Source organism: Callorhinchus milii, unplaced genomic scaffold (assembly GCF_018977255.1).
Source record: "Callorhinchus milii isolate IMCB2004 unplaced genomic scaffold, IMCB_Cmil_1.0 Scaffold15, whole genome shotgun sequence".
In the NCBI taxonomy this organism is placed as follows: Eukaryota; Metazoa; Chordata; class Chondrichthyes; order Chimaeriformes; family Callorhinchidae; genus Callorhinchus; species Callorhinchus milii.
In genome coordinates, this window is record NW_024704756.1 from 15,605,736 (window position 1) to 15,662,926 (window position 57,191).

General features: G+C 48.0%; 2 protein-coding genes across 3 annotated transcripts; one reads left to right on the plus strand and one right to left on the minus strand.

Annotated features, from left to right (window-relative positions):
* Nucleotides 1-15,963: 15,963 nt before the first annotated feature.
* On the minus strand, nucleotides 15,964-21,120 carry LOC103178795 (ras-like protein family member 11A-like). Its single transcript, XM_042340695.1, has 4 exons — nucleotides 20,660-21,120; nucleotides 19,252-19,308; nucleotides 19,076-19,155; nucleotides 15,964-16,545 (listed from the first exon to the last, which is right to left on the minus strand). The coding sequence occupies exons 1-4, from the start codon at nucleotides 20,796-20,798 to the stop codon at nucleotides 16,078-16,080; spliced, it is 744 nt and encodes a 247-aa protein (XP_042196629.1). The 5' UTR covers nucleotides 20,799-21,120; the 3' UTR covers nucleotides 15,964-16,077.
* A 1,680-nt stretch (nucleotides 21,121-22,800) lies between these two features.
* Nucleotides 22,801-34,999, plus strand: LOC103191399 (ubiquitin carboxyl-terminal hydrolase 12). Of its 2 annotated transcripts, XM_042340866.1 has the most exons (10): nucleotides 22,801-22,884; nucleotides 27,332-27,412; nucleotides 27,882-28,038; nucleotides 29,099-29,312; nucleotides 29,741-29,967; nucleotides 30,241-30,317; nucleotides 30,796-30,879; nucleotides 31,360-31,557; nucleotides 32,519-32,597; nucleotides 33,382-34,999. In XM_042340866.1, coding segments are annotated over exons 2-10 (1,140 nt in total). In that variant the 5' UTR covers nucleotides 22,801-22,884; nucleotides 27,332-27,410; the 3' UTR covers nucleotides 33,484-34,999. The 2 variants fall into 2 exon arrangements, with proteins under 2 accessions (XP_042196800.1, XP_042196801.1); XM_042340867.1 differs by lacking the exon at nucleotides 27,882-28,038.
* Nucleotides 35,000-57,191: the final 22,192 nt, after the last annotated feature.

Below are 57,191 nucleotides of genomic sequence, written 5' to 3' on the forward strand. Positions count from 1 at the left end.
GATCTCTGCGGCACTATTCGAAAAGAAAAGGGAGTTTTCCCTCCCCGGTGTCCTGACCGACAATTCCCCCCCCGCCCGATAAATGGATAAAAATCGGTCGTTCACTTCATTGTTGCGGGACATCGCTGGGCACAAAGTGTTTGTCGCTCGCTGTCGCCTGCAGAGCACACAGTCACTACACTGGCCAGTGTATCCTGTGAAGCGCTTTGAGACGTCTCAATAACTTGATAAGGCGCCAGATCAAATGCAAGGATCATTATTAGCTGTTTTAAGACATTGATAAATCGCTGGTTCAAATGCGAGGATTGCTATATTCTTATCATTATCATCTCAATCCCTTCATTTGAGCCCCACTGCATAATTACTGCCATCGTTCTCTCTATAAATGTCATTACAAGGCTCATTTCCCCCTCCCTCGGTCAGTAAAATCTTCCTGCTGTTCTGCGGTAACAGACTGGTCTGATCTCGGAGCGTTCCGTGAGTTGCTGTAAGGCACCTGGAAACGTTTTCCCTTTGGATTCAGTGTATTGCTGGTCAGTGCTGACATAAGCAGCCGCGCACCACAAGCCAAACAGCCTCCTTCTGTGCCAGGAACTGTTGAAACCAACAAACAGCAAAGACACGGCTCATTTTACACTCTTGCAAGGTTCGGCTTTTCAGGCTGGGGCTCTCGAGAACATCATACAATAACAGCTGTGTACAACCCTATAGAAAAAGCTACTTTCTCCCCAGTGTCCTGGCCAAAATCTTCACTCCGTAGCTGTTTTTCTTGTGTGAATTGGCTGCTGCATTCACCGACAAAGTACACAGTCACTGCGCGTTGCAGTAAAATGAGGGAGGGAGGGATGGAGGGAGAGGAGAGAGGGAAGGTGATCTACATCCTAGGCTGAGATCAGCTTTGACCAGGATTCGAACAACCCGACCAATTCTTACTTTCGACGCAGAATCTCGTAGGCTAGGAGGGCATTTCACAGGATTTCACTGCAAAGTGTAGTGACTGTGTATTTTGTAGGCGAAACGCGGCAGCCCGATTGATGGCGAGGCTCCAGTTTCTCGGCGTGAGTAGGCGACAGTCTGTTTACTTGAGAGTGTCTCCACAAGACGCTGTGTCAAACCAGACACAATGATCTCATGCGTCTGATGCGAGGAGGGGTGAGAGTGGGGGCAGGGAGAGAGGGGCCGGGGGGGGGGGGGGGGGGGGGAGAGGAACAGGAACCCCCTCAGACCTATGTATAAACAACCGGTTCCAAACTCGGAGCTGGAAGAGGGGCAAAAAAAAAAAAAACAGCTTTAAGAGAAGCGTCCGATTCCTGTCCTTTGCTGAGAAAGAAAGACCGAGAGCTTTGTAAATCACACTCCCCTGTCGGGTCGCTAAGTACCATGAGCAGAATGGCTTTAGCGACCGGGAAGAAGCACATACCTGGCCCAGGTACAGAGCCAGTTGCCTGCTCCACCCCCATCACACAACCCCCCCCAACCCCCGCACCACCCACCCCCAACCCCACAACCACCCCCAACCCCACACTGCAATCAATCTCCAGCGCCGGACAAACAGGCATTAAGCAAAGCCCAGCCTCGCTCTGCTCCTGCCTCCAGGCAAACGCTCGGTTCATTTTTCCATTTCGTCATTCACATACACTCTCTCTCTCTCTCTCTCTCTCTCCCTCCGCTCCCTGCTCGCTCATGCTCTCTCTCTCTCTCTCTCTCTCTCCCCTCCTCCCCTTCTCTCTCTCTCTCGCTCTCTGCCTTTTGGACTCACATAAATCAGAATAAACCATTCCGGAGAGTGGGGGTGGGGGAGAGGAGGGGAGGAAGAACGAGGCCAAAGCGGACAAAAATGGTTTCTCTCCTCAGCCTATTTTATTTGGAGGATTGTTGGCCAGGACCCCAGGAGAGAGAAACGCTCTTCTCCTTTCCAATAGCGCCGCGGGATCTTTAACGTCCACCCGAACAGACAGACGGGACCTCGGTTTAACGTCCGATCCAAAGAACGGCGCCTCCGACAACGCAACACGTCCCCCAGCGCTGCATTGGAGCGTCAGCTTAGACGATGTGATTCCAAGTCCCCGACCTGAGAGCTTGAACCCACAACCTTCTGACCCAGAGGTGACAAAGAGAGAGAGAGAGAGAGAGCGCTACCACTGAACCAGGCTAACACACAATGAAATGAGGGAAGAGGAGTGGAGGGGGGAAAGAGATAGAATGGTGGAGGAAAGGAGTTGCAGAGATTAAGAACGTAGGGACTAAAGGCTAAGGCACCAATCAGCCACTGGCTTCCCCGCTTCCTTCCCCCAGCTCAGTGATCCCCGCCACCACTGTGAAACCTTCTCAAGAGGAAGGTCACGGAGATGGTCGTTTTCACGGCACCATTAATAAGTAGCTATTTATCAGCGGCTGATGATCAGGGAGTGTTGGCTTCAGCGATTTGCTTCCTGGCCCGAACTGGTGCCACGTTGCGGCTCTCCCTGGTGCTCGCTGCTCAGCCTGACCCAATCCAAAGGCCTTCTCACGAGGCCGTTCCTCGCGGTGTAAGTAGCAAGAGGCGTGGAAGCCATTTGTCGCTGATGCGCACCTCAATCCACGGCTGTGCGCGGGACAGGGCTGTGCGCAATTGGCTGCCGCGTTTCGCCCAACGAAATACACAGCCACTCCGCCCTACGGTATATTCTGCGAAGCGCTTTGAGACGTCACGACGACGTGAAAATAATAATCATTATTATTGTAACTCGAGAGGCGAAAGATGGGCTCGGGCAAGATCGATTGGAACACCGTTCCGCTCTGAACTGCTCCCGAGATTGCTGCTCCCTCTCATTATAAAAGGAACAGAAATTGCAGCTTGGGGGGGAACAAAGGAAAAACTGCTCGGAGGTTTATTTTTAGCGAGGCCTGGCCATACATCTGCCGTGCCCGTCCGACGCGGTGTCGGAGCTGCTGATTGACAGCACCTCACTCGTGTAATGCAATTCATTAAAACATGAGATTAATAGTTACAGGATGTCCCTGGCCTGGGGGCCTGGGGCGAAAGCCATTGCCTGGTTCATGACGAACTAGATCACGGGTTCAAGTCCAGCCAGGAAATAGAGTAATAATAACAGCAATAATAATCCTTGCATTTGATATAGCGCCTTATCACGTATTTGAGACGTCTCTAACCTCTTCTCCCACCTCCCTCCCTTACTCCCGCTCTCCTCAAGCAACAAGAGCTACCAGCCTCCAAGGTGCCAACGACAAGCGAGGGAGCTTGTCAATTATCAACAGCCTGGCATCAGGCCAGCAGCACTGCTCGCTCCGTGGCCATGTCACCTTGGAAGTTAACTCAACCCCAGAGGGGCCCATGTTACCTCTCTCTCCGTCTTTTCCCCCCAAGAGTTACAGAACCTGTGCCTGGCTCTGAACGAGCTCCCTGCCTACTCCCACTCTCTCGCCTTCTGGGAATATCAAGGCATGGTAGGAGGTGCCGCCTTTTCGATAATAATACTAATCCTTGTATTTGATATAGCGCCTTATCATGTCATCGAGATACCTCACGGTACGCAGTATATAGGATATACTGTAAGGTGCAGTGTCCGTGTATTTTGTCGGTGAAACACAGCAGCTAGTTTGTGTGCAGCAAGTGTCCCACAAACAGCCGTGGAGCAATTGACCAATTTTATTGGGGGGTGGGGGTTATAGGCGTCCTGGCCGACATTTTAAGAATGTTGCTAACAAAATAGGATGGTGATTATTGACAGACAAGGTGCCTTGTGTTATTCTGTCAGCACAATATTGCTGTATGTTTATATAGCGTCAGGAGCACATTACCAGAGGACGGATCTCCAAGCCAAGGTCCTGGGATCCGAAGGTGGTGCCAAAGCCCTGATGTCATTTCAACATGACCTGCCCTACACCCCTTTTAATGTGAACACAAATCTTGCTATCTCCACGGCCTTTGTGTTACCATCGCAACATGACTTCATTCCACCAACTTAATCATTTCAAGGCAATCTCGGTGTTTCAGGTCCAGAATTGGAATCAAATGCCGGCCTGGCTTAGTTGGTAGCCCTCTCGCCTACTCTGGGTCAGATGGTTGTAGGTTGAAACCCCTTCCCCTCCTACCACCCCCACCCCACCCCACACACAGTGTCTCGGCCAGCAATGTTTGTCAGACATCGCTGTGTGCTAACTGGCATTCGCCCTCTCCTACGAAAAGCACAGTCACTACACTTTGCACTTAAATATCCCGTGAAGCACTTTGAAGACAATTCTGACATGATACGGCGCTATATCAAAAGACTATTTAAGATTATGAGTTAACATCTTAGGTCTGCGATCTTTCGGGAATGTGACGACCATTTCGTCGTACCTTAAGAATATTCCATTTGAAAACACCCGGCACAACAGATTCCGTGAAAAAACCCGGCTATCAACCAGAGCTGAGGACTGATTTCGAGGTGATGCGCTGAATTCCAGGCAAATCTCATTTTTTCCATGACTTAGCCACTTCAATCAACGCCATCTCAGGAATGAGACGAGATCCCATCTCATGTCCCCAACCTTGTAACCCCAACAAGATTTCAGGTCTCAGAGGAATTTGAATCCGATCCTCCCCCGACCCCCCGCTTAAAATCTCCGGGTTCAGATCTTGGGACCTGGGATTTCTTCCCCTTCCTTCCCCCCCCCCACCTTTTCCTTCCAATCTGATTATAGATCAAAGCAATCTCAAGGATTTTTTGTGATCTGTTGTTTTTCTTTGTGTAATTACAGCCTCTCTCACTCTCATTACCACCCCCCACCCCCACCCCCCAAAAAAAAGCTTTAACTCAACTCCACAAAGGATCCAACACAATGTTGGTCGTTCCTCTAACACAATCAGAGAGAGGGGGGGGGGGGGGGGGGTTGATTCTGATGGCAATAGTGCAACCAAATGAAACGATCAAACAACACCTCATTGGTGATACTAACCATAAGAACCATAAGGATATTAACAATAACAATATCAGCAATGAAAACAATAAGGATATTAACAGTAACAATATCAGCAATGATAAGAATAACAATATTAAGAATAACAACAACTATAAGGATAATAACAATAATAATATTCACAGTATTCATAATAATTTTAAGGCTATTTACAATATTAATAATAATATTCACAAGAACAAGCAGCCAGACTGGAAACTTACCTGTGCAACCTTGCAAATGATCAACTCTCTTTGCCCCACCACCACCACCACCCCCACCACCCCCTACCCTTCTCCCTTTTTCTTTTTCCTTTTCTTTTTCCTTCTGTGAACACTGGATTTAAAAAGGCACCCAAGTCAGGGAAACAACTCACTCAAATCAGCCAGAGGATCAGGTGAGGTGGGTGGTGGAGAGAAGTCAGAGAGAGAGAGAGAGACAGAGAGAGGGAGAGGAAAATAAGCAGTTGACCTCCTCTTTTGGGTGAAGTGGATGGAGAATAAAAGCCTCTTCGTTTGGTGTTGAGACAACAAGTCCCAGTTTCCCATTCCAAGTAAGTCAGTCCTTCACTGGAGAGAAAGGGAAACCAACAGAGTCAACCCACACCACCTCCCACACCACCTCCCTCCTTCCCAACCAACCAACCCTCCCTCTCCCAACACACAAATGCATACAAAATTCAAGGAACTGACGTTATAAAGGCGGTTCCCTGGTAAAATATTCAGGCAGATCCATCTGTGCCTCAGTCTGAACATTCTCAGAGGCTGCTCTGTGTGTGTGTGTAATTAAATAGTCACAGTGAAAGGTATGCGAGGAGTCCCTGGTCAGCAAAAGGTCTATCTGCCTGTCTTTTCTGTCTGATCTCTGACAACTGTTATCCCAAATTCTTCCCCTTCCATTCCAAGGTCACGAGCACCCCAGCACCCAGCACCCCAGCACCCAGCTTTGACCATGAGAACGTCCAAAAGTAATAGCAACGACGATAATACTATCAATAATAATCCTTTACGTTTGATACGGCGCCTTATCGCGTCTCGAAGCGCTTCGCGGTGAAGCGCTGTGAAGCGGAGCGGCTCTTGTGTTTTGTTGGGCGAGACGCGGCGGCCGATTGCGCGCGGCAGCGCGCCCACCAGAAATTATTACGGTTGCTGATTTTTTTTTTAAAAAAGTTCGATTACTCCCCCTGGAAAAAGCTCACGCTGAAGCTGGTATTCCAGGCTGACGCAGTCCAATGCAGAAAGAGGGGAGCACCTCGTTGACAGAGGTGCTGCCGTTTGGATGAGACGCTAAACCCAGGTCCAAGATCCCATCCCGTTCTGATTTCTTCCCCCTTTCTCCACAGAAATTGGTCATTCATTTCACGGCTGTTTGTGGAGCCTCGCTGTGCGCCAATTGGCTGTCAACAGAGCTGAGCAGCCGAGCTGCAGGAGGCCCTACAAGGGAGGGAATTGCTAAGATAAAAGACGTTAGAGGAGGAAATTAAAAAGGATCACTTCGGGGCAGTTGACGGGGTGCTAATGCAGTGCGAAACTCTGCAAACAAGACGGCCTGATAAGGCGCTATATCAAATGCAAGGTTTATTGTTATTGTATTTGCACGAGTCGAGGTTAGTCCGTGTTCGATCGTTAAGTGGGTTTTCGTTTTGTTTCCTGATTGAATGCGTAGTAAATACTTGCACTTGCCGTAGCCCTTATTATATCGTTGAGACGCCTTTTTTTTTGTAAAAAAAACCAGTAGCCGATTGCGCACAGCAGTGTCACGCAAACAGCCGTGGATTGAGTGGCCCCATTTATTTTAAACCTTCATTGAATATTTCCCGACTTAGGGCAGCAATCTGGAAATATTCACTCGGGAAAGCGTATTTTTTTTTTGGCCGACCCTAAAGATCGGAGATCACGGGGCGAGAATAAACAGTGGGATCAGAGGTGTGGTGTTTCTGGATGACTCACAATCCTGGGGGACATTATTAACCAAGGAGCGATTGGCTTGTCTGGGTCCGGAAAGCCCTCTGGTGGCCGGATTCGGGTGGCCCCACATAAACTTAATTGGCCTTTTCCCCTCGCCACAAAGTGGCACCCGGCACGCAGCGTTGCTGTGATGTAAATGCAAGTTGTTGTCGTCGTTTAACCCTGAGGCTGTTGCTGTTGGAATTCATCCGTGGCCTTTGCGACGAAGGGATTTCCCAGCTTCGCCACGGTGAACAAATAACACTGTGATTCCCGTGAAAGCAACTCAGCGCCGTTCGAGGTGAAACGCTCCGAATAGCTACCTTTCAGTTAACAACAACTTGCATTTATACGGCGCCCTTTCCACCCGGGCTAGCGTCTCGGAGAGCCTAACAACGGCGCAGTTTGACACCATGCGACGCAAATTGCTCATCGCCTCACTCTGTGTGAGTTCTTGGGATGGTTTGTCTCAGCTCTGGAGCTACGGCCAAAGTAAGACCGAATTTAAAAGTTTCCCAAAATCTACTTCAGTCGTTAATTTTAAGACAACGTCTCATCCTGAGTTTAATGCTATGGGGCTGGAGATTTGAAGTTCATTGCTCCCTCCGCTGGCAAAAGTCGTGAGAGATTTACCGTATAATAATCCTGGCATCCCTTTGTAGCACCTTCTCACTTCCTCATATCATCGACTCATCTCAGAGCACTTCGCGGGATTTACTGTAACGTAGATTCATAGATTCATAGAATGTTACGGCACAGAAGGAGGCCATTCGGCCCAGCGAGTCTGCGCCGGCTCTTTGACAGAGCAAGTCACTTTCACTAACGTGCAGTGACTGTGCATTTCGTCGGCAAACGCAGCAGCCAATTTGCACACAGCAACGTCGCGCAAATGGCCTTGAAGTGAATGATTAATTTTATTTGTGGAATGTCGGCCAGGACACCGGGAGAGGAAACAGGGCCACGGGATCTTTACCGTCCACCTGAACAGGCGCAGACAGTTTGCTTGGTGATATGTTTATTTCCCAATTTTTCTCCGATATCCTCCTTCCTAGAGACGGGGAACCTTGATTGTTTTTCCCCTCCGTAACCCCAGGGAGGTCGAGGTCAGTTGTAGACCGCTGCCTGGCTGAGAGTAAGCTCGCTCAGCAAACACCTGCCATTCGAGCCTGCGACTTTCTGATCAAAGGGTGATGCAGTATCCATCGCAGCCCGCTCCTTGAAAAGAATTACGCACCCAACAGTGAGGTTGTACAGCCATCTGGTGGATCGAGAGAGGGATTGGAACTTCTCCAGTCAGTGACACGTCTGCACTGTTGTTAATAGCCATGTTTAACTTCAACTCAAAGAGTGACAGGCGATCTGGCAGGTTTTATCCTGTGCATGTGGCACACTACGCAGCGTGCGTGTGTGTTTAACACACTCCAGAGAGGATATAAACATCTGCCTCTCTCTGGCGCGTATGGATTTTCTGTCCGTTAACAATCATAATTACTGGCGTCAAATTCTCTCCCATTCCTCTCTTCCAAACAGCTCCTTAGCACACCCTCCCCCCACTCCCCGAACTCCCTCCTCCCCGCCCCCCACCCCCCCCCCCGCCCCCCACACACATGCAAACGCACACCACGTTTCATCTGAAACCCGACATCTGCCGCAGACAGATGTCTCTCAACTCTGGGTCAGGAGTCGCCCACATTTGCGACTTTAATAATCCTCGCATTTGATACAGCGCCTTTGCACATCGTTGCGACGTCTCAAAGCGCTTCGCAGGACATAGAGTGTAAAGCGGAGCGACTGCGTGTTTTGTGGGTGAAACGTGGTGCACAGCGGTGTCCCACAAACAGTGGTGGACTGAGTTTGTGGGGGGGGGGGATTATTACCCCCAAGAAAGCGATCCGCCAATCGACTAACAACTGGGTTCCTACGGGGTGGGGGGTGGGGGGCGGGGGGCGGCGTGGGGAGAGATTTGGCCATTGCTGGGCACTGTTGGAGAGAGGGATGATTAACCGTATGACCCAATGGTACATGTCATGACCTGGGTGCGACCCTCAATAGGAAGTGATGCCTATCTGGACGTAAAGCTCGAAAGCAGCAGGTGAATCCTAATGGTGGAGCGAGGACAAGGAAACCATTGCCTAACAATGCCCTTCGCCGCGTCCCCGGGATGTGCCTAACAATGGAGGTGGTCACGGAGCACATTCCTGCTCCTCCCATCTCCCAGTTAGCACCGCTGTAAAGTCTTCACACCTCATTGCCGGGTTCATCATTCACAAACCTGCCCGGCACTCCCTCCCTCCCTCCCTCCCTCCCCTTCCCCTCACAGTTCCTACTGCCCAGAGCAGAGCAGGGTCTGCTGCCTGGCTCCGTGGGTAGCACTCTCTTTTCTGGGTCAAAAGGTTGTGGGTTCAAGCCCCACAGGGCACATCGGGACTTGAGCCGCCCCGACCTCCAGGAGTAGGAGTGGGAGGGGGGGGGGCTGCCGTGTTTGCCTGCAAACACACAGTCACTACACTTCATCGCAGTAAATTCCTGCGGAGGTGCCTTTGAGGCGTGATAAGGCACCGTGTCAAAATTGAAGGATTGTTGCTTAAACGCTGCGACAACTTGCGTTCGACGTTGGGAGGACGGCTCCAAGCGTTTCAAACCTGAGCGGGGGGCCGGGGGGGGTGGGGGGGGAGTGGCGGGGAATGAGAGAGAGAGAGAGAGAGAGAGAGAGAGACGGGGCGGGGACGGGGATGGTTTGGGTAAGGAACCAAGTCTGGCCAAGAGGTAGATATTTAGAAGGGAAGGGAGAGGGCAAGATGGAGCGATGTTTGGATTCCCCCTCAACAACAACAACAACAACAACAAGATTCCATTTATAAAGCGCCTTTCACGTCAGGAGGACGTCCCAAGGCGCTGCACAGTTGGGTCAAGCTTCCCTCGCCCTCCCACCACCCCCCACACTGTGGAAACTCCGCACAGAAACTCAGGAGAGTTGGGTCACTTTAATGGTTACCGACTGCGGACACATTCCCTTTGTGAGACGCAGCGAAGATCAAACACAGTGTTGGGTCTCTTTGATGTGTCCAATTCAAAAGCTCGTCCGTCTTCTGCAGTAGAGTGCGGGGCTTAAAATTGTCAGTCAGAGAATCTCCCTTCTCTTTCCCAATAGATCCACGGGATCTTCAACGTCCTTCCGCCCGAACAGGCAGACGGGACCTTGATTTAACGTCCGCTCCGAAAGACGGCACCTCCGACTATGCAGTGCTCCCCCACCCCACCCACCCACCCCCCACCCGAGTTGGCCTGGACTATGAGCAGGGAATGGGGGCGGTGTGGGTGGGGCGAGAGGACAAGTTGGCAGCGACCACCAGCAAAGTGGTCACACGTTACAGATGAGAGGTGGCTGTAACGGCAGAGTGGCCTCCCCCCACACCCCCCCGCCCCCACCCCACCCCAGGGGAGGCTGGTCTCCCTGCCGGGCAGACATAAGCTAAAGACAAACAGACCAGCCCCACAGGAAAGGAGGACAAACCTTCAGAGAGCTCGTGTGACAGACTGACGGCCTTTCACCTCCAGGTCAAACCCGGCAGCTCTGACAGAACGGGAGAGGGCGAGGGCGAGGGCGGGGTGGAGAGATTGGGAGCAAAAGGGAGTCTCTTTCTCCCGGTGTCTCGGCCAACAAAACAAAATGAAATAAAATAAAATTGGCCGCTCACTTCATGACTGTTTGTGGGACGTGGCTGTGTCCAACTGGCTGCTGGATGGCCTACAAACACACAGTCACACCACTTTACAGTATATTCTGTGAAGCGCTTTGAGACATCTCAATGACACGATTAGGCGCTGCATCAAACACAAGGATTATTGTTGCACTGCACTGGTGCGCCAGTCCAGAGTGTACGAGCTCACAGTCTCGACGTGGGTGGGGGGGGTGGGGGGGGGGGGGGGGGGGTGGGGGCTTGAACCCACAACCTCCTGATCCACGAGCCAGGCTGACACCGAGATCGGGAAGCGGGGTAATGGGGCCGGAGCTGGTGGTTGTATCACCAGCCGCCACAGCTGACGGTGTCGGGCGTCGCTGGTCGCATTGGTAACGGAACGGCTCGGTGAGTATTTATTATGGACTCGCGACAGCGCGGAGCTGATACAGTATCTGGATGGCCTTTTCTCCAAGGCCGGCTCTCTGCGCTGAATTGCTCTGCCTAGTAACAGTTAAGCGAATGTTTACCAAAACCTCCCGGATTTGTCTGCACTTAGGAGAAACGAACAGTTCCGAACGGACGTCAGCTCTGCCTCCCTGGCAGGGAAAGGGGCATTTTTTTTTACTTCCAACCTAATCATTGACAGATTGCGACATCACCCTTCTGTACCTTGCGCTCTCCAAGGTGACGAGCTGAGTTCCGTTCTCTCCCAGCACGGGAGCACTAGTTTTTTTTGGGGGGGTCACAACCGGGTGTCTGACACGTGAGGAAACCCATTAAGAGTCTCCAAAGCAAACTGCGAGTTCCAGGCCCCCACCTACACATGGAAAATCCCAGAGATAGATTGTTGGAATGGAATGCACACTCTCTCCCTCTCTCTCTCTCTCTCCCTCTCCCTCCCTGGAGGGACGCATACCGCTGACCTAATTCTGGAGAGTATTAGGCGCAGGTTGGCGAGAGCCAAGGCTGTGGGGAGAACCCAATGGGAAGCTTGGCAGACAGCGCTATCAATGGTAAGCCACGCGGTTTTAGCTGGTTAGACTACAGTAGTTAATCCAACAGAGACTCTGAGGTCTCCAAGCCTTGGCTCTTGCCAACCTGCCCCTAATATTATGCGCAGTTAGGTGAGCAGGAAGAGAGGGGGAGAGAGAGCTCATTCCATTCCAACAATCTATCTCTGGGATTCCCGTGTGTAGGTGGGACACATGGAAATCTCAGTTTGGTTTGGAGACTCTTAAGCAACGGTGATGGGCTTCCGCATGTGTCAGAACCCCAAAATAAAAAAATTGAGCCCTCAGTCTCCGTTTAGATTCTCTGAAGCACAGTGCTCGGTTTCCACGTGAGCCTGGAACCCGCCTGAGCAAATAAAACAGACACGATTTGAAAAGTTCCTGTGATCCCAGGATGGGAACAAATCGGAAACAGCCCTGATTATTCTCTCACCAAGAAGCCTCGATTTTTATGAATTATTTATTATTTTCTGTCATATAGCTGAGCTCCATCTGGTGCAGGGCAGACTAGAGCGGGAGGAATGCAAGCTTCGTGAGCAATTCAGTGTGCGTTGAAACAAACACCTGCGTCACAGTCGAGGTGTTGAGATCATAAAATATATTTTGTAAAATGCAATATATGAAATATATTAAACATATTTTATTATTACATATATTTGTACTGTTAACTATACCAAATCTATTCACATTATTACATATATTAAATATATATCAAATATATTTAATAAGTAATATATAATGCATACATTAATAATATACCTATTAATATTAATAATATAGATATATTTAACACGTATAAAATAAGTGATCATTTTATTTCCTGGCTGTTTGTGGGACGTTGCTGTGCGTAATTGTCTATTTCACAGTAAATCCTGTGAAGCGCTTTGAGTCGCCCTTCTGACGTGAGACCGAACGCAAAGATTATTATTATTATCATATATTTTGTTAAATAACCTTTGAATTTGCGCACAGCAACAGCAACCAGTTTTATTTGGCGGAGGGAGGAGAGGGGGATTGTTGGCCAGAACAACAGGTGAAGGTCCCTTGTCTTTTGGAATAGTGCCACAGGATCTTTAATGTCCGCCTGAACAGGGCATCGAGGGCAGATGATGGCCAACAGAGGTCAGGTTTGCTTGAGATTGCAGCAGGCAATTCAAATTTAATGAACATTCCTCATCAGAACCATATTCTGTCTATTCCCAATCCAATCGCTCACTTTAACTAAAGGATTGTAAAGTGAATTCGATGTCATCCCAATTCCTTTTTCATGTAGAGGACGATCCTTAGTTTTAACAGCAATTTCTTTCTTTCTATGCACAGAAAAGTATAGAAAGAGAGACAGCGTCAGCACGGAAGAAGACAATTCAGCCCATCGTGTCTGTTGCCAGTTCTCTCGGTGACCTGGTTGACGGGTTAAGAAAAAAAGATTGCTCGCTCACCTCCTTCCTCTTTGTGAGACGTTGCTGGGTGTAAATTGGCTGCCCTTCAAACACACAGTCACTACACTTTGCAGAAAGGAAAGGAAAACTCCGCGGAGCGATTTGAGACGTTTCGCAGTGTAATAAGGGGCAGAGATTTTAATAATAGCCATCCTCGCGTTTGATATAGCTCCTCATCGGGCCATCGTAACATCTCAAAGCCCATCACAGGAGTTCAGTGCGCAGTGACTGTGCGTTATCGTAGGCAAAACGTGGCAGCGATTATTTTTGCATTGAGTTGGCGCATCGGTGTAAGAACCGGGAACAGGAAACCCATCACTGACTTGAAGCTGCGTGATTAGGAAATGAAAGGACGGTGGGCTGTAAAGGGCTGGAAGTCTGGACAGTGTTGTATTAATCAGCCTCTTGTGTTATACCGGGATATGGCGATCTGCCTCTTTAAGTTGGACGTATTAGTCAATGGGAAATAAAATCACCACCAGATGCAAAAAAAAAACAAATTCCACTGCGATTAGTCAACACGCAAATGGCTGCAGCAGTTCAAAGTAGTTGACCCCCAACTTGTCAAAACAGATGTAAGAATGCCAATCTCGTTGAACTATGCTGAATCCAGGATTCTTCACTGATTTCCTCCTGCAGTCTTTAGCCAGTGTGTATGTAGCTCATTGGTATCTTGTTTTTCCAGTGCCCGAAACGCCTCACAGCACTCCACACGCGATCGCGGCCAAGTGCAGATTTTACTGTAATAATCCGTTCAAAAAGCTGATAATAATTTGGTCAATCTACGACTGTGTGTGGGACACTGACTGCCGTGAGCAAAACACACAGTCAATCCACTTTACAGTATATTCTGTGAAGCGCTTTGAGATGTCTCAACGAGGTGGGTTGAGCGACCCATTTATTATTTTTTTTGAAGGATTATTTATAATGTCATTATAATAATCCTTGCATTTGATATAGCGCTTTTCGCGTCTTGGAGACGTCTCAAATTACCCTTGAATTACCCCTGGAAAGCAATCCAACCAATCGACTATCGGGTTCCTACTTTCTGTAAGGTAAACAGAGGAGTGTGGAGTAAGGAAACGTGCCTAAGGTTTCGCTCGCCCTGGGAATCAAACCCAGGTCACCTTGCTTGCGAAGCAAGTGCTCTTACGTATACGCTATAGTTCCACAAATACATGCCACCTACACATTTTTTTTCCAGATGATTTTGCCAAGTCTTGGCTGCTCTTAAAAGTCTTCCATCCATGTTCCGCAGCAGAAGGAAAAATGTTCCTGGCTTCTAGTCAGTCACCGGGGCCAGGAAAGATTCCTGGAAAAAGGGAAGGAATGATTGGGGAAAAGGTTAAGATATCTCCAGAGCTGGAGTCAGCTTAGCTTTGGGACAGGATTGTGCCAATTCCAGTTAATTGCTCTTGGGAGTACAATGGAGTAGGACTGTTGTCTCGGGACCCTGGTGATATTCAGTGGTGGTGAAGAGGTTTTGCAGGTGTTTATTCTTTGATGTGAAATATTCTGAGGTCATGGTCGAGACTGATCTCGGGGTTAAAAGTGATCCCTGGTCAGAGTCAAGGTTCCAACCTCCAACTATAGTATATAGTTTGAGACACAACATGCCAAGCGACTGCCAGCATGGTGGAAGGTGAACTAGATGGACCTTGGTCTTCTTTCGACTAGCAAATTCTTATGTGCTTATCCCCCGTGTTAAAAGCTGTTGCTGCGAGTGACTGTAATTTCTGTTTACTTGGTCAATCTACACAGAAGGTACGGTCGAAAAGTCCTCGGTTTCTGCCTGGAAGCCAAAGGAACAGTCTGTCCTGACAGCTCTGTGAGCTGACGGGACTGCCAAAGGAAAGTTCTTTTAACAGAGGATGGCGAGAAAGTGGATCTCGCTGTCAGAAGCCTTGGTTACGAGCATTTAAGAGGGAAGTCGATCCATAGAGCGGGGTGGGGGGGGGGGGAATTCCAGAGGGGATTCAGGAACTACACTGACTGAGTTACCAAGAAGAGTCACAACGTGGGTTCGGATGAGGAAGGCACATTAGATCAACTCGAACGCTCACCCTACTATCGCCCCAACACAGCATCGAGCTGGGTGTTGTAAATGTTGACGAGAGAGAGAGCGAGAGAGAGAGAGAGAGAGAGAGAGAGAGAGAGAGATGACCGGACACATTGGGACGACCAGTTCATTTTTATTTCCGCACTTTAATTTTTTTTCAAAAAAGAAAAACTCGGTGCTCTCTTTATTAGTGGGATTAACGTTCAATTTGTGCAGTAGAAATAGCCGGGTAAAATAAAGGGGTGATGAAACCTTTGCCTTTCCCCCCCCTCCCACCCACCCAACCCCATTCACTTAGCTGAGAAGTCCTTTGTACATCCACTGGACAGGTGTCAGCCCGGCTCAGCTTGCAGCGCTCTCACCTCTTGAGTCAGATGGTTGTGGTTTCAAGGCTCCACGTTGGAGAAATTGATGTCACGTACTCCAGGCTGACAGTGCAGAGCAAGAATGAAATATGAAAACGACACCCCCTCCATCTGTTCAGGGGGATGTTAAAGATCGCTCGGTTAGCTCTCCTAAATGAGAGATAGCCAGCCTCGCCAGTCTGCTCTGCAAAAGTACGTATGGATAACGAACGAAGATCGGGACTTTCAATTCACAGTCTCGGCTTTTATTCCAGTCAGTGCTGGGGGATGTGCGGCATTGTCGGAGGTGCCGTCCTTCAAGTGAGATGTGGAACTGAGGTCCCACCTGGTGGTTTATATCAACATTAAAGACCCCCTGAGACTGTTTGACCAACAAGCCCCCTCCCCTGATAAAATCGGCCATTGGCTGTTTGTGGGACGCTGGCTGGGTACAAATCGGTGGCCGCGTCCGCCCACAAAATACACAGTCACTACACTTTACGGTAAGACCTGTGAAGCGCTTTGAGACTGTCTTGCCAACGTGAAAGGCGCCGTATCGGATCATCCCAATTTTTTTTTAAAACCCTCGATCAGTTTCGTTTTTCATCCTCAAAACCACCATAAAATGTCTACATTCTGCCCACAGAGCCAGGCCTCAGATCATGTTGTTGGGTTTGGCCTTGGACGAAAGGGCCTGTTTCAAACGCCTGCCCAAGTCCTGCATGTTTGGGGATCTGGGTCGAGATGAGAGGAGGCCCCTCCTCTTCTCCCCATTGCCGCTCCCCGAAGCTTTGCTGACCTCCTGGCAGATATGGTGAAAGGCATCGTAGACCTCGCTGTGGTTCTCCCTGGCCGAGACTTCGAAGTACGTCCCTCCAATCTCGCTGGCCAGCCGCACGCCTTCGGTGGTGTCCACCTGCCGTGCGTGGGGCAGGTCGGCCTTGTTCCCAATCAGCACCAGCGGGAGCCTGGCGTGCGGGATGAGCTTCCTCACCTGCTGGTGGATGGGGCGGATGGCACGGCAGCTCTCCATGTCCGTCAGTGAGAAGACAAAGACAAAGCCGTCCGCCCAGTGAAGCGAGCGGGTCAGCACCTCCTGGCTGCGATGGTCCTCTGTCTCAGGCTGGCGGGGAAACACAGGCAGCGTGATTGTGTTGGCTTGAGGAACTTTTGGTTTCTGACACACACGGAAACCCATCACCGTCGCTTAAGAGTCTCCGAAACAAGCTGAGAATTCCATGCATCCATCCTCTCCCACCCACATCATTCCCCCACCCACCTACTGTCCGAGCGATCAGGATCAAGCAGTCAGCTCAGCCCCGTTATGTTTCAGAGCACCCGTCGGCTTAAAAACAAATAAAGTGAGCGTTTTCTAAGGGTAACTGAGTACAAAGCTTTCCTAAAATTGCCCAAATGTGTACAAATTGATCTGGAAATCTACTTGGCCTGGGTATGTTTTTGTTTCCACAGTACAGTAGTTGCTCGAACTGTTGCATCAAAAATGCCTGTCCGTTGCCAGCGCCATCCTCGACCCTCTTTCGGCCCTTATTTTAAATAGAATAACTAATGGAAAGCATGTGGAGTTTCTAAAATGTTTATTTTGGAAAGTTTTTGCTGTGGTTGCTGCTAATTTTCCCCCCCCCAACCTCTCCCTCTCCCCGGCTTGGTGATGTGTTAACCTGTTAATCGTCGGCTCTTTGCACAAGCACTGTAAGCAGAGTCGCAGAGGACGTGAGGGGGTGAGTGCGTTGAGGCCCTTGAAGGAGAGGATGAAGAACTTGCACTCCATCGCTGGGGGTTGGGGGGAGTTTAGGAGGTCAGCACTTTCGTAGTCCAGCATAATAACAACTTGCATTTACATAGCGCCACTCACACAGGGTATCGTCCTAGAGCGCTTGACAGTGGAGTAGCACACCACTGAGCCGGGGGGGGGGGGGAAGATTAATATAATATTTGAACATAGTCTCTAAATCGCCCCTGTTTACCTATTAGCCAAGGCACAGGTACTGATCCTAATGCACGAACATCTTAAGGAAGACGGCCTTCTGAACTGGGCTTTAATTAAGGTGAGGGAGATTTAGTGCTGATCCCTACAGAGGCAATTGGCAAGTGATCTAAGTTAATAAACATCGCATACTTGGGCGGACTTTTTTTTTTGGTCACTAATCAGTTTATTTAAAGTTCGGAAAGCTCATATGGAAGCAATCTTTTCAGTAAAACGAAACGTAGCAAACTAGGTCACAGGTTCAGCTTGTCAAAATCAGATGGACTTTGCAAACCATCAGTGCAGTAACGGGGGTGCGTTGGATTGTGGGCGATGCCGTCCTTCGGGTGAGACATCTGCCTGTCGAGGTGGACGTTAAAGATCCCACGGCCCTATTCGAAAAGAGAAGGGAGTTTCCCTCTCCCGGTGTCCCGGACAATAATCCCTCCCCACCCCCTCCCCCCAAAATAAAGTTGTTCACTCACTCCATGACTGTTTGTGGGACATTGCGGTGTGCAATTGTTCCGTCAGGTTTGCTATCAAATAACATAAGTCATTTTGTTTCACAGTAAATCCTGTGAAGCGCTTTGAGACGTCCTTCCGACGTGATAAGGCAGGCGCTATATACCAAGTGCAAAGATTATTATTTTTATTTTATGATCACTAACGGCATCAAGCTTCTTCCTTTAATCGAGCGGAAATGTCCATCACCGCAGTGAGCTGTGCTTTACAGGACGTGACCTCGAGAGTATTTGTCTCCTGACACTGGATGCCTGAAATGGCTTGCCATCTTTGACAAGCGCAAAAATTCACCGAAAAAAGAACCAGGGTAATTTTCCACAGTGCCATCGCTTCAAGTTTCCTCTGACTGAAAGTATATCTGTTCCCACAGGGTCAAGAGCTGCCCTGGACCATTCCTCCCAGATCCCTGATTCTGAACAGAATATTAACAGAGACGTGTGAGGAACCTCCATAAGAATTATTTCATACTAGTTTTAACTCTTTTAACTACCGACTCTTGCAAATGTTCGTGTCTCTTCGTGGGTTTGCAAGGTCATTTCAAAGCATTGCTTGAGTCAATGTCATCATACGATATTGTAGTATATAACTCACGACGTTTCACCCACAAAGTGCAGTCAATTCACTTTGCAGTATATTCTGTGAAGCGCTTTGAGACGTGTCAATGACGTGATGAGGCGCTTATACCTATAAAGGTTATTATTATTACTGTATTTAGTTGTTTTTCAAAACAATGTTGTGGATTGAGTCGTCAGAGGAACTGGATTGAAAGATGACAGCAGTGCAATGCATTGTACCCTGTTTGATTTCCTGTAGCTATTCACCCAGCTTGCCTCGAAAGCAGAACGAGCTGGTAGTTCCATTGTGAGGACCACACGATCCATTATCACTTTCAAACCAGTGGCATTATCAGCACTAAACAGAGAAATAATGAAAGAACATTTGACATTTGATAATATTAATAATGTTTGCATTTGATATAGCGCCTTATACGTCATTTAAATGGCGCCTCACGGAATATACTGTAAAGTGAATTCACTGGGTATATTTTTCTTGCGGCTGAAACGCAGTCGATTGGGGTCTTTCGCGGGAGAGGAGGTTTTTTTTTTGCACAAATCTAGATTTTTTTTTAAAAACAAAATCAGATTACCTGAGAAGCATATGGCGTTTCTTGCATTTGCAATGAAATGTGATCCCCGTCGATAATAATCTGCCTTGCATAGAGAGCCCCTGGAGTTAGATGGAAACACTATTTAGTTCGTAACAAATGCTTTCCTGGAGGACGTGAAGGTATCCGATGAGTTTATGGAGATGGTACGTACGTACCTGTGTTGGGCTCGTAATCACCTATGAATCGTTTTGTGAGAAATCGGACAATCAAAGCTGTAAAATATAAATATATATATATATGTAAACACCCGATAACTCGACCCTGGCTTAACTTGTCACTACCACTTAAGACAGCCCGCTGTTAATATCCGCATTTATCTATATATTTATACACCTGCCTAACTCGCCACTCCGGATAACTTGTCACTGAGCCCTATCCAGCCGGAGTGACGAGTTTTCGATGTTGATGGAAAAAACATGTGTAATCAACTTTGTGAAAGACCCTTGAGTTTTTTCCATTGTATCAGAACATAGGCTTCTGCCTCAACATGTTTATATATATATATAGATATAACTGGGAAAAGCAAATGAGCCATGAAACTGGCGTGACTAACTCACTTGAGTTTCCACCCTACTGTATTCCCTTCTGCTCCTTCCTGATTGCGAGGGATTGAGACTTAACAGGCGGAATAATAAAAAGTAAGTGAAAGTTGAGAGCAGCCAAAACCCCCTTCATCTGACCAGCTCACACCCATTATTTTCAAGCACGTCTTCCCACCGAACAAAAAGATCGATCCCGCTCGACTGAGACAGATCCGTTCGAAAGTAGTCATTCGTAATCGCCTGTTAGAGGGGCAACAGCCCGCGTGAAAGGTGGGGAGAGTGGAAAAGTGAAAGGACTGATTTGTACATTCGTTTACAAGGTAGAAGCTAAAAGTTACGATCCCTGTTTGTCAGCCACCCTTCAAAAATCGAGGCACTCAGTCCCTGGAAGCTAATCATTAGCCCCGGTGGTTACCGTCCAGGGGAAGCTGGACTTTGCTGTGTTAAGGAGCGACAGCTATGTAGACCACAACAACAACAAGTTGCACGTACACCCCGCCGCCCTACCACGCCGGGTAGGGTCTCGCAGCGTTCAAACCGGTCAAGATTCAGGGAAGCGGCATGGGAACCGGTTGGTGAATGGGTTAATAATGTTGCGGTTTAAGCATTAAGGTCAAGAGCATCTGGGGTTTAAACCCCCCCCCCCCCCCACCCCGACCCCGACCCCAAGAGGGTAATAATCCCTCCAAAAGTCACTCAACCCACGACTATTTGTGGGAAACGCAGTGCGCTGTGCGCAATTGGCTGCTGCGTTCAGCCCACAAAATGCACAGTCAGTCAGTCCACTTCCCAACGTTACGGCATATTCTGCGAAGCGCTTTGAGACGTCTCTCAACGACGCGACGAGGGGCTGTATCGAAAGCTGAGAGTATTAGCGTTATTTGGACCGGCGGGCGTCCGGGGTGCGGTGCGGTGCGGTGCGGTGCTCGGGAGGGGAATCTCCGCCCCCACCCCGACCCACCCACCCACCCACCCCCCCCCACCCCACCGCACCCCACACACACCTTTTACACTTTCTTACCCGTCTTGCCGACGCCTCTGCCCCCCAGCACCACGAGCTTCAGGGAGCGCGCGCAGTCCAGCTCGGGTACCTCCGGGATGGGAAGCAGGAGAAAGTTGCTGGAGCCGGCTGACATGGTGTCCTGCCGCAGGGGACGCATTTACGAGACCCCGCGGTGTCCACGGCGGTTAACGATCGGCAATAAAACGGATCGCGTCCGGCCAAACCGGCTCCAGCTTCCCCTCCCGCCCCGACGGACCCCGTTTTTTTTTTTTTTCTTTGCCTTTCCCTTCACCCCGAGGGCGTTCCTACGGTTGAAGCGGACAGCCCCGAGCCTCTGCCCCCGACCGAGCTCCCAAAGCCTTCCAAGCCTCACCGGACGGAATGTGTCACGCAGTTTTAACATCAGGATCCAACCCGACACAGAGGGAGGGGTGGAGGCAAAACCCACAGCGTCCAATAGGGTACTTACTCCTTCTTTTCTCTCTTTCTTTCTCTCTCACTCTCTCTCTCTCATTCTCTCACACTCACTCTCTCTCTCATTCTCTCACACTCACTCTCTCACTCTCTCTCACACTCACTCACTCACTCTCACTCACTCTCACTCACTCTCTCTCTCACTCTCACTCACTCACTCACTCTCTCTCTCACTCTCACTCACTCACTCACTCCTTTTTTCTCTCTCTCTTTCTCTCTCACTCACTCTCTCTCACTCTCTCTCTCTCATTCTCTCACACTCACTCTCTCACTCTCTCTCACTCTCTCTCACTCACTCTCACTCACTCTCTCTCACTCTCTCACTTTCACTCTCTCTCTCACTCACTCTCACTCACTCTCACTCACTCTCACTCTCTCTCTCATTCTCTCACTCTCACACTCTCACTCACTCTCTCACTCACTCCCTCTCTCTCTCGCTCTCTCCTTCGGTACGCAAGAAAAATCTGATGGAAGCAGAGCTGGACTTTAATAATAATAATAATAATAATAATAATAATAATATTTAAGGAGTAACTTGCGTGAACCGAGGCGGCTCAGGACTCGCCGCAGTCAGCGCGGCCGCTCGTGCCTTTCTTTCACGCAACGCCCTTCGCGTCGGAGCGAGTCCCGGAGACCCGGGACGGCGGCGGCGTTGGGACGCGGAGGCTGAAGGCTGTTCGGATTTTTTTTTTCTTCTTCTTTCTTTCTTTCTTTCTTTCTTTCTTTCTGGGTCCGTTTTTTTTTAAAAAAAAAGAAAGGATAAATGTCCGCGTCCGCACAGAGAAACAAACGAAAAGAAAACCGTTTGTACGTAGAACGATATTAAGTCGTGCGAACGGAGAGCCCCGAAGGACTTCGCGCGCGCGTGTGTGTGTGTGTGCGCGTTTCCAGCAAAGTGGGGGGGGGGACGTCGGCGTTGGGGGGTATCAAAGACCTCTCCGCTTTGGACGGGAGCCCCGACTCAACCGGTGGCGGTGGGGGGCGCGGGGTGGGGGTTGGGGTGGGGGGCGCGGGGTGGGGGTGGGGGGCGCGGGGTGGGGGTGGGGGGCACGGGGTGGGGGTGGGGGGCGCGGGGTGAAACGCTGCATTGTCCATCCCATCCACTCTCCCCACCTCCTCCCCCCCAACTCTCCCCCCTCCCCCCAACTCTCCCCCCTCCCCCCCCAACTCTCCCCCTCCCCCCAACTCTCCCCCTCCCCCCCCAACTCTCCTCCCTCCCCCAACTCTCCCCCTCCCCCCCAACTCTCCCCCCTCCCCCCCAACTCTCCCCCTCCCCCCCAACTCTCCCCCCTCCCCCCAACTCTCCCCCCTCCCCCCCCAACTCTCTCCCTCCCCCCAACTCTCCCCCTCCCCCCCAACTCTCCTCCCTCCCCCCAACTCTCCCCCTCCCCCCCAACTCTCCCCCCTCCCCCCCAACTCTCCTCCCTCCCCCAACTCTCCTCCCTCCCCCCAACTCTCCCCCCTCCCCCCAACTCTCCCCCTCCCCCCAACTCACCCCTCTCCCCCACAACTCTCCCCCTTCCCCCCCAGTGCCTCCCCTACCCCCAACCACACTCCCCTCATTGCTCCCCCCCACAGTGCCCCCCCCGCTGTGCGGTGCGGCGCTGTGCGGTGCGGGGCGGGGGTGCGGTGCGGGGCGGGGCCGCCAGGGGGCGGTGTCTGTGTGTCCGGGGCTGTGGGTGTGACGGGGCCGCGGGGGGGGACATGGCGGCGGTGGGCGGATGGAAGCGCTGATGACTGTCAGGAAACTCGCCTCCATCTGTACCATGGTGAGGGGGGGGGGCACCGGGGGGGGGGGCACCGGGGGGGGGGGGCACCGGGGGGGGGAGAGGGGGGTACCGGGGGGGGAGGGGGGCACCGGGGAGAGGGGGGCACCGGGGGGGAGAGTGCGGGGGGGTACCGGGGGGCCCGGACCCCAGCACCGGGGGGAGAGGGCAGAGAGAGAGGGATAGAGTAGGGGGGAGAGAGAGTGGGGGGGAGAGGGGGAGGGAGAGAGTGGGGGGGAGAGAGTGGGGGGGGAGAGAGAGGGGGAGAGAGTGGGGGGAGAGGGGAGAGAGAGAGAGGAGGGGGAGAGAGATGAGGGGAGAGAGAGTGGGGGAGAGTGGGGGAGAGAGGGGGGGAGGGAGGGGGGGAGAGAGAGTGTGTGAGGGGGGGAGAGAGAGTGGGGGAGAGAGAGTGGGGTGGGGGGGGGGGGGGGGGGGGGAGAGAGCTATAAATAAACCTCAGGCTTTCAGAGGGTGGCACTGCCTGAGAGAGACCCCCTGGGGGGGGGGGGTGGGGTGGGGGTGGGGGGGAGAAGGGAGAGGGGGTCCTGTGTCTCAAAAGGGGGGGGTGGGGGGGGGGGGGGGTGGGGGGGTTGTACCTGAAATCAGATGAGCATAAAAATTTCGGGGTTGTGTCCGAAATCAGGGGGTTGCCTCGAATCAAGGGGTTGCGTCGCAAACGGCAGCAATAATAATCATAATAATAATAACAATAATTCATCATAATTATAGTATCATCATAATAATAATTCATCATAATAATTAAGGATAAGCCTCGCCTTTGATGCGGCGTCTTATCCCGTCTTCCAGGCGCCTCGAGGCGCTTCGCAGCGCTCCCGCTGTCCAGCGCCTCGTCTCGAGGACGCGATGGATGAGGGGCTACAGAAGAATGCGAGGATCGTTGTGGCGGTTGTTATTATTATTATCTTATATTATTATCTTATTATCTTATTATTATCTTATTATTATATTATATTATTATTTATTATCTTGTTATTATTATTATTATTATCTTATTATTATTATTATCTTGTTGTTATTATTATCTTATTGTTATCTTATTATTATTATCTTGTTATTATTATTATCTTGTTATTATTATTATTATCTTGTTATTATTATTATCTTATTATTATTATTATTATCTTATTATTATTATCTTATTATCTTATTATTATTATCTTGTTATTATTATCTTGTTATTATTATTATTATTATCTTATTATTATTATCTTATTATTATTATTATCTTATTATTATTATCTTGTTATTATTATTATTATCTTGTTATTATTATTATTATCGTGTTATTATTATTATCTTGTTATTATTATTATCTTGTTGTTATTATTATTATCTTATTGTTATTATTATTATCTTATTATTATCTTATTATTATTATCTTATTATTATTATCTTGTTATTATTATTATCTTGTTATTATTATCTTATTATTATTATTATTATCTTATTATTATTATTATCTTGTTCTTATTATTATTATTGTCGAAGTTTTAGCCTGAAAAACCGTGTGTGTGAAGCGAGTAAAAAGAGGGTCTAAATGTATGTGTTGACAATCGAAATACTGACTCCCGGGAGAACCGCGTCCACTGTCCAAACTGCCATCAGATGAGGTTCAATGGGGGAATGTTGTGTCAAACTTCCGTTTCGCTCTTCATGTGTTCGTTTATTGAAAAGTAACCCCGGATCCCCCTCTCTCTCTCTCTCTCTCTCTCTCTCTCTCTCTCTCTCTCCTTTTTTTCCCCCCCCCAAAAAAAAACGTCTCCGCACTCGGCATCGGGTACGTCCCGGGTTTTTCGGGGTTCCGATCGGTTTTGTCCTCCGTGCGGTTTTGCAGAGATTTAATCCTTTTCCGTTTGATGAAGATTCGTTTTGAGAGCTGATTCCCAACCGGCACGGCCCCCCCACCCCCACCCCCCCGCCCCCCATTTAAATATACGCAGCCTTTAGTGTCCGCGCGCGCGCGCGTGTGTGTGTGTGTAAAAAATATATCTCAAAAACGCTCCACGCAATTTTTGGAGGCTCCGTCCTCCGGGTGAGAATCGACGACCTCTCTCATGTTCCGGTGGACGTTATCTCGTGGCGCTGTTCAGACGGAGAAGGGAGTTGCCGCTGAGATCCCGGCCCAACAACCCCCCCACCCCCCACCCCCAACCCCCCACCCCGGATAAAATTACCCACTCACTTCCTGGCCGCTTTCTCCCGATGAACGTCTTCCCTGCGTTCGTTTATGCCCCTTCTGTGGTTTTCAGTGTTTGCTCTTTAGCTCTTCGAGTAGTCAGTCTGCAAAGCATTATCGGTCTACGAAGCTTACCCTCGTCAGTAAAGGCCGGAAATCCTCCTTTAATTTAGTTGTCAGGAGTGTTTATTGCCGCAGCTTCTTTGTACCGGTAACCTGCCTTTACCGCCAATTGAATTTGGGAGCAGTTGATGGCATATATTTAAGAGGAAAAGGGCACGTTGTCTTTTTCAGGTCATTTGCAGTGGAAAAAAATCCGAAGGCTTTCTGCTCTGGCGGAGTCCGGGGTTATTCTTTGGCTGCGGGAGTTGATTTTTCATGATTATAGCTAAATAGACGTACAATATGTTTGCAGCTTTCACTTCCTGCAGCTGCGACGTGTCCATTAATGGGACCGTTGTCATTTACAGCGGTAGCTATCGATTTTCACTGTGCTCCAGCTCAAGTACTGTGTCTGCGCTCAGAGGGCTGTCGGGAACCGTCGAAACCAAGTCCTTTGGGGACGCGTGTAAATGCATAAAACCTCCGTGCTCTGCAGTGCTCGAGAAGAGTGGCGCGAGAGCGAACCATGGTGGCCGTTTGAATCGTGAACTAACTTTCTGCAGGAACCTTCGCGAGGTCTTCGGGCTCCAGCTTTGCCGTGTTCCGTCGCTAACGGTTCACGTCAAGCCTCTGATTTTTACTGGGTTCCCTTTGTCTGACTCGGTTTCTTTTAACTTGCGAGCCGTACCATTTCAGGAACGACGGGCAAGTTCTGCCCTCATAGGAACAGATCAATCTGGGTCTGTCAGAGCACTACAAATGGATCTATTTTTTGCCCGCCTACCTTTGCCGTTTCTGTGTCGGCATTTAAGTCGGGGCCGAATGGGGTATTGTTCGGAATTTAACGTCGGACCCCCCTGAATACTTCCAATGTGATTAGACTATCTGCTCTTGTACACATTGGCAGCACCGCAGGCCCAGTCACACGATATCGACGTGAAATTTAGCTTATGACTAAACCGAGGATTATAACAGCGCAATCAATGCTCAACCCACCCCCAGTCCCACGAGCTGTTGAGATTCCACGATGGTGAAGGTCCAAAGCTCTCCGTAAAGTAAACAGCTTTTTTTTAAACGAAAATCAAGCTCTGTGCAGCATTGATTAGTGGCACATTTACGCATTTAATATTTATGAAGTGTGCAGAAGACACAGGAGGGCAGAAGAAGATCAGCCCTGCAGTAATTTGCCGCTTCGTTTATAAATTGAGGAAATGGTCGTGGAAATCTGAGAGGACGTGCCGTGTGATTTTTTTTTTAACGTTGAACTCAATAGTGCGCGTGAGTGAAACGATCGAATGAAATTCCTTCCACCTTTTCTTAATCCATAAAAACATTTTTTTGTGAAATTCTTTAAAAAAATTATTTATTTTCCTTCCAAGACCTTACTCTTCGACCGCGCCTCCGATCATCTTCCCACCTCCATCCCCCTTTGCCCTCCAACCCCCTTGACTCCAGCCCCCAGTTCAGGTGCAAACTCTTCCTTGTACACCGCCTTGGGACGTCCCACTGACGTGAAAGCCGCGATATAAGTGTAATTTCTTGTTGTTGACGGAGGAATAACATCACTCACTCTGTCGTGCCGAGGAATTGGATTTGGCAATGGAGTATGGATCCATGAATTCTGACTCATTGATCTTTTAGACATCTTATAGGGAGAGCGAAGTCATGTGGGTGGCCCTTTGAGACTGTCTCTGTCATTTCAGTGTTTCACAGAATGCCTCCATCGTTTTAATCCCCTTTCTCCCTCCCACCTGTTCCGCTTCCCCCGAATGTCTTTACCCTCCAAAATATCCTTCTCGCTTCGAAACGCCTCCGTATAGGAAGAGGAGAGGCGTATTAAGCTCCTTTATTGACCGAAACCAGTTCTTTGTTACCGGACGACAGCTGGATTTTACAAATCAATAATGGTTTGTATCCTGATAACGATGGACTGCGCCTTTAAGAGGTTGCGTGGGGTGAAAATTATTTTCCCTCGTTTCAGAAACGCTTCAGTAATAATCTTGTGTATTGGATAATAGCGCCTTATCGCGTTCTCAAGAATGTCTGAAAGCACTTCGCCGGATTTTACTGGATCAGAAGCGTTGGAAAAGGTGTAACGGTTCGTTGCTTTGATTCTTTTGTGTGTAACTGTTTTTGTGTGTATGTTTTCAGGGCGCCAATGCCTCCGCATTGGAGAAAGAGATTGGGCCAGAACAGTTTCCCGTAAACGAACATTACTTTGGCTTAGTCAATGTGAGTTATGGCTAATTTCCCCCCTGAAGACCCTGTAACGTTTGCGACGATCGTTCCAATTTGCCTATTTTTTTTTTAAAAAGTTTCATCGACCGTTAAAATGTCTCCTTTTAAAACACCATTTTTTTTGAAAAAAAACCTCTATAACCAGGGACCGGTTTGGAAGGAATTTCATTGATTGTTTAATCGGGTCACTTGCGCTGCGAGGTGCAATAGGGCAGCGATCCCAGGCTTCTCTTAGTCCACTCAACACAAAGGGACTTCCAAAGTTTTCATCTTTTTCACAAGAGTAAAAGCAAGAACGGGATGTTTTCCCCCGGGTGGGTGAGCGGGGAGGGCTTTGGTGGGAGATGGATTGCTGGGAGTAGAGGACGAGAGGGGTGGTGGTTGTTTTTTTTTTTCTTTTTAGATCACTTTGCATTTTCTTTGCCTGCTGTACGTTTTTTTTTTATATATATTCCTCTCTCAGGATGGATCTTTCTCATCCTATAATGGCAGCCTCCTCGACCACATGGCGAGATTTCAGACAGCTCGGAGTAGCACACCAGAGCAGTCTGTCCGCTCCTCCGCATTCGCTTGTGCAGTTACGTGTGGAGTATGGGGCCTGGGACTGCTCGCAGTGCCAGGTAGCTATCTTTTATTTCATAAAGCCTTTTTCTTTTCTTATTCTCTTCTTCGCAGCCCCACCCCACCCCACCCCGCCCTCCCCCACCCCACCCACCCCTGCTCCGCCTTAAATACCTTACAAATATTTTGCTAATAATGCAAATCGCAAAACTCCAATTGCAGTTTTCCAGTTGGATATTTTAGTCCTTTTCTTCCCCCCCCCCAGGTTCTCTGTACCCAACGCCCAGGATAAACCGCTTACGCTTGTGAAAAATCTTGGCAGTTTTGGATTTACCCTAATTGGGGGAAGGGATAGGGACCTCTTAAAGTAGTTGTTTTTCTTTTACTCGATTTTGCAGGGCTATGGGTAAGAGCTGGGGAGTGGGACGAGTCGGTGGCTCTTTCAAAGAGCCGGCAGAGGCACGATGACAGGCCGAATGGCCTCCTTCTGCGCTGTGAGATTCTACGATTTTCACCATCAATGCCGCCCCCACTCCCCCCTCCCCCTTTTTTTTCATTTTATTATTGGTGAAATGCAATTGGCAAAAAAAAATAGTATTCCTCTCCAAAAGAAAAAAAGCCCCCAAAACCCCGATCCCCTGAGTTCGGCAGCTTTTTCTGGGCTTCCGATGATTCCCGCGTCTGGCAGTCCAGCCGATTGACACGCAGACCCTCGCACGCTTTGAACCCCGTCGCCGGGTAAAGGTGACCTCAGCGCTGCACGCACCGCGCCCCGGGACCCTGTGTGACACCCGAATCGTTTGAATTGTTTGAGGCCAGCGATCTGCGCTGCTTTGTGTTGTGCGTGGTCGCGACCGTGTGTGTTCGTAAGACGATTTAAATCACCTGTCACCTAAGCGGGACAACTCCGGTTAACAACTCACCAGCTTATTTACCAGAGCTGACAATGATGGAACTGTACCTTAACAATTTTGAAGGGATGGACCAGATGAGAATCATTTCCATTCCTGCTTGAAATCTACACGTTAATTCTTTTTAAGAAAAAATATGTTTTGGACAGTGAAGCCGGGCCGCCTGTTCCCTTTGCTTCATCTTGACTTTGTTTTCCCGTCTCACTAGTTCGGCAATACCTGCTACTGCAATTCGGTTTTGCAAGCGCTTTACTTCTGCCGTCCGTTTCGGGAAAAGGTTCTGGCCTACAAGGTACAGCCCAGGAAGAAGGAAAGCCTGCTGACCTGCCTGTCCGACCTCTTCAACAGCATCGCCACGCAGAAGAAGAAAGTTGGCGTGATTCCGCCCAAGAAATTCATATCAAGGTTAAGGAAAGAAAATGGTAAATGGGGCTGCGTTGGAAATGACTTTGAGAACAGTCTGTGCTAAAATAACAACTGGAACTTGCATTTATACAGCGCCCTTCAGAGAGCTTAACAGATGCGGAGGGTTTAGAGGGAGTGAGTTCCAAAATTTTCGGGGCATAGTGGCTGAAAGCACGGCAGCAACTGGTGGACGTAGAGGACGAGGGACAAGCAGGAGGCCGGATGGCTGTTTGAGCAAAACTGGCAGCGGCGTTTCGCCCACAAAATGCACAGTCAATCCACTCTACCGTACATCCCGTGAAGCGCTTTGAGGAGCCTTGACGACGTGATAAGGCGCAATATCGAATGCAAGGATTATTATTAAATTGTTCTACTCTTTGTGTGAGTCTATTTCCAGTCACTGAACACCTTTTTCTTTGTTTTTCTGGGGTGGTGGGGTTTACAGAATTGTTTGATAATTATATGCAGCAAGATGCTCACGAGTTCCTGAACTACCTGCTGAACACCATCGCCGACTTGCTGCAAGAGGAGAAGAAGCAGGAGAAGCAGAACGGCAAGTTGCAGAACGGCAGCGTAAGAAGCGAGGACCACCAGAAGCCCAGGCCGACCTGGGTCCACGAAATATTTCAAGGAACGCTAACGAACGAAACCCGGTGTCTCAACTGTGAGACCGTAAGTCCCCCCACCCCTTCATGGCTCCCCCACCCCCCCGTTTGCCTACAAGCACCCATTTGACTTCATTTCACAGTAAATCCTGTGAAGTGCTTTGAGATATCCGCTATACCAAATGCAAGGCTTATTATTCCATGATATAAAAGTAATGAATTGAATAATTTAGTCTTCGGTCCAGCCTTTAGCTGTAGTGTCGGGAGAGGCATTTTACCCTTTTGAAGGACTTTTGACTGTTTGTGGTGGTTACAGGTCAATTATTCTCTTCCTCTACAGGTTAGCAGCAAAGATGAAGACTTTTTGGATCTTTCAGTTGACGTGGAACAAAACACTTCGATAACTCATTGTTTAAGGTGATTCTGAGCATATACATACCTGTCATTAACACGGTGGCTTTTTAACATTGCCTGAAACCTGCAGAAAGCAGAGTTTTTTTTTTAGTTGTTTATTTTAGTGAGTGAATGTCAGTGCTGGGGGAATGCGATTGCCTTTGACGCCTATTCTCTACATCAGCCACGGATTAGATTCCGGTGGAAGCCCTGTGCAATCTTCCCGACACCTAACCTCATAAGAGGGGATTCCTTTCCTCACCAGTAAGAGCTTTGTTATTTCCCTTAATTGTAAGACAAACATTTAATATCACGTCGGGACAGGGTCCCAAAGTGCTTCACGAGATTTCAATGTAAAGTGTAATGACTGTGGAGGTGAACAGAGCAGCCGATAAAGGTTTAGGGTGAATGTTTATTGGAAAAACACTTGCAAGTTTCATGCTGCTCGTGTGCTGAAAACCCAGTCACATTTTCATGACCATTTTGCCTGTGCTTTTGGCAGAGGCTTCAGTAACACGGAGACACTGTGCAGTGAATGCAAGTACTACTGCGAGCAATGTCGCAGTAAGCAAGAAGCCCAAAAGAGGTCAGTACATCCTTTTTTACGGAAACGAGCAGGAGATGGGAGGTGGGGTGGAGGGAGCGAGGTGGGGGAATGCTTTTCATTTCGCACATTTGGAACAAAATAACTTATCATTTGGACAATTTGTAAGATTGTCAATGTCTTCTGTTTTTGTCAGAGCGAGAGAAAACTACTAGTTTTGCTTCCATTTGTTTTCCTTTAGGATCGACACGCATGGCCTTACTGCTCCGAGCACCCGTAACATCTAGCTCCATTGTAACAAGTGTTATGGATTAATTGCTGGAGCACAGTCTTATGCATGAATCTGGTTATTGTAATCGCGTTTTACTGTAGTAGATTCAGGTACATTTTAAACTGCTGAATTTCTGAAATGTTGCTGTTTTGGACATTGCTGCATGTCAAAATGTGAGCAAATTTGGTCGTTAGATTTCTGTTTACATACATATATATCCCCCTCTCCTCCGTATCCCTCTCCTCTTGCAGAATGAGGGTGAAGAAACTTCCAATGATACTCGCTCTGCACTTAAAAAGGTTCAAATATATGGACCAGCTTCATCGATATACAAAACTCTCCTACAGAGTGGTGTTTCCACTGGAGCTGAGGCTTTTTAACACATCAGGGGATGCCACCAATCCAGACCGACTGTACGATCTTGTAGCTGTGGTTGTTCACTGTGGCAGGTAAGGCTCCTCTCGAGAAAGTCCGTGAATTCCACCTTTGTACACCGTTCATACCAACTCATCGGTTCGCCCACCAAATATACAGTCAATTCGCTTTGCAATATATTCTGTGAAGCGCTTTGAGGCGTCTCAAAGACGTGATGAGGCGCTATTTCAAATGCAAGGGTTATAATAAACATTCACCTACGAAACGTACAGTCACCACCCTTTATAGCGAAATCCTGTGAAGCGTTTGAGATGCCCTCCTGACTTGAAAGGCACAATATCATATGTTAGGATTATTATTATCGTAGCAAATTCACTCTTTGAGTTTCATCAGTAAGATGCTAATGTGAATATCATGCAAAGTCCAACCCAGGCGTTACTCAACTTGTACTCAGACAATTCAGGTGTCTGTGGAACAGCTTCGGTAATGTGTTAAAATTCATTACAGATGTTGGAGACGGGGGAAGAGAAGGGTTTAATATCACGGTGGTCTAGTTCTTTTGCCGACTTGGGTCACAACTTCCCAGATGTGCACTGTGCAGGCAGCTGGTCGATTGAATGAATTTACATTTGGAGAAATTCCCAAGTAAACATGCTTCCGAGACCATTTCCCTCCTTCCGGCTCTCTCCCAGTCTGTTGCAGAATAAACGGAAGAATTTTGGATCCATTGAAGGAATGTGTAGGGGAGAGTCTGATGTTGAACACTATGGGATGGAGGGAAAAGTGGGAAAGTAACTTATATTACGTTTTAATTGCTTAAAACAAAGATGCCTTTGGCAGGAACGTGGAGGTGTAAATTTACCCTTAAGTTGGTCAATTACCTCCTGTCTCCTATACTGCCAAACACTGCCGTGTGCATTAATCTTACATAACACTCCATCCAGAGTAAGGGAACACCAGGTTCCATGTTTATTTATTAAAGGTTTTCCACGCTACGAAATTCCATGCAGTAACATCTAAATCTTTCCCTTGCAGCGGCCCTAATCGCGGACATTATATCACCATTGTAAAGAGCCATGGGTTCTGGCTGCTCTTTGACGATGATATCGTAGAGGTAATACCTGCAGCTTATTATGCCATTTTGCTTCTTTTATGAACGGCTCTTATACTAAGAGTCATTTTCTGCTTTAGCCTTGCTTATGTGGAAAAGTTCCAGAATACTAAATGCGCTGTATCGGATCGCGGTGAGAGGCGGCAAGCACTCTGGATTATCCAGCTGTTACCGCCAGCGTTGCTACTGAAAAAGAAAGCCAAAGTGTCCACTTTAGAGGAAATCTCAGAAAGATGGGTCCGTGGGGAGAGAAGAAAAGACAAAACAATCTCCGTGGGTGTGCAGTTGTTCACATATGGTTTGCATTTCATTTTGTGGAAACTCGCAGTTCTTAACGTTCACAAACATCAATTTTGCAATTACCAATTTTTCTCAACTGACCGATTGCCTGCTTATATTCAATGCCTGATTTTAGACCAATAGGTGAATGTCCAATTTATTGTTACCATAGAATTATATGGCATGGATACAGGCCATTCTGGCCAATTTATCCGTGCTGGTCATTATAATCCACACGAGCCCCCGCTCCTCCCATTCCCCTCTCCTATATCCCTCTGTTCCCTTTTCCCTCACGTAGGCATCAAGTTATTCTCTTAAATCCATTCCTTAACTTCCCAAGATCTGAAAGTCCCACCCAGTCTTAGCGTGAACAGCTTGTGCTTACGTAGTGTCTTCGACTTGTCTTTGACAATAATTACTGTCAAGCGCTTTGTGAACTTTCCACATATAAGATGCTACGACTTCCTCTTTCACTTGAGTGGGTGACAAGGTTTCCTTCTGATTGCAGAAAATAGACGCTCAAGCTATTGAAGAATTCTACGGATTAACTTCAGACATCTCGAAAAACTCTGAATCAGGTTACATTCTTTTCTACCAATCAAGGGACTGAGAGGGAAAGAGAAGATCGGAATTACTTGTTATCCTAAAGGAACCTGGTGCTTTGTAGCAACTCCCGCAGGGCGTAGGGCAGGAGTGTGGAGAACACTGAACACGGCGGACTTTAGCTTGTGATGTGAAGGCTCGGGCTATAATCCACGCTGCCAGTGTGGGACATGAGTTTGCCACGCTCCGTTCCGTCGCTTCCAAAAAAAAAATCATTGTGCGCTCCTTGAAAATGGGAAACTCACTCACAAGTTGGTCCAGCTGCTTTTTTTTTTATTTAAAAAATGTTTTACTTTCAGCTGCTTACCTTGATCTCGGAGCAGGAGACCGTTCAGCCTATTCATCCTGTTCCGTCATCTTATTAGATCGTTGCAGGGTTTTTGAATTCCATTTCCCCACCTGTTTTCCATACCCCTCAGTACTCATATCAGCATTAGTTACAGAAAGCTTAATTTTTTTTAAAATTGAAAGAAATACAAAAGTTTTCAAAACTGGTCGCTCAGTACAATAACTTTGCTTTTTATTTTTTTATTAAAAAGAGGTGCTTGCAGACACGACTGTAAATGTTCCCACCGATGTGTTTTTTTTTTTAAAAAAAACGCATTGATTTCAGCGTTAAGGGTTTGACGTGACAAAAGCATTGATTGTTTTTAAATGCAAACTCTAAAACGCTAAAGGTTTTGTTTTTTTTAACGAGAGATTTTCTTGACTTGTTGAACGACGTGCTTTGTAAAATATTTTCTCTCTCTCTCGCGCTCCCAGAACAGTGGAGCTGAATTACATTATGACTGCTCTTGGAATGATTTTGCTTAAGAGAGGGAAGTGTTGAAAGTAAATCGGTTGATCGGGTGATCAGGGCTACTTTTTACAACTGGTGCTGCTGTGTCTGTTTGTTTACTTGCGAGAAGCCACACAATTATGTGTCTATTGTAGGTTCTTGGGGGGGAAAAGATATTCCCAAGATCCCATGACTATTTCTTTTGCAAATGTAGCGGTTACATTCATAACCCCATTTACTTTCCACTGCTTTCCTTGGTCTCGGAGCAGAAGGGCCATTCAACCTATTAATAATCCCGTTCTGTCATCTTATTATATCATTGCAGACCTTTGAATCCCATTTCCCACTTGTTTTCCATACAACTTAGAATTCGTTGTTGCATTGGTTACAGAAAGCTTCCCCTACTCACTGGCGTTTGAACAGCTCCGTTGTTCACCAGTGGTGGACCGAATTCAGTGTTAAACGCGCCCGGACCCAACACTCCAGTTCCTGCATTGGGAAGTTAATTCAGGTCACCAGAGACGTGTCTTTTGTATTTTGAGTTCAAACATTTTTACAAACAAATAATAAGGTGTGTGATTTGAAAGGTGTTTGCAAGAGACATGACGCAGACTGAAAACCTCTTACAAAGTGCACTTTTGATACAGACTTACAAGTATCTGAACAGGCGTAAATCATGGCGTGTGGCTTGACATAGTCTTGTATTCCAAGGACTCTGAATAAAAGTAACTTATGGTCCAAAAAATGTCTCTGTGCTGTTTTTTGGGGGTCGGGGGGGGTCGTCACGACATGGCATCTACATCAGCTCTGGTGTAATTTTCAATGTCTCTTTTATGTTGTCGTTGTGTCCTTTTATCAAACTCAGGTCCTCTCGCTTGCGAGGCGAGTGCTATAACCACTAAGCTGCAGGACTCCACTTACCTGGAGAGGCTGGTCTGCCCGTAGCTGGTGATAGATTGCACCTGCACTGAATAAGGAATACAGCAAATTTTACCTTAGAAATCCCAGAGACCGTGCGTATTGGCCCTTTTGCAAGGGCGAGGGGACATTAGTGATCCATGGTTTTAACTTGACCTCTTCCTGACTAGACAAGACAGACGGATGGACGGACGAGCTTGGCAGCTTTCAGGGTTGCGAGCTGAAACAAGAAATCCAGTTCCCGATAACCAGCTGCAAATTTCTAAGAGCCCTAAAAAAAAATCAATCGAAAAATGATAAATTTAACATTAGACTCTGTGGGAATCTGAGAGCGCACTCAATTAGGATGAGCAAGAATATCAGTCCCTGCTTTGGCGTCGCTATGAATAGATGACCTTTCCGTCCCAGGAAAGGCAATTGTCTCTATCTTGGCCAGCAACGTTCCGTGGTGCAAAATCTTCCCAGATTTGTGTGAAAATTCCTCATTTTTCATCTGCTGGTTTGCTGATCAAGCTCTCTACAGTATTTGGGCCAACCGACGAACGAAGAAAGGAAAAAAAGTTTCTCTGTCCTTTGGTTCTGAAAATATTTGTGTGTGTTTTTTTTAACGTGGTTTAAAAGCAGAACATTTCGAAGTTTTCTCCCAGCGCCCGTTCCACGTGAAAATCAGAACGTGTATCGTTGTTTTTTTGTGCTTTGTTACAAGCGCTTGTGTTTTTCTGACGCGGTATATAGCACTTTATCAGATCACAGTGTCACAAATTAGGCAATTATTGCGAAGTTGTAGTGACTGTTTTTAGTTGGGAAACTGAGGGGGAACGAATTCCTGGCAAAGGCCCACAAACAGCAATGAGATGAATGAAGCATTGCTCAACAACAACAACTTGGATTTATATAGAGCCCCTCACGCAGAGTAGTGTCTCAGAGCTACTCTGGAGGATTGTGAGCCAGGACACTAAAAAGAAACTCCCTCCTCCTTTTGAATAATGCCAGGAAAGTCGTTAACACCGTAGAAAGTCGTTAACACCATGGGACCTGGACTTGGACATCCCACCTGAAAGATGACACTGCTGACAATGTAGTGTATTTCTTCCCCCACCGCCCACCCCACCTCGGAGATAACTGCAGTACCACTCTCCCTGTCTCTCTGAATTATAATTAAATGATGTTTATTAAATGTCTTGGTGACATCTAGGGACTGTCTATTAATACTGCACTCAGTGTCTTGCATTACAGGCTGCCAAGTTTTAGCAACAGCTCGTATTTATGCATCGCCCTTCACGTAGGGTAACATCTCAGAACGCTTTTCAGGAATATGGCTGAACGCTGAGAAAGGGCGGTGGACATAAAGGCACGTTTAGAAAGGCTGGACTTAAAAGATGTAAAGAGAGGAAGGTGAGACAGAGAAGTAGGCTGCAACATTGTGATAACTATTGGTTTATCTCATCTTGAATTCAGGTACAGAGGCTCCCGTTGACTTCCCCCAACTCACAGTGATGTGTGTTCTTGCACAACAGGTGAGACTAAAGTATTGCAAAGCTGACTCAGTCATCTCTTGTTTAAAAGACCCTTTAACCTGTGGGAGCTGGGTTCAGGCTCGGCTCCAGCTAGAGACTGGGATACATGTCCTCACAAGACACCAGTCGTAGTCCCCGGTTTCTCTGTTGGTCTGAACCCAAACAATGAGAAAGTTGAGTCTGGAGTTGGTACGAGATATTGGCAATTCTTCCAGGTGAGTGCAAGACACCCCTCTTGTAAAGTTTTACCAGGGACCCATTTGTTTTTGTGATGTGTCCCTGTGGCTTAAAATATTTCTGAGGTGGATGTGAGAGGTGTCAGCTTGGCTCAGTTGCCTGTGCTCTTGCCTTTGGAACGGGCGGTCATGGGTTCAATCCCTCCCCACGCCTGACTTACAGACACCGAGACGCAACACTGAGGTCCACATCTGGTGGACGTTAAAGATCCCATAGCGCTATTCAAAGGGAGAAGGGGGAGTTTCCCCCGGTGTCCTGGCCGACAATACTCCGATAAAACCAAGTCGTTTGCTTCGTGGCTGCGTGTGGGGGACATTGCTGCTGTGTTTACTTACAAAAGTACACTTTACAGTTGCTCCACTTTACAGTCAAAATTCCTGCGAAAACACTTTTCGGTGATGTGACCTCAAATGGAACGGTTGTCAAAGACCGAGAGAGAAGCATTCTGTCACTATTTGTGTCTTTTACAACTGATAGTCACTAGATGGGGCAGTAGGGCTTATTCTGAGAAGGTAGCAAGTTCAACCGAGTAAAGACTGCCTTGAAATTGCTGATGTTAATGTAACACGGTTCACTTTCATTTAATCACATATACAGAGAGTTTTTTCTTCGCCTGAGTTAACCTTTTTTTGGTGATCAAATTAATATACTTCATTTTTGACTAGACTTTCTCCTGGTATCCTGGCTGAATAACATCTCCAGATAAAACCAGTCATTTGCTTCGTGAATGTTTGCAGGACATCTCTTTTAATTTGACATTTTGCGCTCAAGTTAAAATATTTTATATGTATATATATATATATATTTGACAAGACTTTCAATAGAGCAGCCGCACGCACCAGCAAGGTTCCACACCAGCTTTGAAGCGAATGACCATTTCATCTGGGGACTGTTGGCCAGGTCACAGGGAAAAACTCCCTCCTCTTATTCCTACTGTAATCCAAGGTATTTAATGTGCAACAGAAGAATAAGGAGTCGTTGAGCACTTCATCTGAAGGATGGCATCACACCACTCTCCCCACAAATCCCAGTGCTGTGCTAGGATGTCCGCTCAGCGAGCTTTGACCTACCCCACATCCCCGCCTGCTCCCCCCACCCCCCCCACCCCCCCATCAGCCTTCAACCTTTCTGCCCCCACCCTTTGGAACGCCATCCCACAGTCCCTTCACCTCACCTTGCCTCCTTCAAAGCCCAACTCAAGACCCTCCTCTTCGAGGGTGCCTTTGGTCACCCTCCTAACCCCTACCCTCCTCTCCCTGTCCTCCACCATTCCTGATCCCAACCCCCAGTTCGGGTCCAAATCCCTGACTGTCCAGCGCTTTGGGACGTGCTCCCAACCTGAAAGTCACTATACAAATAATTTGTTGTTGTCATTTTGCAAGCTCAAGACCCCATGTGGGGCTTAAACCCACAACCTTCTGCTCCAGAGAGGTGCCGCTGCCGGGTAAGCTTTTGTTGAAAAGGTACATTTTTGTTGACAGTTGCGTCATTTTTATTTGAAGGTGGGGGGGTGGGGGGAGGGTGGGGGATGGTGGTGTGGGAGGGGGTTGGGGCTCCAATGCATTCTGGTTTTATCCTTCAAAGGGCAACTATCCTCTTGTGTTTATTTTTAGAGATCGGTTCATTTTCAAATTCGTTCTGTTACACCAAGAAGCTCTTAATGCAAAAAAACCTGCAATCTCTCAGAGCAGCTTTCCACTGGCTTTGTCACGCCGTCCAAATAAACCTTTTTTACCAGCCCTGGTGCCTCTCTCCTCCAATCACCGTTTAATGCCCTTCGCACGATCCTCAGAGAGCACGGTTGCATCTATATATAAAGCCGAGAGCTGATTCACAATTTCAAGCTTTATTTGCTGAAAGAGGAAAAAAAAACATTTGCGGTTTCAAATATCATCAAAGGTTCCTCAAACCTTCCGTTTAGTTCTGTCGCAGGCTCGCACCCGCACGCCTTAGGTTAACTTAACGCGATCGGAAATTTCCCTTTTCCAAAAGGCCGTGACCTTGTCCGATTGCCTTGTTATCCCAACCCACCCCCCCACCCAGCTCGGGTCCGAATCCCTGACTGTCCAGCGCCTTGGGACGTCCTCCCGACCCGAAAGGCACTGTACACGTGTAATTTGTTGTTGTTATTGTCATTAACAAACGGGAATGAACAACAAGTCTTCCCGATGACTGCGTTCCTGTCAGACTGTCATCCTCTGGTCTTTCCCGTGCAAACCAGCAAAGCTGTGTGTTTATGACAGCTTCTGAATGAGAGCTAATGAGCTTTCGGCATAGGTGTAAAAGCATGTTAATAATTGAAACGGTAGTTCTTTGTGTATCAAGGTACCTTCTTGACTTTGATCCTGTCTTAATATTTAGTGACGTGTTCCTACTCTAGTCGTGCCTTTTGTGCGCTCTGTAGGTAGGTGTCAGTGTTGTGCTTGGTATCAGTCTCTGTTTAGATTTGCAACCATTCGTTCTGGTTTCATTCTTCCCTACACGTCTTGGTCATCAGTCGGGTTCAGTGGAATCTTTATCATCATCTGGGACATTGCTTTAACGTCTCGGCCACAAGAAGGCACCTCGAACAAAGTGTCTCTCTTCAGCGCCCCACTGTAGGGTCAACCTGGATTGTAAGCTCCAGTGTTGGAGGCTCTAACCCAACAACCTTCTGACCCAACTGAACCCAGGCTGAAAGGTGTTTTAATGGTCAAAGACTTGCCCCCTAACCACAACCACCCCCCACCCCTACACACACCCTCCCCACAGCAGCAATCTGTTCACTCGCCATGTGATTAGACTGCAAAGAGAGAGAAAAAAAAACTTTTCAGCGATTGTTGCTATGGACACCAGAGAACCAGAGACAGGACTCAAAGACAAAACAGAAGTGAGTGGGCTGCGGAGAGAGCAACTGAATAAAAACACTCACATCTCCAAGGTTGCATAATGCCAAGGGTTATCTGCAGTGACCCACGGTTGCGTGAATCGCCCCCTTTTCCGGCGATGATGGCACATTCAGAGGATAATATAAGGCAATGCATTCCGTTTCCTTCCTGTCTCACCCTGTTTTCCTCTACCCATTCCTTTGTGGATTGTATGTCCATTAAAAACTTGCATTTTTAGAGTGCCCCTCACGCATTTCAGACGGCGATAAAGGGAGAATTTTAACGCCAATATACCAGCACCCAGCTTGGCTCTAAAATGCTTGGTATCCATGTTTAAAGTTCAGCCCACACACTCTGCCGCACATCGACTGTTATTCAAATAACCCGAGCCAAAACATCTCCTTTCACACAGGATAGACAGCGAGCTGTGGTGGGTTTTCGGGGACGTTCCGGGGAATGTCTCCAAGTCCTCCAAGCAGGACCGCTGTCCTTCCCTCTCTCGCCTCCTTCGAGGCCCATCTCGAGACCTTTCTCTTCGACCGTGCCTTTCGGCCACACTCCCACCCTCCGCCCCGCTTTGATTCCAATGCCCACCTCGGACGTAAACCCTTCGCTGCCCGGGGCCTTGGGACGTCCTTCCGACGCGAAAAGCGCTGCGTAAATGCAAGTTGTTGTCTGTTGCAGGCAATTGTGTATTTAATTGCAACATTGTCGATGCGCCTGTAGACGCTCTCGGTATCATGAAGGGTCACTAAGACCCCAGGACTCGCTTTTATTAAGGATTTACTTCCAGGGCACCTGGCGATGACTAAATCCAACCCACAAGAATCGTCTGTCACTCTCTGCTTTTAACGAGCACTCTCTCTCTCTCTCTCTCTCTTCCCCTTGGCTATGCACAGTGGGCTGTTTCTTATATAAGTCTGGCCTTATTGTGCTGTTTGTCTCTGTTTAAACCTGACAGATCTTTCCTATTTTTAAGCTTTCTGCCTCATTAAATTCTGCCACTTTGGCGCAGGCTATATCGGGCGTCTTTGCAGAGCCAGGCTGCGCCAAGATAAACCACTTGCTAGCTGTCGCCTCTCGTTTGCTCAAGGTGGCTTCATTTTGGTTAAACACACACAGATTTATCAACTCAACGACACAAATTTTTTTTTTTTTTTCTTTTCTTTCGCTTATTCAAGGCGAAGGCCAAATACTTCACGTCGCTTGCGATTTGCAGAAGTATCCGTCTTTCCTTCTGGACAGAAATCCATTTTCAAGCGACGTGTCTGTCTGTTCCGCTTGAAGTGTCTCCTGGCTATGTTTAACCAGCGCTGTGCTCCCACATCCGTTGACCCGTTTGGGACTGAGGGATTTGCGCTCCTTCCTGAGAATGGATCTCAACTCATTTTTCTCAATTGCATTAGAAATAGCGCCTTATCGCGTCGTCGAGACGTCTCGAAGCGCTTCACAGGATACACTGAACAGTGAATGAACTGTATATTTTGTGGGCAAAAAGGAGCAGAATTGATGGAGGAAATTCTACTAAAATGCGCTCATTCGCGATTACACATCTGACCCAGTTCTTAATTTTTTTTTGTTTAATCTTAATTTTTTTTAAGTCTCATTTTTAAAAAAATCTTTATTTTGTTAAATCCATTAAAAAAAACAGAATGCTGGTTAAGTATTGTTTGTCACTTTGATCTTTTCTCCCTCTCTCGCGCTCTCTCTCATTCTCCCTCTTTCTCTCTCTCTCTCTCATTCTCCCTCTATCCTCAACTCGCCAGCCTCCAGGAGTGTGATTTTATTCCTTCCGTGATAACACTGCGCTGGTGTCACCCGGTTAAGACCTGTGCGTTATCCCACATTTGGGCTATTTGCGGGTGAACTTTGGGCTGTGAACTCGTACGACTTTGAGGGTCCAGCTGTTAGGTTTGCTCCCCTCCTGAGGCGAAATACTTGCCTCTCGCATGTCACTCCAGTTAGGGACTGGGCCAGGGACTGACAGGATCTCTCCACGTCAACAAGCACAGGCGAGCGCAAGTGACAGGCAGCTTTGGGGCTCAAAATGACTGTCTTGATGAGCGTCAAATCCTCAGCAGCCTGAACTCCCATTGATCTATTTCCATCATCAGAGTCCTGTCGTGTACCGGTCAGAGCACTCGCCTCGCAACCGGGTCCGATTCCCGGGCAGGGCGAAACGTTGGCCAAGTTTCCTTACTCCACACGCCTCTGTTTACCCAGCAGTAAGTAGGAACCCGGTTGTCAGTCGATTGGCGGATCGCTTTCCGTGGGTAAAAATCCCTTCGAAAAAATAGATTAATAATAATAATTTGGTCACTCATCCACGACTGTTTGAGGGACGCTGCTGTGTGCAATTGGCTGCCGCGTATCACCCACAAAATACACAGTAAATTCGCTTTATGGAGTTTGGCAAGGATGGGGGGATAATGGGTGTGCGGAGACTGAATGTGTGATTTACTCTGTTATATTGTGTTTTAAAAAAATTCTCGCTTGTTTGCAAACATGCATCATTAAGCTGGTGCCTCCACAACAGCTGGAAGGGAACACAACACAAAGCTCCTTTGGGAATTGGATGACAAATCCAGTTTCGCACAGAAAGGAAATTTTGAAGCAGTTTCTCGCTGAAACGTTATCTCCAAAAACACAACGCTTAAATATTTCAGAGCGCGATGAGCATAAAGCTTCAACAGTGGATGATGTCTGGATTTTACACAGTCACTGTTACCAGAAAATGAGAACCTCTAATTAAAGAATAGGGTAAGGGATTTGAGAATCACAGATGTGGAGTCCTGTAGCTCAGTGGTTAGCGCTCTAGTCTCGCAAGCGAGAGGACCCGGGTTTGATTCCCGGGCGGGGCGAAACCTTAGGCAAGTTTCCTTATCCCACTTGCCTCTGTTTACCTGGCAGTAAGTTGGAACCCGCTTTCCGAGGGTAATAAACCCTCCAGAAAAATAACTTGTTCGCTCAATCCACAGCTGTTTGCGGGACACTGCTGTGTGCAATTGACTGCACGTTTCGCCCACAAAATACACAGTCAATTCACTTTACGATGTATTCTGTGAAGTGCTTTTAGACATCTCAACGATGTGATGAGGTGCTATATCAATGCAAGGATTATTATTATGAATATTATTATGATTATTATAAACCTGACAACCAAACATTTTTGTGCGACCGCTTACAAAGTGGTTGTGTGTCGTTTAAAAATAGACATGATTCTCTCGATTCCCTGAATGCAGTGAAAACCTAGGTAACAGCGAGAGTAAACAGCAGCCTTTGGTGTGAGGATACAGTGCTGGACTCTGACAGGAGCCCACAGGGGTACAGCACACTGCGAGCGCAGAATTTCTATCGTAAAGACAATTGCTGCCGGGTTATCTGGATTAAAGTAGACGATTTGAAACATTTGATCAATGTGCTCCCCCTTTTCTCCCCCCAACCTCCCCACCCCATTCCCTCTGCAAAAGCCCCTACCTTCCCCTCTCCCTTAATCCCCTGAGTTGCTGGCCCTTTGTGGCTCCTGATTGTCCTCCGAACCTTCAGATAGCTCGACCCAAAAAGGGACCATCTTCATGAGTTACCAACAGTGATTGTGCGGTTGGGAGAATGTCGCCTTATCTGACCATTTATTCCAATAGGGGGCACTGAAAACAATTTTAACCCCCAGCTAAGATGATGATGATAAGGCTTCACAGGGCTGTAAAGTGCCGTGACTGTGTATTTTGCAGGCGAACGCCTCAGCCAGTTTGCACACAGCAGTGTCCCCGCAAACGGCTGTGGGGGTGGGGAAAAAAGACTTGCATTGCTCATCTGCCGATGGCAGAGATGTGATTTATTTAGGGTTTAATTCTGAATGACTTCTCCCAATACACAGTCTAATTTTATCTAACTTCCCAGGGTAATTTCACAGCACGCGATCCTTTCTCTAGACTGGGGAACTTGCGTGTGCAGCTTTAGAATAGGTGCCTCATAAGTCAGCACACGAAAGCCAATACCTCCTTCCTTCCTTTATTAATGCTTTATCTTACTCCAGACTAAGTTTTTTTGTATATCACTAAGCATAGCCCTTGTTAAATAATGCTTTTTTCCTTTAATTGCTCATATTTCACCAGAGTTGTTTTATTTTGGGACCTAAGTTTTTATTTTTAACAAGGCAAGAAAAAGTTATTAATTAAGGAAGTTTCTCCCTCCTGTTGTCCTGGCTGACAATTGTCTTGTGTGTATCGCCTCCACCCCCCCCCCCCCACCGCCACCCACCATCCAGACCCCCCCCCCCCACCGGCGCTACAAAATCAGTGGCAAATTGGCTGTCACGTTCGCCTACAACATTCGCAGCCATCACACACTTCGCAGCATTCTGGGAGGATGAAACCAAATGGACTGAAGGGCCTTCTCGATCCGAACCTCCCTGGTCAGGGTCAGGTCCAGTTAAGTGTCAGTAAGGATCTAATTAGTCTTTAACTTGGTATTTAAACTGAGCAGTACTTTGTGCCATGATATAAGATCATCATCTCCTTTGGTTGGGTCTGTGAGTGAGTGAGTGAGTGAGTGAGTGAGTGAGTGAGTGTCACAGGATTGGGTGGACTGTCTGGAAGGAATCACTACAACATGAGGTGTTGTAACTGCGCTTTGCGGGCAGCCAGTATGACTGGGAAGCTTGACTTGCAATCTCGTCCTTCGGTCAACTTGCCTTGTCCTTGATGTTTTTTTTTACAACTTACTGAACTCCCGCTTTTATCCATTCTGTTCTTGTCCTCCCTGCAACCTGCCTGGACTCAGCCTTGCCTCACTGATTCCCCACACGTCCATTACTCACTCGTGGTGAGAATCTGGAATCGTAACCAACAGTGTTGCTGTTGCCTTCCTCATCACAGACGGGGGATTAATTCTTGCAACGTATGAGCGTTAGAGAGAGAGAGAGAGAGAGAGAGGAACTGAGTGAAACTCCTGTACAATTTGTCAGCGTTAGCCGCTGCCGCTGGGAGCTACTGAAGCCGTATTGCTTTAGAGGTTCAGCTTAGATCGATCACAAAATTGGATAAAGAATGATTGAGTTTGTCATAGAACAAGTAATTGAGAAGAGACAGACAGCTCTATAAAACACCAGCGCCGTGTGGGTCAGGTGAAAACCGACTCCTTGAAAGTGGACTCCTGTCGTGCAGTGGTTAGTTCTCTCGCCTCGCAAGGAAGAGGACCTGGGTTCGATTCCCGAGCCGGGCAAAACCTTAGGCAAGTTTCCTAACTCCACATACCTCTGCTTAACGAGTAGTACGTAGGCACCTGTTAGTCGATTAGCGTATCGCTTTCCGGGAGTAATAATCCCTCAAAACAAAATTTGGTCACTCAATCCACGCCTGGTTGTGGGACACTGATGTGCGCAATTGGCTGCCGCATTTCACCCACTGAATATCAGATGCAAGGATTATTGTTAATAAGTCTCAAAACCCCTCACAGAACGGGAGCCACAGTGTCCCACAAACAGTCACGGATTTTTTCTGAGGCATTATCACCCCCGGAAAGAGATCCGCCAATCGACCTACAACCAGGTTCCTGCTTACTGCTAAGTAAACAGAGGCGTGTGGAGTAAGGAAACCCGAGATGGTGTCCAATTCGTTTCAGACAAAATTGTTGATTTATATCATGTGAAATATTAAATATAAAGACAAAATGTTTTTTGAGGATAAGGACTAGGTGGAAAATTCGAACCTCCCTGTGGTGGGAGAAATAGACATTTTTCCACATTTTGGGGTAAACCAATATATATTTTTTATAGTTCTCTCCAGCGGTAATACCTTCCTATGAATGTTGCCATTTCCTTCTGATAATGCATTCATTCTTCTGAGCATTTCCAAAAATACATCTGCTGTCAAACTTAATCTGCTCACATGAATAGGAAAGTGCTCTGATAGAAAACTGGCTGCTACGGCCCCGGAGGGCTCTCTCTATTTACTGTGAGGAGAGAGGGAGAAAAAAAAATCATCCGTGCACCTGCGGAGACGTCAAATAAATTCCCTGCTTCATTTCCACGTCGCTGCAGAGGTAGCCGATTGTAAGCTGGGAGGCTCGGGGAAAGGCAGGTAAATGAAACTGAACTTTCAGCCGCTACACTCCTTACTTCTGGATCGTTCCTTGCCTCAAGCCCTTTGCCCCCCCCCCGCCCGCCCCCCGACCCCCGCTATCTATCTTTAAATCCATCCCACGACTTGCCTCTTTGGCAGCGCCAATGTTCACCTCCCCTTCTCCCTTGCTCAGGATTGAATCCCACCGCTGTGCAGCTTTCCGAGCTTTCCCCGCACGAAGGGGCGCTCGGACAACTGCAAGTTGTTGTTGTGGTTGTATGGATTGCGCCTTCAAAAAGCCAGCACGCACACAATGGTCCGAATGGCCTTCCGACGTGCTATTAATTTCTATGGTTCGATGCTACTGGGCTCAGTTGCCTCCTTCAAATCTCTTCTTCTTTCCATTCTGCATTTACCGAGGGTATGGCAAAGGGGCATCTCAAAGAGCTTCACATGATTTTACTGTACGGTGTAGCGACTGTGTAATTCGCGCGCAAACGCTGCAGCCAATTTGTGCACAGCAGTGTCCCGTGAAATGACTGAACGAATTTCCCGGGGGAAGGGGGTTGTTGGCCAGGACACCGGGAGAAGCCACAGACGGGACCATGGTTATAGTCTCATCTGAAAGACTGTGCCTGTGATGATGCACTGCACTGAAGCACCAGCTTGGACTGTGCGTGTTCAAAGTCCTGACATGTGGTTGTAGCTGGTTAGACTCCAGCAGTTACCCACCCAACGCACACTCCGGGGTCCCCAAACCTTGGCTCGCGCCAACTGGCTCCCGTAATACTACTTAGGTAAGCAGGATGCATCCGTCCAGGGAGAGAGAGAGAGAGAGAGAGAGAGAGAGAGTGCGCGTTCCGTTCGGACAATCTACCTCTGGGATTTCCATGTGTCGGTGGGATGCATGGAATTCTCAGTTCGGTTTGGAGAGCGTGTGTTTAAGCACGGCAACGTGTTTCCGCGTGTGTCAGACACTCGGCTGACCCCCCCCCCCCCCCCCACCCCCCACCCCCGGCCCAAAATAAAAGTCCCGACATGGGATCAAATACGGGCACTTTGTTTAATGCTGACAATTTCTTTTCTTAAAGCCACAGATTAATTAGCGCTAAGATAAGCAGCCACAGAAGGCAGGACAGTCACTCTGCGAGCAGGAGAACCTGCTCAAGTCAGGATGGGATTTGCGAGCGCGTGAAAATCCAGATCGGGGGTAAATGGAACACATTTAATGCGCATTTCGGAATGCTGATTTCTGCTTCTCTGGAAGGTTATTTTTTTTCCGCCTGCGCAGTTACCTTGTTCCCCAGCGCTAACAAATTGAAGTTTTCTTTTGTTCGGGAGGTTTTATTTTGCCTGTGGCTTTGTGAGCTGTCTCGGGAGATTGTATGAGTTTGGCAGAATCGATGACAATTGAGACTAAGCACGGTCCATTGGAAGTTAGATGGCTCGCTCAGTAAATGGCCTTTCCTTCTGCTGCTATGTTTAATCCTGAATCGTAGTACATATCGTCTGCACTTCAAAAGATGAGCATTTAAGTTGATGCTTTACTCCATCGCATTGGATCTATATAGAATCTTGTAGGGAAAAAGGACAAATCATCTGCTCCAGCACCTTATACGTTTACCACAAGAAGTTGCTCGGTTACGTTGAGTTACATCAACTGATCAGAGGCTCCACCCTTCCTGTTCCCCTCTCCCAAATCCCTCTATTAACGCGCTCACCTCATCAAGCGAGAGGACCCGGGTTCACTTCCCGGCAGGACGAAACCTTAGGTAAGTTTCCTTACTCCACACGTTCCTGTTTACCTGGCAGTAAGTAGGAACCCGGTTGTTGGTCGACTGGCAGATCGAGTTATGGGGGTAAGAATCCCTTTCCTCCCAAAAAATAAAATAAAATTTGGTCAGTCAATCCACGACTGTTTGTGGGATACTGCTGTGTGCAATTGGCTGCTGCGTTATTGCCCGTAAAATACATTCAATCCACTTTGCAATATATTCCGTGAAGCGCTTTGAGAACACCTTAACAACGTGAGAAGGCACTATATCAAGCTCAAGGATAATTATTATTATTCCCTTCTCCCTCACGCTTGCATCAAGGTTCTTCTTAATGTCCCACAAACAGCCACGGAGTGAATGACCAATGCGATCTGGGGGATTGTCGGCCAGGACACCGGGGGAGAGAGAGAAACTCGCTTCTCTTTTCAAACAGAGCCGCAGGATCTTTCACCCGATTAGGCCTGGGCTCGGTTTAATGTCTCATCCGACAAACGATGTTCAGATAAACATCTCTTCTGTGTAGTGCTCGCTAAATGCCCTGTAGTCTCACAGAAAACTGCAGTAAGTGCTAGCATGCCTGCCCCTGACTGTGACCGCGGTTTCAGTAACATTGATCTGTGATGAAAGTGAACCTGTGCAAGTCAATAGTTTTCGGATGGCAGACCGGCAGCGAGCAGGTTTATTTTTTTGCTGGTGAATATTATAAAGGAGGAGGCAAGAAGAGATTACATCAGTAGCTATTTGTGATTCAGAGGGATGTCCACATTAAACGCTCCTCTATCGCCAGTCAGTAAATTACCACAATTAAATTGTTAAAACGACAGATCACTGCAGTTTATATGAATCACAGGAGTGGGCACCGTCTCGCTTTGTAATCCATTTAATTTTCCAACCATTTGAATTGTTTGTTCGCGTCTCTTTCCGGGCATTTAATTGTGGTCGTGTGGAACTCGTGTGGGCACACTTTAGTAGCTGCAGACAATCGATGCGCTTCTTGCAGTGTTTAGAAATGGGTTCTGTTTGGCAACGTTTCAGGCTCAGCCCACTGCGCTCCCGTCTCTGGATCAGCAGCTTTGTGGGTTCGAGCCCCACAAAGCCGGGGACTTTGAGCTCACGATCTAGGCTGGCAACTCCGGCACGACGGTGAGGAGCGTGCCACAATGATGGAGGCACCGTCTTTCGGATGAAGCGTTAAACCCAGTCTGTGCCCCGTTCAGGCGGACGTTAACGATCCTGAACTCCTGCCGGTGTCGTAGCTGACAATCCTCCAGACAAAAACAAATCGATTAGACAGATTTCTTTTAGAGAGTAATACCTTGGGATACAGTATATGAGTAATTTGAGACATGACATATAGTAAAATGCCGTATGGCTTGGAAGAAACCAAACCACTTTGGATCTAAGGTTCCCAAAGCTTCCCCACTCTGTTATACAGTAATCCGTACCGAATTAATTCCTATCAACGTCTCCATTATTGTAGCACGCGACAACTAGGACGGCAGAGGGGGGAACGAGATGGGCCCTGGTCTTTTTTGCGTCTAGCAATTCCCCCGTTCCTACAAAAACGGGGTGGTTGCTTGCGGGACTTTGCAGTGCGCAAATTGGATGCCGGGTTTGACCACAAATGCAGGTCACGAAGCGAAACCGCCAAGTCCCTGCGTACAGCTTTGAGAGGCTCAGATGTTAAATCAAATAGAACGATTATTCTTGTAGCATCACTGTGGGTGTGTGTGTGTGGGTGGGGTGGGGGGGGGGTGTTTTGTGTGTGTGTGCCTCTCTCTCTAAAGGTCAGCTGGTGTGACGGTGACGATGTCAGTGCTGTAACCTGGGCGTACGAGCAGAATGGGTTGCAAAGTACCGAAGGCTAGCTACGCAGCAGGGCTTTTTATAGCCTTTGTTATACGCAGTAGCTAACAGCGGCCCTTGTTACAGTTTCATCCTTGCGTGCGTTGCTCAAGGAACAGCGAAGTGCAATAGAATTCCGGAGAGACGAGTAGTCAAACATCTAATGTCTAGCAGACGTTCAGCGGTGCATTAAGAGAGCCGTGTAACTATAATAACAAAAACAACTTGCATTTACACAGCGCCTCTCACGCAGGGTGGCACCCCAGAGCGCTTGACAGTGGTCGAGCCGGCGGTGGGGTGGGGGGGGGGGTGGGTGTTGGGGTTGGGGGGTGGGGGGGGTGTGTTGGGGTTGGGGGGAGGGGGGGGGGGGGGGGGTGACCGTAGGCACGGTCGAAGAGGAAAGTCTTCAAGCACGACCTGAAGGTGGGGAAAGAGAGTGCAAGGCCCTCCAAAAATTAGCACCAAAGAAGTGGTCCAGAAGGGGATGTTAGCTGCTGCGTTGAAGCCAGCAGTGGGATTATTTTATTTCTTGGGGACATGTTGCTCGGAACACGCAACATAGATAATAAATTGGTCTTCTGAGGTTACAATTCTGTCGCATCTGGTTTTCCCTATGTTCTGTTGAGGAAACCCTGGAGCACTACTGTCATCTCAAAGCAGCAATTACTAGCTACCATCTCTCTCTCCCTCTCTCTCTCTCTCTCTCTCTCTCGCTCTCTCTTTCTTTTGCTATCTTCTCTTTTGAAACCCGAGGGCGAACTGGACGAGATGTCATGTACGTGCGGAGACTTGAAGCCTGTCTGACTTTTATTAGAATGATGTGCACGAAAATGACCCCCTGGTTCCAGGGAGAGAGAGAGAGAGAGAGAGAGAGAGAGAGAGGGAGATGGAGAGAGAGAGAGCGAGGAAATAATAATGTGGCCGTCCGCAAATAGCTGCACCGTAGGGGATGAGGCTTGGCCGTCTCTTAACTCAACGCACCCTGTGCTCATGGCACAGCTCAGGCGAAGTCACACCAAAGAATGGGTTTAACTCTTAGTGTCAGGTTGCTACAGTGATCGGAAGCTCGCAACAGATGCACTCATTTTCCAAACAGGGACGCAATGCTGCTCTTCATCCACCCCATTTATCCCTTCCCCCGCCACCCCCCCCCCTCACCACCCCCACTCCCACCGCCCCCTCATATTCTGCGCTCTTCTGGGTTAAGCCCCCAGTTCTGGGTCCATGCGAGTACTTTGAGACGTTCTCCTCGGCTGAAGGGAGCTATATATAAATGTAAAAATGCATTGCATAGCAGCAGGCAAGGCTATTCTCTGTGTAGCTCAGTGCGCTGTGAATAAAGTATTGTTCCCAGTGTGTCTCTCAGCCTTGGGTTTGAGAGGCTGAAGGATTGAGAGTGATCAGCGAGCGTACAGAAAAGCTTACACGGCTATAAACCACTTTCCGCCCACAAGCTAAAATTGGTCATTCACTTCATGTGAGATATTGCTGTGTGCAAACCTGGCTCACCCACAAAATACACAGTGACTATAGCAACACTTTAGATAGGATCAAAGAAGTGGAGTAGCGTGGTGGTAAGCACCCGCGCCTCGCAAGCAAAAAGACCCAGTAAAGGAACCCCGGTTGTTATTCAATTGGAGGATTGCTTTCTGGGGGTAACAATCCCTTAAAATATATATGAATAATAACAATAAGGATTTGGTCACTCAATCCACGGTTGTTTGTGGCGCTGCTGTGTGCAATCGGCTGTCGCGGTTCGCCCTTAAGACACACAGTCAATTCACTTTACGATATATTCTGCGAGGGAAAGTACTGCAGATGCTGGAAACCTGAAATAAAAACAGAAGTGGCTGGGAACTCTCAGCGGCTCAGGCAGCATCTATGGAGAGAGGAGAGTGAGTTAACCTTTCGTCAGAACCCCGTTTTTTTTTATTATTTTCTGTGAGTGTGTCGTGTATCTATGTGTATTTGTCTCTATAAATGTAGATGCGTGTGTGTGTGCATGTGTGTCTGTGAGCGTGTGTCTGTACGTATCTATGTTCTTCTCCTTTGTGCTTTTACTTTCTAATCCATACAATTTAACCAATTCTAATTAGCCCAATTACGCCATTCACACTCAGAAAGGCGACAGCGCCGCGAAAACACAAGGAGATGAATCCACAATCCAGCACCCGGCCAGTGCTCTTTCTCATTGCTCTGCAACGTCACAGGAACATCACTGGAGCCGATCGATCCGAGCAGAAGGGTTTAATCTACAACCTGTTTGTATAAACGTTCCCATAAAATTGCGTTGGCGTGTCTGAAAATCAGTCCGTCCTTCAGCCGATGCTTCGGCTTTTATATTAACAGCCGCTGCTTGTTATCGGGTATAAAGGAAGGACGTAACATGAAGGCTGTGTCCTTTTATGCCCTGTTAAACAACAATGACTCCAATAACTGCCGCACTCAGCAACGCGGCTACATTACAGCTGCGCATCGTGTAGCGTACGTGCGCTATTAATAATGTCACATCGTCATCGCAATGACGATCCTGGCATTTGATACAGCGTCTTATCACGCCGTCGAGACGTCTCCAAGCGCTTCACAGGATTTTGCCGCGAGGTGTAGCGACTGCTTGTTTCGCGAGCGAACGTGGCAGTGAGGGGCGCGGAGGTGTAGGGAGGGAGGGAGGGGTTAGGAGGTGACAACAGTTTCAGCATTCACCTGCTTTAACATCTCTTCATTGTACGGTACTTTTGCCTTGATAATCATTTTGCTTGTTAAGTATCAGACTGTGCGCCCGACTCACACACCACAGTGGTTTGAAAGTGAATGCATCTGCAGTCGCCCAGTTAGTTCGGTTCGAGAGGAGCGGAGATCACTGTCTCACATCCTCCTCCTCCTTCCCACCACCCCCACCAGCCCCTCCCCGAGGAAAATAGGGAAAGAAAATCAAAAGGAGAGCCCACACACCCACACACACCATTCACCCACTTCCGAGCAACTGCTAATTGTCTTGACGAAACTCGCCCACAAAATACACAGTGCAATATATTCTGCGAAGCGCTTTGATAATAATAATAATAATCCTTGCATTTGATATAGCGCTTTTCACGTCGGGAGGACGTCTCAAAGCGCTTCACAGAATATACTGTGAAGTGAATTGACTGTATATTTGTGGGCGAACGCGGCAGCCAATTGCGCACAGCAATGTCCCACAAACAGTCGTGGATTGAAAATGACCAATTTATTATTGTTTTTGGTTTTGGAGGGATTATTATTAGGCTCTGTGTGGAGTAAGGAAACTTGCCCAAGGTTTCGCCCTCTGCCTGGAATTGAACCCAGGTCTCTCGTTTGCAAAGCGAGTGCTCTAACCACTGAGCTACAGGACTCTCAATGACGTGATGAGGCGCTATGTCAAATGCAAGGATTATTATTATTATTATTGTGAAAAAACCTTAATCTCCAACATTTGGGTAGTGACGGTATGAAGGGCGTTGGGATTGACAGCTCAATTAATATCTAATAAACCGGCGGAACAAGCTCGATGGACTGAATAGCCTCCTCCTGCTCCTGTTTTCCCCTTGTTCCAACATTACGTATCTTATTGCAGTGCTAACACTGCACAAGAGGCAAGGACAAATCACCAAGATTCTGGCAGTGATTTCTGCCCCAAAATGTGTGGTATAAATAGGAGGCTGACAGTGGCAGTTGCATTACTCCCAACTGGGCCAGGCTGGACATTAACACAACGCCATGCGATTTGTACAGCGGCCTTCACATCGAGAGGTTGACCCAAAATCGCATGCGCTGTGCTGGGTGGGCACCGGTGGTGGCGGGGCGGGGGGGGGGAGGGCTGGTTCCCGGACATAACCATGTCTCAACGACGTGATAAGGCGCTGCATCAAACGGAAACATTATCATCAGTTTCGGATGCGCTGAAGTACTAAGAAAACGGAGGGAATCAAGGCAGTTTCTGCCCCCTTTTGCATCTACCATCTCGGGAGCTCTTGCCTTGCGGTCTTTCGCTTACGCGAAGAGATTAACTAAGCCACAAAGTCAAGGGGTCTCGAATGGTCAGAGTGTGTTTCTGCCTCGTTCAGTACATCACGTACTGTCACGAGTCTTTGCTTTGTTTTGTTTTGTCTTTGTTTGCAGTCAGGAAACTTGGCTGTCGATTCCCGATTCCCGTCCGCCAACTCACTCCCCCCCCCCCAAACCATCCCCCCACCCCCCCCACCCCCCACTCCCACCCACTAAAAAACTGTAAACACAGCAAGAACATCAGGAACCCAATCCTCTTGCAAAGCCGATAAATATTTTAGTGTCTGCGTTACAAATTGAACGAAAATGACAAGAGTTGCTGTATACTCCATGGGAACAAGACACTGTACTTGCCAGCAGTAACACGGCATTAAATGCCATGATCATCGTACTTCCGGGAAATATTATGGGATTAGATAGTGTACCAATTATTAATAATAATAATAATAATCCTTGCATTTGATAAGGCGCCTGATCACATCTTCAAGACGTCGCAAAGCACCTTCACAGGATATACTGTAAAGTGAACTGGCTGTGTGTTTTTGTGGGCGAAACGTATTAGTTGTTTAACCTGCGAAAATCCAAATTTATTTTCCGAATGTTAATATTCCCTGAGACAACGGCTGTAACGCTGATGCAGCTCAGTGCGAGTCACAGGCTGTCGATTGTAGGTGTCAGCCTGGCTCTGTCGTTGGCACTAATTTATTTTTCCTCTTCCCTCAGAGTCGCTCTCCTCTGAGTCTCACGTCAGGGCTTTGATCTCGCACTCTGAGCTAACACTCCAGGTGGGGGGGTGGGGGGGCGGAGGGGGAAGGGAAGGGAGTGGAGAAGGTGCTGTCTTACGGATGGGACGTTAAGCCAAGGCCCACACTGGCCTGCTCAGGTGGATGTTAAAGATCCCACTTGAAAAGTGGAGGGAGTTTCTCCCGGTGTCGCGAGAGAGTGCCGTGTTTGGCAATATTCCCTCTGTCTGGTGAAGAGTTGCCTCCGTGCGTCTATTAACCCACGAAATATACAGTCAATCCACTTTACGGTATATTCTGTGAAGCGCTTTGAGACGTCTCGAAGATATGATAAGGCGCCGTATTATTATTATTATTATTATTATCATTATTATTAAATTATGAACGGACGTTGCGAATTTCCACCCAGCGGTGCTGGTGACTAACAGCAGTGCTCCTGACAGTGCGTGGTGGAATGAGCAATCAAGACATTTAATTGACGCTGGAAGCCACATGAAGCAGGAAATGTGGATTTAACCTGGTGTTGTTTAATCAGGCTCCAGCCTGCCAGAGCGTACGGAGAGCATTGTTTTGGACTGCGGCTTCAGCTCCGGAATTCACCGTGTGGACCCGTGTGGAGAGAGGGGTTTGAGAGGGGACACAGGCATAAGGGCAGAAGGCTGTAGCGTTGTGAGACGTTAAACCGTGTCCAATAACGCTCATTCAGGCAGACGTTTAAGATCCCGCGCGCGGGCGCCACTCAGAAAGTGGAGGGCGTCCTGATGTCCTGGCCGGCAGATAAAATCCGTCATTCGCTTCCAAGGTTATTTGTGAGACCCTGCAATGTGCGCAAATCGGCGGCCACATTCGCCTATCAAACACACAGTCACTACGCTTACTAATGAATTCCCATGAAGATCTTCGAGATGACCTCCTGAGGTGATAGGGCGCTGGATTAAATGCGAGCTTTATTATTCTATAGGGCTAAGTGGATATAGAGTTATATATAAAGAGATCTAAATACGACATATATATAAAAAAATAAGAAGCCATGCATGAGACGAGAACATTTTTCGTAGGATTTCTCTTCGACTGAGTATTGGAAAGATCAGGCAAATGCAGACTGGATCTTGGCCTGCTCACTTTAATAAATAAATCATATTTCCTGCTCTTGATGTAGCACTCATCACGTCGAAACATCTTCGCAGGGAATTGCTGTCAACGGCAGCGCATGTATTTTGTGGATAAATGTAGCAGCCCATTTGCACGTAGCAATGCCCCACAAACAGGAATGAAGTGAATGACCAATTTTATCTCAAGGGTTTTCAGCCTGGTTATCGGGAGAGTGAAACTATCTTCTCTGTTCTCACAGCATCATGGAATCTTTGACATCTCCCCGAAAGGCACAGGGGGTAATCATCCTTATAATAAAAATAAAGTGTGGTCACTCAATCTGCGAGAGAGTTCGTGGAACACTGCTATGCGCCGTTGGCTGCTGCGTGTCACAGTCAATCCAGTTTAAAATATAATCCGTGAGGCGCTTTGAGACGTCTCAGTGATGTGATCAGGCGCTATAGCACGTGCGAGGATTATTATTATGGACGGGGCCTCGCCTTAACGTCTCATCTGAAGGAGGGAGAAAGGAAAGAGGAGAAAATCTGAAAGATAATTTTATTTAATTTTCAGAAAAAAAGCAGAACAGAACATTGTGTAGCGGACACAGTCACTTCAGATTTCACTCACTGCTGTTTATATACTTGGTGAGAGAACAGCTGATGCATACATGATTGATATTCTACAATCTCTCATATATATTATTTCTGCCGTTTGAAATCTCTGCCTGAGATTGATTTTTTTTCGCACTCCATTCAACAACAACAACAACAACAACAACATTATGTTTGCACAGTGGCTTTCACGTCGGGAGGGCGTCCCATGGCCCGAGACAATCAGTGCTTTGGACCCGAGCTGGAGGTCGGGATGGGGCAGGGTGAATGGCAGTGGGGGGGTGGGGGGAAGGAGGGTGACGGAAGGCACGGTCGAAGAGGAGGGTCTTGAGGCGGGTCTTGAAGGAGGCAAGGGTGGGGCGCGAGGCGGAGGGACTGCGGGATGGAGTTCAGGAGGTCGCAGAGGTAGGTGGGAGCAAGGCTTTGGAGGGCTTTGAAGGTGAGGACCAGGATCTTGAGAGCAGAAGCAGGAACGCTGACTGTTTCTTGGGTCCCATTCTCAGGCGACAACTTGAAGCTCACAGTCTGAGCTGCTGCCGCGGTATTTTGGGTGGGGCGCTGCATTGTCAGAGGTGCTGTCCTTCAGACGACATATTGAACCAACACCCTTCACGTGGACATTAAAGATCCTACGGCGATATTCAAATAAGTCAATTCCTCCAGGTGTCCTGGCCAACCATCCTCCAGAGAGAACTCATCATTGGCTGCCTGCGGGGACGTTGCTGTGCGCAAATTGGCTGCCGCGTTCACCTACGGGATGCACAGTCACTACACTTCACGCCTCATTGGCGCGTCAGCTTAGACGAGCTTATGCGAGCTCTGATGCGGGGCTTAAAAAAGCACAACTTTCTGACTCAGAGACCTGGAGCAGAACCACCACTGAGCCAAGCTGTCACACGTTGAAATGAAGTGAAGATTTTTTAAACAGTGGCCCTTTCTCATCCTCCCTCCCAACCTCCACCACCACCCCCCACCCCCCCCCCCCCCCACCCACCCCACTCCGGACGCTAACTGTGCTCCCTTCAGGGACGATAGCGAGCGATTGAACGGTGTCGGGATCTCTCTCTCGCCGTCTGTGTGACCGAATTTTCACTATTTCTTTGGCTCTGATGTTCGCACTCTACTGCGGGACTCGGTTCTCTAAAAATAGCTTCGCTTCGGATACAATATCCCTCATCTGTGAGCAGGAGACTGCAATGATTTCGGTTTTGCGGAATCTGCATTGCCTTCCCTTCCCTCTCCCC

Bases quoted from the DNA above. Each gene is read 5' to 3' on its own strand.
- LOC103178795 (XM_042340695.1), bottom strand. From the start codon at position 20,798: ATGCGTCCCCTGCGGCAGGACACCATGTCAGCCGGCTCCAGCAACTTT. The intron at 19,309-20,659 runs GTAAGAAAGTGT...TATATTTTACAG, and splicing joins CAGAGGCGTCGGCAAGACGG to CTTTGATTGTCCGATTTCTC. The intron at 16,546-19,075 runs GTAATCTGATTT...TTTCCCCGCCAG, and splicing joins AAACGCCATATGCTTCTCAG to CCTGAGACAGAGGACCATCG.
- LOC103191399 (XM_042340866.1), top strand. The intron at 30,318-30,795 runs GTGATTCTGAGC...TGCTTTTGGCAG, and splicing joins TCGATAACTCATTGTTTAAG to AGGCTTCAGTAACACGGAGA. The intron at 32,598-33,381 runs GTAATACCTGCA...TTCTGATTGCAG, and splicing joins TTGACGATGATATCGTAGAG to AAAATAGACGCTCAAGCTAT.